General features: G+C 38.9%; 3 protein-coding genes across 7 annotated transcripts; 2 read left to right on the top strand and 1 right to left on the bottom strand.

Annotated features, from left to right (window-relative positions):
* Nucleotides 1–12,399: 12,399 nt before the first annotated feature.
* MS4A2 (membrane spanning 4-domains A2) lies at nucleotides 12,400–18,156 on the top strand. Its single transcript, XM_007196515.2, has 7 exons — nucleotides 12,400–12,481; nucleotides 13,618–13,741; nucleotides 14,277–14,411; nucleotides 16,008–16,064; nucleotides 16,576–16,731; nucleotides 17,092–17,190; nucleotides 18,058–18,156. The coding sequence occupies exons 1-7, from the start codon at nucleotides 12,420–12,422 to the stop codon at nucleotides 18,154–18,156; spliced, it is 732 nt and encodes a 243-aa protein (XP_007196577.2). The 5' UTR covers nucleotides 12,400–12,419.
* Nucleotides 18,157–28,769: 10,613 nt separating this feature from the next.
* On the top strand, nucleotides 28,770–62,822 carry LOC130708915 (cyclin-Y-like protein 1). Of its 5 annotated transcripts, XM_057553333.1 has the most exons (10): nucleotides 28,770–29,163; nucleotides 38,272–38,346; nucleotides 40,230–40,264; nucleotides 46,309–46,409; nucleotides 49,962–49,997; nucleotides 52,198–52,249; nucleotides 53,222–53,341; nucleotides 57,158–57,324; nucleotides 60,600–60,762; nucleotides 62,314–62,822. In XM_057553333.1, exons 1-10 carry the CDS (start codon nucleotides 28,938–28,940, stop codon nucleotides 62,428–62,430), a joined length of 1,092 nt encoding a protein of 363 aa, XP_057409316.1. In that variant the 5' UTR covers nucleotides 28,770–28,937; the 3' UTR covers nucleotides 62,431–62,822. The 5 variants fall into 5 exon arrangements, with proteins under 5 accessions (XP_057409316.1, XP_057409320.1, XP_057409317.1 ...); XM_057553334.1 differs by lacking the exon at nucleotides 28,770–29,163 and having other exon boundaries at nucleotides 37,547–38,346; nucleotides 40,230–42,472; XM_057553337.1 differs by lacking the exons at nucleotides 46,309–46,409; nucleotides 52,198–52,249 and having other exon boundaries at nucleotides 28,772–29,163.
* On the bottom strand, nucleotides 42,967–43,829 carry LOC130708916 (10 kDa heat shock protein, mitochondrial-like). Its single transcript, XM_057553338.1, has one exon. It carries the CDS (start codon nucleotides 43,507–43,509, stop codon nucleotides 43,201–43,203), a length of 309 nt encoding a protein of 102 aa, XP_057409321.1. The 5' UTR covers nucleotides 43,510–43,829; the 3' UTR covers nucleotides 42,967–43,200.
* Nucleotides 62,823–71,850: the final 9,028 nt, after the last annotated feature.

Here is a 71,850-nt window from a genome sequence, read left to right as displayed (position 1 = left end):
TAATGCCCTCCAAGTCCATCCATGTTGCTGCAAATGGCAAAATTTTGTTCTTTTTTATGGCTGAGTAGTATTGAGTATATCTATACCACATCTTCTTTATCCATTCATCTATTGATGGATGGACACTTAGGTTGCTTCCATATCCTGGTAATTGTAAATAACACTGGTATGAACATTGAGGTGCACGTATCTTTTCAAATTAGTTTTTTTGTTTTTTTGGGGGGATATATACCCAGGAGTAGAATTGCGGGGTCATATGGTAGTTGTATTTTTAGTTTTTTGAGAAACCTCCGTACTGTTTTCCACAGTGGCTGCACCAATTTACATTCCCACCAACAGTGTATGAGTGTTCCCTTTTATCCACATCCTCGCCAATATTTGTAATTTGTGTTCTTTTTGATCATGGCCATTCTGACAGGCATGAGGTGATATCTCATTGTGGTTTTGATTTGCATTTCCCTGATTATTAGTGATGTTGAGCTTTTCTTCATGTGTCTGTTGGCCATTTGCATTTCCTCTTTGGAAAAATGTCTACTCAGTTCTTCTGCCCATTTTTAAATCAGGTTTGTTTTTTTGATGCTGAGTTGTATGAGCTATTTATATATGCTGGATATTAATTCCTTATCAGTCATACTATTTGCAAATAGGAGCATACATTGTTTTACACGGATAGAATTAAGTTATTATTTTTAAACTTGTACTTTCTAGCTGTATTCCCTGGAAAAATCATAAATTCTTTCTAGATTTTATGTATCTTAACTGTAAAATGAAAATGTTTTCATTCGTTTCTGATGTTTGTTGTAAGGACTATGTATATAATACTTGAGCACAGTAATAATCAGTGAATGAATATTATTGGCATTGATCATGACGATAATAGGAAGGTTTGGAAAGAGAGGGAGGTGATGATCCTATTCTTGGAAAATGATGTTGTTTTATTTTCCAGGCAATTCCCTCACCTCCCAATCCTATGGAATCAAGAATGCCTCCTATTGAAAGTCCATGAGAGGAAGGAAATTCAATCTTAAATCTCTAATGAGTCAATGCTCCATCCAAGAACTCCATAGAACATGAGCCTTTGAACCACACCCCTACTATCACGGTGCCCATTGTGAGAAACTTGGACATTTGACTCAATTCTTTCTGTCCTAACTATAAATTCCATGATAAGTCCTGGGTATGGAAGGACAGACATGCTTCTTTAGGCATTCTTTGTTTTGTAATTCCTATGATCACCACTCCAAAATTGTTCCCAGAATTCAGTTCTCTTTCTTCTTACCCACCTGCTTCATTGCCTTATAAGGTTTAAAAAAGGCAGGGAGAATAATCCCCATTTCATGTATTCTTTCTAAAATCCAACTTCCAACCACCCAATGCGAAGGAAAAATGAGTAAGATGTTTTTCCATTACAGAAAAATGCTTCTTAACTTTAGTTGACATCAGCATTGAAAAAACTGTCAAAAAATCACCATAATCACATTAAGATAAATTTTTAATATTTGCAGTAGGAGGGTCAAGTCTTGGAGATTTTTTTCCAGTGAGCTGCTGAGATTCACACATGCCCAGATACAAAGATGATGGCTTAGATGGGGGTCTTTGAGAGCAAAATCAGTATTTGTTCTTTAAAGGACAGTGAGAATCTGTAATACAGAGAAGTAAAGAACAAAGGCTTTAGAATCTTACAGATCTGGGTGCAAATTCTCATGCGGTCTGTGTGAACTTGAGCAAGTTACTTAACCTCTCTGACATATTTTTCCTCATCTGTAAAATAGGTGTTACAGTACCAATTATCTTATCAGTTGTTATGAAGATTAAGTAAAAATAAAGCAAATGTGAAATAGCACCACAACTACTTGATAATGATGTTGCTGTTATTGGTGGTCTTTTTGTGCTGTTAAGGCTGAGGTGGGATTGTGGTCAGATGTGCAGAAAAGATGGCAGAAACCCTCTCACTTCCATTGTGACTCCTCCCATTCCCTCCAGTGACATCAGTGACTAACTTTTCAGGTAGCAATTTGATGTTCTTTCTGATATCTCTGGCTCCCGATCTATATATCTACTGCTGAAGGACTTCTATTTCTGATTTATAAATTAATTTCCTTCTACTGATAGGGAACTGAGCCATCCACAACATCCCTAAATTCACACCTACAAGTTACTCTCAGCTCCTTGTTTACCATATGTGCAAAGATTTTTCCATAGTCTACTAATTTTTGCCTCTCTTCTTCAGAATATACATACATATTTCTAAAATAGATATAATTTACGAAGAAATATATACATATACATTACATATAATTTGTTTTTCAATCCACTCAACAATCATTCAGAAAGTGCCTACTATGTACCATGTACTCTGCATACAATAGAGAATGATGCACAGTCTCCACTCCAGTTGCTCTTTGTGGGAGATACAGACCCACAGAAACTTATTATAACACGGAGCTATAAGGGCTATGATAGGAAGAGTGTAGGAATCTTGAGAAGCTCATAGGAAGAGTTTCTAATCCAGGTTAAAAGGGATGTCAGTGACAATCTTTCAGAAGAGTTTTCTCCCAAAGTGAGATCTTAAAGATGACTGGGAGTTAGCATGATGAAGGGAAAAAGAAAGAAGCTGGATATATGCAAAAGCCTCTAAGCTAGAGAGAATTGGGGAGATTCAGGGAACAAGCAAGACACTTTAGCCTGTCTGACTTTGATGTGTGAGGGGCAGATGGCAAGACATCAATTTGGAGAGAGAAGAAGTGTATGCATCGCAAGAGATTATATGACAGAGCAGCTCCGTGAATCTTAACAACTAATTGGAAATTTATGCAGTGGTGTTGAACTGGCTTATATTGCCTTGTGAGTGCTGATATTTAATTTTCAGTGAGAACAAGTCAACATAATTTTGGTAGCTTGAAGTGGGCTACGGTGGAAGCGTTTACACCACAGAGATTGGCAAAGGCCACAAATCACGTTCCTCTACCCAGCTCCACGCTCCAGCGCAGGAAAGCCAGTTGTTAAATATTTACCAGCACACCACTGGATAAGTATGAATGGGTCATGTACTTACTTGGAATTTAGAAATATCATTGCACTTGCAATGTAGAGTGTTTTGGAAGGAGTAAGTGAAGAGAAGAAGGTTGGTTAGGAGTCTGATACAGTAAACGAAGCAATCGGTGAATACACTTCAGTAGAAGGAAAGGTATTTATAGTAACATTTGTATTATTATTCTTCATTATTTAATTTTACTTTTCCTATTATAAGCTCTAAAATATTTTGCAATTTTTTTTTAAGTTTATTTATTTATTTATTTTTGGGTGTGTTGGGTCTTCGTTTCTGTGCGAGGGCTTCCTCCAGTTGCGGCGAACGGGGGCCACTCTTCATCGCGGTGCGCGGGCCTCTCACTATCGCGGCCTCTCTTGTTGCGGAGCACAGGCTCCAGATGCGCAGGCTCAGTAGTTGTGGCTCACGGGTCTAGTTGCTCCGCGGCATGTGGAACCTTCCCAGACCAGGGCTCGAACCCGTGTCCCCTGCATTGACAGGCAGATTCTCAACGACTGCACCACCAGGGAAGCCCTATTTTGCAATTTTGATTTAAAATCATAGACCAATTTGGTGGGAATTGAAATATATTTGTAATTTATAATATTAAATGGTATCATTTATATTTTCTCCTTCAGGTCTTATTTTATTCTTTTTAATTATATAATTTTTTTCTTTTAAGAGCTTGCTCATCTTTGGTTATATTTACATCTGCAAATGAAGGCAATTTCACTTCTTTTTTAAAGATCAGTATATGTCCTTACATTTTTTTTCTCTCATTGAATTGACAGGGATAACTTCTACAACATTGAAAAGAGGAAGAATATTTGCTGTTTCACCTCTATATGTTGTTTGCTCTTGAGCATATGTGCGTGAGAGAGAGAGAGAGAGAGAGGGAGAAAGAGAGAGAGAGAGGAGTTATTATTGTAGATATTTAATGCAAAAGAGTTAAGGAAGTACAGGCCACCTTTGAACATATTTTCTATTGCTGATTAGCTTTAACTATTTACTTTGTAATGGTTTGAGGTTTACATAAGAGTTGTAAAGCCAGCACAACATTCCCATATACTCTTTATCCAGCCTCCTCTAATACTAGCATCTTACATAAACATGGTACATTTATCAAAACTATGGGATTATCACTTGTACAACACTGTTAACTAAGCCATAGACTTTATTAGGGCCTCACCAAATTTTCCAGTAATGCCCCCTTCCTGTCCCAGGATTCAATCCTGGGTACCACATTGGAGGTAGTCGTCCTGTTTCCTTAGTCTCTTCTCCTCTGCAACAGTTTCTAAGACTATTCTTGCTTTCCATGACTTTGTCATTTTTGAAAAACATTCTCTAGATGTTTTGTAGAATGTCTCTTCAGTTTGGATCTGTCTGATACTATCCCATGATTAGAATAGATTTATGTTTTTGGTGGGGAAGAATTCCACATAGGTGAGAGCTCTTCTCATCACACCTTATCAGGACATCCAGTACATTCATGATACCAACATGACATCATTGGTGAAATTAACCATCATTACTTGATTAAGGTGGGGTCTGCCAGGTGTCTCCACTGTAAAGTCACTATTATTTCTTTTTCATCTTCTATTCATTAGAAGTGAGTTAATATGTCCAGTCCATACTCAAGGGGAGGAGAAATGAGCTCTACCTCCTGGAGAAAAGAATATCAAGACAAATGTTGACACCACAACCGTAATAAATATTTTACAGAGAATATTTTGAGGCTATGCAAATATCATATTTCTCCTTAGAGTTTCACCCACTAATTTTAGCGTTCACATGTAGATTTTGCCTGGGGCAACTATTACTGTGATGTTCAAAAAGTAATTTTCTATTTCCCTCATTTCTTCATTTATTACTTGAATTCTTCTGTGAAGATTTGTCCCTTCTCTCTCATTTATTTATTAAATCATTTATATCAGTATGGACTCATGGATGTTTACATTACTCTTTGGGTTATGGCCAATATTTATTTTGTTGCTTAAATTATTCCAGCTTTGGCCATTGGGAGCTGAGTTGGCTCCTGTGTGGTTTTAACATGCCCCTTACCCTTCTTTCCCTTTTCAGCACTTTCCTATTTTCTAGAATTACAAGATACTTCAGGCTCACTTCCCTGTTGCAGACCTAGAATTTTCATTTCTACAGGGTGCCCTGGTTCCTTTTTTTTTTTGGAGAACTATATTTTATAAACCCCACAGAGTTCATTCTAGCAAACCCACCACCTTGCTTATTTATAACCTGTTTCCTAAGTGTAAGAAATCTGGCAACAATTATCCAAAATTTATTTACTTGTTTATTTAACTTTAGTATTATTGATCTGAAATAAATAGACTGCCAGATGTTTCTCCAGCAAAGATGGAGATCTGCTGAGAATTGCAGCTGAATTATCTGGGATCAGCAGAGAATCACAATTCAGGGTCTGCAATCATGGCAAGCGATGTGCAAGTCCCCACACAGCAAGGGAGGAACACTTTTATAGAGGAGAAGAGGGAGTTGGGAGGGCTACATAGTAAACAAAGGGTCCATAGCTTTTCACTGGCTGAATTCTTGCCAGGAAAGGAGAGGACAGTTTCTTCTTCCTGTAGGACTCTGCTACCATCTCAGAGCTTGAAAGTTCCTCCTTCTGGCCTCCCAACTCTATTTAATTGGGGTTTCTGTTTATTAATTCTTTGAAGTGTCCATGTAAAGTTGTTCCAGCATTGCTGACTAGTATTCTTATAAGAAATAAATTTACCTACTAAAGTACAGCATTGCTGTACAGTTCTTTTATTTTAAAAAATTTTCATTGAAGTATAATTTATGTACAATATTATGTAAGTTGCAGGTGTACAATATAGTGATTCACAATTTTTAAGGGTTATACTCCATTTATAGTTGTTATAAAATATTGGCTATATTCCCTGTGTTGTACAATATAGTTTGTAACTTACACAAAAGAGTAACCCCCACCCCTATATTGCCCCTCCCCCCTCTTTTCTTCTTTAGCCTTAAGGTATGCAGTCAAAGCAGTGGTTTTCCAGTTACTTAGGTCAGCTCCTTTCAACTCCTATCTCTTTCAGTGAGCTTTTCCTGCATTTATAATATGGTTTAATTCATTTTTCATAGTCTGCATTTCATCCTGGTCTCCTCAGATATACTGGTTGATTTTTCTCTTTCTTTCTTTCTTTTTTTTGGGGGGGAAATACAGGGGAATTGTTTTCTTACAGTAAACCACATTCTCTCCTTGACGACAATAAATTACATGATCCTTTGTTTGGAATTTCTCTACACCGCATTCCTTTCTATCCCTCTTTGTAGAAGCAGTGTAGAAGTAGCACAGCTCAATAGTAATAAAACCTAAGCTCACAAGGGAAGGGTATTAACATTTATTGAATATGTACTATGTCTCAGGCTCCTTGTTAGGTACATTTATTATCGAGTTTAATTTGGCTCTCAGAACACAGTTATGATTGAATAAAAAATGGGAGAGGTTGGAAGGAGAAATTAACATTGACTATGAAACTGTTAGGTTTTACTCCTTGCTACTTTACATTTATTATCTCATTTAATCATAACAACCCTTACAAGTGGGTATTATTATTCCCATTTGAAGTGAAAATCAGAAAGAAATTCACCCATAATCACAAAGCTAGTAATATACAGGCTCATATTCAATTTGAGTCTGAATAGAATAAAACTCCAATTTTTAAAATGATTATTTTATAGGTTGCAATGTGCTTCTACTTATCTTTTCTTCATTGAGTCTTACCAAAGTCCTTCTGTCAAGCCCAGGTTTTATCTTGGGTAGGCTGGGGCCAGGGCAGCAGTATAGTGTGGTTTAGAATAGTTGGAATCCTAAGATCAATATTTTGACATTTCTTAGGGAGGGGATATTTTAGAAATATCTCAGAAAGAAAAAAAAATACATTACTCATAATCTGATTGTGACAAAAATGTAAGAGCTAAAAAACAATAGAGGAAAAAATAAAATCAGAGAATGCTAAAGGGAGCAATTGGAACACTTAAGGGTCAGTGAGAGAGACAGAGAATGATGCCTTGATATTTAAAAAATATAACATTTTTTATTGCTCTTTGAATGTTCCTGGTGAACCTTTCTCCAAAGAGACTCCTCTGAAAAATCTCTAGGAAGACCTATTGTCTCTGATGAATTAGCAATTTGAGAAGACCTTGGAGTTTACAATCTGTAATTTGTGTACTGAGTTCAGGCATTTTCCTCCAAGTTTACCAGCAAGCTGGGGACACGGGAGAAGTGATTGATTGATCCATGTTTGGTTATCACTCATTCATTAACTCATTCAATAAGTATTGTGTTCCTACCATGTGCTTTGTCATTGTGCTAAAAATTCAGAAATAAAATTATAAGTTGTAGAATTATTTTGTTCCTATTTTCATTGAACGATAATGCATTTAGTCAAGTGTTTACAATAAAACCCCAACCTAATAAAGGGTTATGTAAATGGCAACAATTTGATACTGATTAAAGTAGAATTTGAGTCATTGATTTAGGCATTTGCCTCAGAATGAACTGTCTCAACCATATCTGATTTAGAAGATATTTAAATGAGACTTTGGACTTAGTGCTTGAACAGATTAAGGCTATTGGGATGGATGGGTATATTCTGTATGCAAGAAGAACATGGAAGAGGCAAATTCTGGATGCCTGCCATCTCCCTAATAAGATGTTCACAAAAATTAAACAAAAGTTTATGAGGAACTTATCCAAAAAGAATACATGTGAATTTTTTTCCAATTGTTTCTTTTTAAAATTAAATTAATAAATTTATTTTTTAAAAGTTTAAAATATTTTATAAAATTTTTAAAGGTTACTTTCCACTTACAGTTATTACAAAATATTGGCTATATTTCCCATGATGTACAATACATTCTTGAGCCTGTCTTACACCCAATAGTTTGTACCTTCCACTCTCCCCCCACTGCATTGCCCCCCTCCCCATACTGGTAACCATTAGTTTGTTGCCTATATCTGTGTCTGCTTCTTTTCTGTTTTATTCACTAATTTGTTGTATTTTTTAGATTCCACATATAAGTGGTATCATACAGTATTTGTCTTTGTCTGACCTATTTCACTGCCATGGGAACATTTTTTAAAACAAAGCACATGGCTCTCTAGTTTGAAAATGGTTACTGGCTATCCAGTAAAATTAATGCATAAGATTTACACTAAATCTTAACATTAGGTATGTCTTACCTCTATGGATTAAAAGGCATTATAAACGTTTTCAGAGAGAAAATACATGGCACATACAAATATCTGGAATTAAAAATTATGTTGAAATTCTCAAAATGAAATCTAGATGCTGGAAGAAAATGGAGTGAATGATTCTGGGTAAAAAATATTTTCTGGTTCAAACTCTATCTCTCTTTAGAATTCAATTAAGTCTAAGGGTATTAAAGAAAGGAAATGCTCAGGCCAACAAAGACTCAAAAATACCACCCAGATACCGTTTCTCAGCATGTGACCAGGGAATATATTCTATCAACATGCAGTAGCATACTAAGAAAGAGTAAAAGGTGATATGGAACAGGACCCTGTGCGGCTTCTGAGCACAAAAGCCTTTCTGTGTCCCCCATTTCTTTGATTAGGAAATAGACTTCATTCAGCCTCCAAGAATTTCCCAGAGTTCCAGCTGGGCAGGTTCAAACAGTTGTTAATTAGAAGGGAGGGGATGCAGGACAAGGGAGGAGCAGTCAAGAGAAACAATAGTGCAGCCTTGGGGCAGGCTCCTGGTTCCCCTCAAGGGATACACACAACAATATCTTTGAGCTGTTTTGCAGACACTGAAACCCCCACTAGTGGTAGAAGTTAACAGTGTGCTGCCCACTAGCTCGGAGACCCCAGATGGGTTGGAACCAGAAGGTTGATGATGTTGACTCCCACTTACCTCCCCACCAACCAATCAGAAGAATGTCCACAGGCTGATCACACCCTCTTTGAACCATTACGATAAAACTCCTCACTACCCCCCTCCAGGTTGGAACACACAGTTTTGAGAGTATTAGCCTGCTGTTGCCTCCTTTGCCTAGCACAGCAATAAAGCTGTTCTTTGCTACTTCACCCAAAACTCTGTCTCCGAGATTTAATTCCGTGTCGGGGTACAGAGGCTGGATTTGGCTTCAAAGGTGGGGTCAGGAAATAGGAAATCCAGTATAAAGCAGGGCAATGGGAAGTCCTAGGATCATTCCTGAGTGGCATGTTTACTGGCAACCAGTCCAGATTGAAGCATGAGGTGACACAGGGGACTCCAGGAAAAGAAAGATGTGATACATCACTCTCCAGGGTTAGCAAAATGAGGATTGATAGGCAATTTATGCAACATGTGTAAGGTATTAGAAGATGAAATTATGTTTAAAAAATAAGCCAATAAAGAATAGGAAGTCACTAAAAGTTGTGAAATAATACTGAAAATAGTAAAAATGAATTTGAACATTCAGATATAATTATATTAGAAGGATAGGTAGAAAGGAAGAATGGGTTTAAGAAAGCTAACATGCTAATGGCCCATAATAAAGAATAGAACGGTTAACGTCCACACCTTGTCTATGATTCTAGAGGTCTCCTAACTTTCCTCTCTGAGCAGACGTTCTTCATCACAAGTGGACAAACACAGTTCACACCTATAATTCTCCTTGTTGAAAAGTGTCATTTTGGAGAATAGAAGGAGTGTGAGCAAATAAAGAATTAACATGTGCTGGACCTTGGCAGTTAAGTGGCCTAGAGGCTGAGACAGCAGTTAAACTCCAATTTTAGAAACAGATCAAAAAGATTTTAAGCCCTTGGATAGTCTACATAAATATTTCTCTATTTCCAAAGTCATGTAAATGAAGAGACAGAGGTTTTCTCTTCAAGTTTGAACTCAGCTCTAGACCTTTTAGAAACACTCATCTTGTTTCATAAACAATATTTTCTCATTTCCTTCATTTTAATAACCAAGTTTCCCATGGAACATTGGGAGCTTGTATCAGTCTCAGCCCCTCTCACCTGTGAACCATATTTATTGAAGCCATACTTGGCTCTGGGATGTAGAAATGAGAGAGAGAGAGAGAGAGAGAGAGAGAGAGAGAGACTGGAATTCCTTTGGGAGTATCAGAAAATACCTCGAAGACATAGCAACTTTCAATCTGCAACATGTAAATTCGTGCATGTTTAAGCGAATTGAGCATTCAGTTTGAGAAAACAGTTGTTCAGATGGGATCTCAAAGCAAATTTCTTTTGAGTTTGGGGAAGTAAACCCAGTGTATATCTGAGAGAAGAAACTTTGCTTATCAAAGAGGAAGCCAGATGGTGACTGGGTGAAAAGCATGGACAGATGTGCTGCCAACAAGAGGAAATATATGCAGTGGGAGGGAAGTGTTGGTGCTATTATCTCTTCCTTTCAGTCAGAGGCGTGGTTGAAACTCATCTTGATAATATTGCCCCCACCAAAAAAAAAAAAAAAAGACATTTTGTCATAGGTTTCAATGTTTACTATTGTGAAAGATGAAAGAGTATGTCTATAAGGACCAAAAGTGAGGGCACAGAGATGATAAGCATCTCAGCAGCGGGTAAGAAGAAGATGCTGGTGAAAACTGAGATATGAAACAAGTTGAAGATCACGAGATACATCTCAGTTACTGATATGCATGCTGCAAGTTTCTGTTGAAAATTCTCACAAAATAGCATTGTGTCCAAACACCAAAGACCATCCTCAATGTTTCCTGTCTAAAACTCAAGTTTAATTTCTAGTTATTCTCTGCAAACATAATGAACTATTATAGACTACTCCCAGAGAACACCATAAACAGGCATTTTTTCAGGCCCTGTTTTAGCAGATGTGGTGTTAATTCCACTGAGGGAGAGGCAAATGAATGAAAACTCCTGAGGTTACCATTTGAAGTCTTGGCTCAAATGTGAACTTTCTCTGGGAATCTCTTACTTGACTTCTACATACCCTCTAAGAGGTAGAACTGTTACATCCTCCTGTGTGTTCCAGCAGCCTCTGACATGTTGGTAATATATTACTTATCTCTGTTCTACTCTGCCAGATAGTGAGCCAGACAAAGGTGCAGACCATGGGGTTCATCTCTGCATGCTCAGTGACAAGAGCAGTGCCTGACATGGAGCATTAAGTCCCTTTTGGAGGAATGTGTAAGTGAATGAGTTTCATTAATTCCAACAACATACTGGTCAGGTCCACCAATTCTGGAAGACACAGTGGGAGGATGGCACATGGGTTAATACATTTTTGTTATGAAAGGTGTGCTAATATATCTTTTAGTGTCCCCTGTTCACACAAACATCTTAAGTTTCTTAGAGAAAGAGAAGAAATTTTTATCACAAACCAGAGAGACAATACAGATGCACAGAGGTAAAATTTGTAGTATCTTTATAGTTTAATAAAGAGCCATTCAAGATTATGTCTATAATCAAACTGAAATAAAAGAGTCCCAAATCTGTGAATCTCACCTGTATATTCATTTTGCTATGGTCTAGCTAGATATGCTATTAAAATAAGCACGTCAGTTTAGCTCCGACCCTAATTTAGGCATACTGCTCAGGCCAAGGCTGCTTAGATCTACTCATAGAATTTGTTATGAAGTTCATGCCCCTCAGTGTTTCCATAGTCCCATCCTTGCCATCACAAAAGTCAAGGCAGTAGGGAGTCAACCTAACCTTTTAGTAGACAACGGAGTCTTCAGTGTGAAAACTTCTTAGCTTTCACACTATCAGGAATGGTTCCCAGGCGTTAGAACTCTGCCTGTCCAGTTTCTGAGACCATCTGCTACAAACAGCCATATAAACACTGCCCAAAAGACAGGAAGAAAGAGAAAGACAATAAATATTGAAGTCAAGAACAAATCCAGAGATTCAGAGACTAAGACACACTCATACTTGCAAACTGTGCTTCAGCCTTAGATTACGTGTGAAGCCAAGTTTTCCAAGGACAATTGGAGAACTTCTGGCATAGGAATGGCTGAACCAGGTCACAAGCAGAGAAAGCACCAGGAGAGAAGCCAATCTCTTTATGTCCTGCGGTTCTCTCTCACCTTCTCAGTCCCCACTAAACCGACTCATTTTTAGGTTCTGTAAATCCTGCTGGTTTCAGGCAGAATTATCTTCCAGGAGTCTCAAATTTCCCCATTTCACTCTCATCCCTATTCAGTAGCCCACTCAATTTTGCTCTTCCTTATAACAAGAAAAGCCCTATTGATCTTAGCCAGGAAAATTATCTTTCTGACCAATGTCTTAAGCATGAAGATAGTTATCAGTGTCATGAGTCAACCCATCTTAACTGACCATCCGGAGACTCTGTGAGAGGGACCCCACCAAGGCTCATCGTCACACTGTTCTTCACCACCATATAGCTCACTTAATGAAAATATGGACACAGAAATTGGGAGCAGAACAAATCTTGCCCTCCCAAACCCACAAGTGCCCACCAGGTAGGTACAGGTTATTCTTTTTTTCAATTTCCAGTCACTTAGTGAACCAGAGACAGCCACAGTGCTGGGGAGATGCCAAATCATGAACATAGGCATGGACCCATCAGGTTTAACTAAAATACAGAGTATAAAGAAGTTATTTGCTATACTTTTTCACTAGTTCTCTCTGGTTGATGGGGAAGAAGGTTTTTACTTAGCTTTTAAATTGGGAACAACTTAAGTTTTCTAACAAAAGAGGTTCGTATTCTGGGTATGGGGTAGGGGAGTTTGTGTTGGTTTGGCCAATTTTCTGTACGATGTTACAGACAAAAACGAATGAACTTTTTGGCCAACCCATACTATCAGTAGAGATCTCTTGCCTATGTGTCTGATGTGTGTTAAGGGACAGAAGCTTTTGAAAATGACCTTGGGCTTCTTTCTGGTTAGTCTTTGTGAATCTCAAGCTGTGGGATCCTGCCTCACTGTTTAGAGGGGAAATGTTCCCGGAGTGAAATCTGGTGGAGATGTGCATTGTCTAGTTTTCCTGCGAATACCAAAAATTAACACGTTAAGACTTTCTCCTTAAAGGTTTTAGGAGAAACTAAAGACAGAGTTTTGGGAATCAATATTGGATTGAATATCATGGCAAAATATTGAGTAGAAGACACAGTATTTCCAGTTAGCCTCCTCTGAGGATGAAAATAGGAAGAGAGATCGACAAATCCTTCAAAACCATTCCTTTATGCACATGAAATTGAGTGTGTCATTGACAAAATATTTTCAGATACATTTCTATGTTAAAAAGACTGAGAGATGCATAGGTAAACATGTCTGTTGGATTGTTTTTAGTTGTATGCATCAATACAGATTAAGGAGAAAGAACCTGGTAATAATTCTAGATTAAGAATAAGACTTGGCCTGGGTTTTTTTTTGTTTTTGTTTTTTCCCTTTTGTTCCATCTAATCATTGATGAGACAGTAATCTTGGCCACTAACTTGGACCCTCTGAGCCTCAGAGTTTCTTGTACTTTACAGTGAAGATTTTCATTGCAGGATTGTTTTGAAACATAAACAAGCACAGTTCCCCTGTCAGTTGAGAGCTTTGCACAGGGAGTTAGAGAATTTTCTCATGGCTGTATTTCTGTTTAAACTTCATAGTGCGCCTGAAATTGAACTTTCAACAGTATCTCTCCATGATAACGACTTACTGGAGAAAGCTGCCCCATCCCCACCACGCCAAACGTGGCTGACTTTTTTGAAGAAGGAGCTGGAATTCCTGGGGGTGAGTGAGCCTCCTCTAATCTCAACTAGAGTAAAGACTGGCTCTAAGAAAGTGTATTTGTTGGCACCCACATAGTTTCCCCACTCAGACTCATGAGGAGTGAAATACCTGGTGTAGACGAAAACTTGACACTTACTGCACCCTGTTGGGTAAAAAGAAGCATTTCCTCATGAAGACTAGGATAAGAATAGCAAATAGGATCTGTCAGCTCTGGTCAGTTGCCAGTTGATTAATATCATCCTGTGAAGGATTTGTAACCTTTATCTTCTCTTAGATGGAAAGAGCCATTATTGATGTCCACCATGAGAATGTAAATAAAGACACAGGAGAAATGTACTGGCTACTCCTGCATTCAGTTGTGCCTACATAAATTCTTAGAGTGGCCAGATGATAGTGGAAAATATTGCATTTGGATACTTTCTCAGGACTGCCTAAGACACCAAAGCAATTTCTTACATTTCGCCTTGATTATAAGGCAATTGATGTATTCTTAGGAAAACGTCTTATTTCACAAAACTTATGCATTTTTCTACAGGTAACACAAATTCTGATTAGTTTGATATGCCTTTATTTTGGAATAATCGTCTGCTCCGTGTTCAATAATTCAGAATTTAAAGGAGACTATTTTTCATCATTTAAAGCAGGCTACCCATTCTGGGGAGCAGTATTTGTGAGTATATGTCTACAATTGTCTCTGAAATAACACTGTACATGGCTTTTCTTTTATTCAGATCAGATCCGACCAATTGTTTATTCTAGTATTTAGAATATATGAATATATTCTAATATGTAGATGGAGATATGTAAATATACATACATATTTGCAGTTTACGAAGCACTTTGGGTTGAATATGCGAACACACGTTTATCAGATGAGAAACCTGGGATTAATAAAAGTTAAACATATTACCCAAGAGGCATTTAGCTAATAAAAATTGAAACTAAACTTTCAGAAATCAATTTCAGAAAAATTTCCCTAACACTATCCATCAATAAAGTTATCTTAGTGAAGGGAGGGGGAAGAGATTGCTGAGGTGGGGAGAACAAGACTGACATTTGAGGAACTTCTACTGTGCCCTAGGAACTCTTTTAGGTGCTTTCTCATTGTATCTTTTTTAGTCATTGTACTATTTAGAAACTAGATGGCTGAATGAGCTCACAAAGATATATAGCTTTATTGAAGTATAACTGACATACCATAAATGGCACATTTTAAGGTGTACAGTTTGATAAATTTTGACACATGTATACCCACGTGAAAACCTTACCGCATCAATAGAATGAATATACTCATCACTGCCAAAAGTTTCCTTGTTTCCCTTGGTAACCCTTCCCTTCCTCAACCCCTGTCTTCCCATCCTCAAGCAATCACTTGTTTTCTGTCACTATAGATTAGTTTGCATTTCCTAGAGTTTTATATAAATGGAATTATACACCATGTTCTGTCTACTGTCTGGCTTCTTGCACTTGCATAATTATTTTCAATTAATCCATGCTGTTTTTTGTATCAACACTTCATTCACAAGGATATATTATTTTAACCCTGATCACATTGGCTTGGCACTCTGCTAAATACTTAGGTCTCTGGTCACTCGTTCAAGACTCTCCTTGAACCTTTGCCATATTTTATTTGAAACTTCCTTACTGCCTTTTCATTTCAAACAGCTTATTAGATGTCTCTCAACTCATCATACAATCTGAATCTTTGGAATTTTGTTTTTGTTTTTTTTAACTTTTGGGTTTATTTATTTATTTATTTATGGCTGTGTTGGGTCTTCGTTTCTGTGCGAGGGCTCTCTCCAGTTGCGGCGAGCGGGGGCCACCCTTCATCGCGGTGCGCGGGCCTCTCACTGTCGCGGCCTCTCTCTTTGCGGAGTACAGGCTCCAGACGCGCAGGCTCAGCCGTTGTGGCCCACGGGCCCAGTTGCTCCGCGGCATGCGGGATCCTCCCAGACCAGGGCCCGAACCCGTGTCCCCTGCACCGGCAGGCGGACTCCCAACCACTGCGCCACCAGGGAAGCCCCAGAATTTGCATTTTAACAAGACTCTCATATAATTCATATGTACATTTAATTTTGAGAAGCTCTCTATAGGAAATAAAAAAAATAAAATAATAAAATTTAAAAATAAAAATAAATAAAAAGTAAAGGAGAGCTTTATAGAATACCCACAACTTTACCTTCTATTTGGAGGATGGGGGTGAAAGGGACACAGAGAAGAACAGAGACCCACTGCGCTTTTTTTTTTCCTCCTCCCTTTTGAACAGTTTGCTATTTCTGGATTTTTGTCAGTTATGTCTGAAAAGAAACATGCAACATATCTGGTGAGTTGCATTCTGTCTTTGTCCATCCTTGAGAAGGTAAGAAAAATTTAATTTTGAGAGTCTTGAAAAAGATATGTCGTCATCACTTACGAGCGAATGTGGATATGTGATATTTTTCCAATCTACTTTGTGTTTAATGTAATCATTAAAATACCAATTGTATCATTTAAAAACAATAAATGTAACTACTTTGACACTTGTTGAAAAAATATCCTCACACCTGCTCTGTCCTCATAATATAGTCCTATGATCAAATAAATGATTCGTTTCCAATTAAGGAGTCTATTTGAGGAGTGATTATGAGTATCCATGTGGCTTTTCCTGAATGCAGTCCTAGCAAGAAAGTTATAGGTCCTTATTACACAAGTACATTTTCGAGATTTCCCTTTTTCATCTATATTTTAAATAAATGCAGAGTTTACTGGATATATCCAGCCCTGAAATGCAGACAGGTTTATTGAATGCTGTGGCAGGTGCAGGACCAAGTCTAAATGCTGTTCTTTGTCATCAGATACGAGGAAGTCTGGGAGCAAACACCGTCAGCAGCATAGCTGGAGGAACAGGAATCATCATCCTGATTATTAACCTAAAGAAGAGCTCAGCTTATATCTACCATTGCCGGGATATTTATGAGAACGACTTCTGCATCGTGGCTTCTATTTCCACTGTATGTATTTCTTGTGGGAAGACTAAGATTCTGGGTCTTAATCTCAGTAAGATGCCTTCTTTTCCTTTCCATGAACACAATCCTTTCTTGCAACCTCAATCACATAACGCAGTGTTCTGGAGGCTCATACCCAGAGATGTGCTGGCCTCCTTCCCCTGCCCCCCCAGCTGAATTCTGCAAGGGTGGAGTCATCTGCTTTGAGTAACCATCTCCTGGTTTTCCCATGTGCCATTTTATAGGAACTGGTCTTGTGGGTGGGCGGTCATGAAAACAAGGGTTGCTGTAAGGGAATGTACTTCTGGGACACCTACCTTGTCACTCTACTTGTCTTTCTGGTTGTTGTTGGTTGTTATTCAACAGGAAATTGTGGCAATGATCCTGTTTCTCACCATTCTGGGGTTTTGCAGTGCTGTGTCACTCACAGTCTATGGGATTGGAGAAGTAATTGAAGGAAATAAGGTAGGCAGAGGCCTGATATTAAATCCTAAACAATAAGCTAAAGAATTTGAGCTTTGTTGCTTAAAAATATAGCCTGGGTTTCCTGCAACGTTTCTTCCAGTTTCAGTATTCCATTTCTCCAAGTTTCAGTACTTTGATTTCCAAATCTCATGTTTTGAATCAAATTTTCCACTCATAAATCTCATGGTATATTCCTGTGACTGAGAAGTTTAGGAAAATAGGATCTTCATCATTTTAGAAAATGTAGATGCTTTGAAGTTGATGAGCATGACAGATGAATATACAGGTAGCAAGTGATGGAAACACTCAGATATCTGGGCTTATTTGCTTTCCCAGAATAGTTCCGTTATATTTGTTCCTGCTCTCTTTTTTCTTGGCTTTCACCTTGCCACTTGCTCTGAAACCTCAAGCTTGTCTCCTCCCTAATTCATGACTACCAACTTCATTTCCACTTGTCTTACCCATTTTACACCTTTGAGGTATGAAAAAGAATTACCAATACTTGATGCACATACATTTACTCAGATCTTCCAGATAAAACATGCTCTCTCCATCTGTCCACTTGCCTGAAGCATTCAAGTCTGGCTGCCTTTTCTGATCACTTTTCTCCAGAGATAAGACAAGAGGTATACCAAATTTCAGACACAAAATCATCTCACCAACTTCTCAATGACTGACAATTTCTTCTGAGCCCACTTGGCCAGACAATCTGGCTTGGTTTGTTAGAGATGGAGGTATTAATTACAGTGTAATGGGAGATGGTGAGATTCAGAAAGGCAAAAGGAGATGAGATATGCCTCTTAAGAAAGTCTTCTCGTGGCAGGAAATTCTTGGTGATTGATTCTGAATGATTTTTTCCCTCATCAGATTCCAGAAGATTGTCTTTATGAAGAAGTAAACACCTATGCACCAACTTACAGTGAGTTGGAAGATCGAGGGGAGGCAACTTCTCCCACTGATTCATAAGAATCATGAGTCCAGAACATTCTGATTCATAGCAAAGGATCTAGAAAGCCAAGATCTTTGTTTAAGGGACTACTGGCAAAATTTCAATTCTTTCTGTGACCTGCCAATTTTACATTATGATTTATTCTCCAGATGACAAAATTCTATTTTTGTTGTTTCCATTCACTTAAATCCCCCTCCATTTGTAAATACGATAGACTCCTATTTTTCTTGTTTTCTGTTGCTGTTTCACACCCATCCCTTCTGGGATGTCAACAGAAAACAAGAAAAATAAGCATTTACTCTGTGCCTAGAACTGTGCAAATCGAGAAAACAAGAGGAAGGCTGGTTGAGAGTTGAGTTAAACTTAACAGTTTGGTGATATTTGTCTCTTAGCCCCTCTTAGAGTTTACAAGAGCTGCAGATGTATGTGATATATGCCGCCCACCCTTACTGGACCATAAGTACCTTGAGGGCAAAGTCCACTCAGCAAACATAAACTGAGAACCAACTAAGTAAAGTTTTTCACATCTGTCTCTTTCACTTTGTGTATCCCAGTATTTTATCCATAGTGGGTGCTCAGTGTGAATTTATGCAGTGTAGGGGTGAATATTCAGGGAGGGTGTATCACCAGGTTAAGCCAGAGGTAGGGTAGAAAAGGAGAAAGAAATGATTCTGAAGGGAATTTGGAGGTGATAAGAAGACCAACTTGACATATATTAAGAATAGAGTTAGGAGGACAGTCAGATGGAGGTTTGAATAGAGATTCTCCAGGTATGTATTCAACATTTTGGTGGATCCGCACCAGGTTAGCAATGGATGCTTCCTGCTTGTGTTTGGTCTTATATGGACAAAACAACGTGGTGTGTTAGAAGGATCACTGATCTTATAAAGCGCAGGGAGTCTGCATTGGAATCCCAGGCCTATTGCTTATTAGTTGAGTGAGTTGTGGCAAATCATTTAACCTTTTACTTAATCTGGGTTTTCTCATCAGTAAAATTAACATATTAGGAATAATTTACCTGCCAGTGCTAAAAGTGTGTGTGGAAACACACACACACACACACAGTATAAATTAAAAGTGCTCTAAAAGAGAAAGAAATTATTAATAAATTAATTAATTCTTATATACATAAAGCAATCTACAAATCTTAGTTTTCGCTAATGATATAAAATTTAAGTCCATTTTATCTGAAAGGCCCCACTTTTTTTTAAATGAAAATTTAATCCTAAGAGCCAAATCTGTCAAGAGTAGTCAGTGAAAACAAAGCCACATTGCTCAATGAAATCAGCTATGTTAAACAACAACAAAAATTTAACCAATTCTATATGAAAAAAAGTATGTCATTACCTTTGAAATCATTGTGTCCTCCATATGTTATTATTATTATTATTATTTACAATAGGTCCTTGTTGGTTATCTATTTTAAATATAGCAGTGTATACAGGTCAATCCCAAATTCCCAATCTATACTTCTCCCCCACCCTTCCCTGCTGGTAACCATAAGCTATCTTAAAGTCTCCACTTTCTAAACCCACTTTACTTTCTCTTTAGTATGCTTTGTGCTTGACCACCTCATGTCAGCATCCTAGCTTCAAATGTTCTGCCTTCCCTTTTGTACTTGCTTGAATTTCTTCTTTCTGTAATGCTTATCTTAAATCTCACCTGATTCTTTAAGTTTTTCTAGTTGATTGCTCCTCTCTCTAGAAGATAAGTTTTTCTAATCAAATACACACACCCCTTATACTCTATATAACTTTCTATATGCAAATATTTTATGTCCCCTCAATGATAATATATTTTTTCAAAGGCAAAAAGTCTCATAAAAATCTGTATATTGCATGAATCACCAACATGTTCACTGACACAATATTGTTCAGTAGTGTTTGCAGATTGATGAATAAGCAGTAGGGAGTTTTATTAAGTTACTCAGTATCTGGTGAGATGGAAACCATAATGCAAAGATCACTTAATGAAGAACTTGAAAGAAGAATAAATTAATGAAGACATGAGCTAAAATGAAGTCAGTGGAAATGGAGAGAAATGACTGTGTCTAAAACATGGAGAGAAAGAGTAATTGGTATTCTTGCTAACAAGTTGAATTAAAGGATAAAGCTAGAGAAGCAACTGGTTGATTAACACATTATGTGTTTAAGTCTAAGATCAGAGAACAACGGGTAATGTTGAAAGAAATGATAGGAAGTGAGAAATATGAATTAATAAGTGAGGAGTACAGACAGACCCAGATTAAGTTCAGTTTTAGACTGTCATTTTTAGGAGACCAAAGGAATGCAACTTAAGAGTGCCTGGTGGTATCCAATGTAGAGTGCTGGTAAAGATGGAATTTGGTAATAGAGATTTAGTGTTGTTATAAGAGAGATCATTATTAAATGAAGCAGATTAACATTCTAAGAGAATTATTTTGAGATAAAAGTAAAGCCAAGTTAACCTGTACATGCCTGTAATCAGAGGGGAAAAGGAGAGAAAATATCTAAGGTAGAAAATAAGAGAATTAGGCAGAAAAATGCACTGTGAAACAGTAGATAGCAGGTAGCCCATAGAGAGAGGTTAGACAAGAGAGAATAAATAATCATCAGAGACAGTATCTGCTGACTTGAGTAAGAGAAAAGTCTATAGTGATAAATCAATTAGTGTTAAGATGTAGAAATCGGGCAAAGAAATAGCAGTAGTGAATGAATGCAAAAGGTGCAGAGAAATTCAAAACAGGGTTATGGTGATGAGTAAATGAATAAAATATTTGCAGAGGTATTTAGAGAGAGAGAATGGTGGTATATGTGATGTAAGAAATAAAGAGAGGAGATTGTGAATAGAAGATAACGAAGAAAAATTAAGTTCAGCCAAATGATTTTGTTGTTGTTGATATTTTTATTTTTAAGAGAAGGAAAAAGTAGTTCACACCTTTAGCCTAAGTAAAAGAGTCCTGTGGAGGGACTGAAAAAAATCAGCTGGGGGTATTATTCACAAATTCATTACTAAAATAATTAAGTACATTTTATTTATTTGGGATGCCAAAATTAAAAAGTGATAAGTAGATGTTAATTTCCCCAGATTATGAAAGTGATCACCTAACCACACAACCAATGATTTAAGTGAATTGTCATGTTTTTCTGACCTCAGGACCCTAGGTTTTCTATTTTCATTTTTCTGAAATTAAAATTTTGTTTCTCCAAACTTGACAGCAGCATAACAATATACCCTTTCACTGCATAGCTGTATCACCATACTTGATCATCTATAATCACATCACTTTCATGGCATATGTATTCGAATCCAAACTCCTAAACCTGGCCCACCAGGACCTCTAGAAGTGAATCCAGTCTATCTTCATACTGTGTAATATTTTACACCATTCTTTCCCCAACTCAATTAATGTTTTAACCACATCTTTGACTGTATTTCTATATACCTCACACATTTTTTGTCTCAAGATCATTCTGATGATTGTTCAGCCCCTGCCTGCTTTTTATCACATGCTCACTTCAGGCATACACTGAGAACACAAATAGCACGCTCTTCACATATTTAGTGCCCCAAATTATCTTTTTAAAAATGTCAACCTAAAGGTTATCTTCTTCATGAAGATTGCCTAATGCACACATATTCATCCAGCCATAAGATCCTGCTTCATAATCACTTTACCCCATGACTCAATTTATTATCATGTATTATTAGTGTACTTATGATCTCCTTGATGTATCCTCAATCACTGGTATTTGTTCAATAAATCGGAATCATTTAACTTGATTTCTTGTCTGTGTGTGTGTGTACATGAGGGTGGGGGACTGATCAAGGATAACTGGGAATCAAAGCATCAATTCAGTGATGCTAAGGACCTAGAACAGTTTCTGGAGTCCTCCTTTTAAACAATGCTTCATCAAACGGGATCATCTATACACAACCCCATAGACAGAAAACAGACTGTAAAAAGAATCACCAGCCATCTCGTCAATAAATGGTAGGATAAAGTTGAAAGGAACCTGGACCATGAGTCACATTTTACAAGTTAGTCCTGACTCTAATTTATTTGTTATGCTACGTGAACTTGGGACCGTCTTTTCCCTTCGAGGACCTCAGTTTTTCCATCTGAAAATGAGCAGCTTGGAACCAAAAAATCCCAGCTGAACTTCCTGCTTCCATAGTCCTTGCTTTTAGATACTTAAGATTGTTGGTAATCACCATTACTAGGTTTGTGACTGGGATAGCAACAGCAATCAGAGTTATTTGATGCTATTTGATGTGTGGTCCAGCAAGACATCTGGGACAATAACATTCATTCTAAACTCTCCTGACAAAAGCTAATCAAAGGTCTCTTTCTAAAAATTGTCTCAGAAAAAAAAATTCCCAAATAATTCCCATTCTATGAGGTATGGCTCTACTTACAAAAAATTCTAATAAAACAGGGTACCATATTCATAATTTCAGCCTGGTTTAGAGTGTTGAAGTAAATTTATATGTACAAGGGTGTGAAAGGCCCTTGGTAGTCACCATCTGTGTTTCATGAGTATTTCCCGTCACTGGAAAACCTCTGCTCACTCCACGAACAGTCAAGTGGGCTCAACTTACGTCTCCCAAACAACTTTCATCTGGGACCCCCTGCATAGGGTTGTGTTGTACAACACTGAGGAGCAGGGATTGTTTAGAATGTGAACGTGGAACGTAATATACCCAGAAGCAAATTGTAGAAGCTACATTAGATACTAGCTCTATGATCTTGGATAACCCTTTAAATTTTATCTTAGTTTATTTTTCTTATCTCTTAAATGGTTATATTAACTATAATTACTTCAAATGTATTATGCATGCTCATAGATCATGTAGCCAGTGCCTAGACTGGTGTATGGGACATATTTTTGCATGCATAAATATTGATGCCTAATCCTGAGCCTGTCCCAGCTCCTCAGGAGCCCTTGACAAGATGTACCAATACCTTGTTATTCCTGGTTGGAGGAAGTGGTTATGGGACCATGGAAGAGACCAGGGAAGGAGGTCTATGGAAGGAAGCTATGAATATGCTGTGAATCCTGCCTTTTAGGAGTTCATATTCAAATATATATAGAGAAAGTTGCACTTGGCAAATAGAAGATTCTATTAGAAGATAGAGGAAGAATACCTCTAGGATGGGAAGTCACCATGGGAAATTAACAATTAAATAAAAAAGTTGAACTGGAATTCTAAATCCTATGAGAGAGTAAGAAAGAGAATAAAGCGAAGATTTAATTGAACTTCTGTTATGTCTTGACTTCTGCTGGAAGCCTAACTGGTGTTACTTCATCTTAATCTATAAAACAAACTTTTGAGGTAAGCAAATATCTCTTTTTTTAAAGCTGTAAGCTTCTCTACACAACAAGGATAAAAACAAGTTGCCCATGGTTGTTTAGTCAGTAGATCACAGAACTGGGGTATAGATCCAGGCCAGTTTGTCTTTCGTATCCATGTTACTTCCACTTGGCTCTACTACCTCGTTTAGTTATGGGAGGTGTGTAATAAATGAGTCTTATCTTCCAAGGAATTGGTCATTCATTCCTGCTATAGAAAACATGAGTGTTGGAGTGACATCAGCATCATGGCAGCATAAGACAGCCCTCCTTTGGTCCCCGCTTTTAAACAGTGAATTCTGAATCCATCCATGAACAAAAGTACCTCTGTGGGAGTTACGGGATTCAGCACCATACACCAAGAGACCCAGGCGGAGTCTCACCCACCCACCCATGCATCAGATGTTAGGCAGACTGAGCTTGGTAGGGGCTGTGGAACCAGCAGGAGCTTGCTAACTGGCCACAGCCCCTCTCAGTCCCAGCAGGGGAAAAGCAAAAGAGGGCTGACTTGGGAAGACAGCCATAGATGAGAGAGACTTTGTAGAAGTCCAGCCTTCCCAAGGAGAGAGTCCAGCTTTCCATTAGAGAAAAAAAAAAAAAAAAAAGAACTGGACACATTGAAGAGGGCAAGAGAAACTTTGCTAGTGGTGCCCCTTCCTGGAGGTGGCAGAGCATGGGGATGAAGTAGTCAGTGATGACTTCTCCCCTCAGGAAAAAGAGAGAGCAGTGAGTGAGTTCCCAGCTACCACAGCTATGTGGGATGCTGCTGGAGAAACCTGTTTCCCTCCTGCAGCACCCTGAGTATGAAGGCAGGACCTCCATAGCTGGGAGAAAGAAGAGATCTGAAAAGAGATAGATAAGAATATCAAAGGGCATTAAAGGAACATGGTTCCTGCTGATTGCCTCTTAGACTCAGCAGGAAGCCCGCTCACACTGCTGGGAGAACCTCATCTGAGGTTCCCCACCTGGCCCGTGGGTAACCCCAGTGCCCCAAGTGCTAAATCCACCCTCCCCAACACCGTGTGCAGCAGCACGAGAGCCCCAGTAAACAGCCTTCTCAAACAGGTCAGGGTCTGTGGACAAGGGAGACCCTGAAACTTGAGCTGCAGCACCACCATCTGAAAAAACACAAGGGAGGTTTCCAGTAGCCAGTTCGGTGAGTTGTAACAACCAGGGAAGCCAAGCAAGTTTCAGAATTTTGCCAGGAATTAAGAGTAAGAAGTGTGGAGCAGGTATCCATACAAGGTTGGAGGAAATACCAGCTATAAGCAGAACCGAGAAAACAGTATCTCTCTCTAGAAGACAAGTGGAGATTTGAGGAGGTGTCTGCTAATACAAATGAGAAAACAGCAACACAAACTCCAAGGTACATGAAGAACCAAGGAAATATGCTACCACCAGAAGACAACAATAATCCTCTAACAGCTGAATTCAAAGGCATGAAAGTTTGTGATTTAGCTGATAAAGAATTCCAAATAGCTGTTTTGAGGAAATTCAAGGAGGTACAAGAAAACAGAAAAATAATTTAATGAAATCAGCGAAACAATTCATGAACAAAAAGAGTTATTGAACAAAGAGATAGAAATCATAAAAAAAGATCCTAACAGAAACTCTGGAGTTGAAGATTTCTTTTTCTTGCAGTTTTATTAAGATATAATTGACATACATCCCTGTATAAGTTTAAAGTGTACAAGATACAGTAATGGTTAAACTTACATACATCATGAGATGAGTACCATAATAAGTTTAGTGAGCATCCATCATCTCGTATAGATATAAAATTAAAGAAATAAAAAAAACTTTTCCTTGTGATGAGAACTCTTTTGCTCTGGTAGTAACTTTCGTATGTAACATTCAGCAGTGTTCATTGTATTTATCATGTTGTGCATTACATCCCTGGTATTTATTTATCTTACAACTGGAAGTTTGTACCTTTTGACTACCTTCATCTTTTCTTTCTACTGATTAATTTATGTTCCCTTAGGGTGCTAGGGTGGAAGCAGATGTCTGTCACCAGAGATGACTCTCCAAAACTAAAATTGAGGGGTTCAGTATGTGTGGAAGTACAACTACAAGCTATAGGTTCAATATTGTCTTTCTTCCATGTCTTTGTGAAAGTGTTCAACTATATTTGTGGATCTATAGGGCTCTACCTAATGTCTGGCCCAACTTTTACATCTCAGAGACCAGTCACTAAATATCAAATTTTTATTCTTGGTTATTGTTAAATATTGGTTCTGTATGTTACCAGTGATGGTGTTGAAGATGATTCCATTTCCAGTGTAGGAGAAGGTGACTTCATAGATTATTGCAGAAAGGAGAACTTCTCTGCAAAACAACCTTATCTTTCTTGCCTTTCTTCCTTTTCCAGTCATAATGTAGTAAGATATGCAGTCTCTTATAATAATTATGTACTTTTTTATTTGGCTGCTTTCACCCAGCAAACTTATTTTGGTGCTCATCTGCGGTGGCCCCCAAGCTGTAAGCTTATTCAGCTTTCTGCTTTCTGGAGAACTGCTTGTCTCTCTCTTGGTATGCACTCCTGACGCTGCGGTATTGAACGTAAAAAAGGAAAATGGCTTGCGGCCAGTTTCGTTCCAGGTGCCTGCTCTGCATCTAAGAGCCCCTGGTTGTTCCCCAGAAGAAGGACGTGCTGCCCTGAGGGGGAAGTCTGTATCTCCAAAGAATGGCCCATAAGGCATGCTGACGCATAGATAGTGGTGCATAGATAGTGGTGCATAGATAATGGTGCATAGATAGTGGCGACAGAATTATGTGGAAATACAAGGTTTACTGATTTATTGTCTGATATTCGTTCCGTACTAAACCTATATATACATTCATGCTCTTTGAATAAACTTGCCTTGCAACCATCAGTTGTCTTGGCCCTTCTGACACCATACTGGTGCTTTTCAGTTCCTTACCCCTCACTGCCAGGAACTTCTAGCTTTCTGCAGCCGGTCTGCGGCAGTTGCCTATCTCCATTTCATTTAGTTGTTTTTCTGGGTTTTTTTCTTGTTCCTTCATCTGATACATAGCCCTCTGCCTTTTCATCTTGTCGATCTTTCTCTAACTGTGTTTCTTGGTCCACAGGCTGCAGGATTGTAGTTTTTCTTGCTTCTGCTGTCTGCCCTCTGGTGGTTGAGGCTATCTAAGAGGCTCTGGTGGTGGGTAGAGCTCTCATTTACCAGTTTTATTTTACATAGGATGCCTCATTTACTAAAACCATAGATTCCAAGTTGCTCCATGAAAAATGTGATATTCTTAGCTGTCAACATTAGGGAATTTCCCCAATCACATTTTAAAATTGATTTAATGTGTTATTTTTGAAAACATAAGTTGGGATATCACAAAATGGACTTAGCCTGCAGAGGCTTACTTTCAACCAGAGAGCTCCATTTCCATGTTCCGCTTAACAGAACCCAAAATGATCTTCCTTCCCAAACCTCTTCCTTTTCCTGCACTATCTAAGAAAAAGTAACCACACTCTACATAGTTCCCTAAGCCAGAACCCTAGCAGCCATTTTTGCTTCTCTTTTCCCCTTCCCGCTCCATATCTAGTCACTGAGCACTTCTATTCTACCTCCCAAATGACCTCAGATCCTTTCCCTCCACTCCAATCTCTGCCACTGCCTTTAGTTTGAACCCTCACTCCTCTCTTAGATGAATATAAAGTCTCTTAATGGGTTTTGTTGCTTCCATCAGTCCTACTTATTCTCAAGCGTGACCTCACTACAAACCACCTGATAGTGACTCCTTAACTTCACAACATTCAATGGCTCTCATGTTTCTGGGAAGAAAACCAAGCTCTTTACCCCAGCATCTACTTGGGGTTAATAGATCTAGGTTTGAATTTCAGGTTTAAGTACTTTGCAGCAGTGTGACCTCAGACTATTGGGCTTTCTAAGCCTTTGTTTTCTCACCGTGCCTGAGGTCACTGAGGGCAGGACTATTTTTCACACACGGGTGCCTGGCATGTAGGAGGGACTAATCAATGTTGAATGAAGGGAAAGTATTTTAAAATCCACATCAAAAAATTGTTCCTCCTTAAAAAAAGAAAATCCTGATACACTATGCCACTTCCAACCAAATTTGACCTCTACCTTTATTTTCTGATGATCACAATAAGGTGCCTTTGGGGATCCACACAATCAGGGATCAAATCCTGGCCACACCCCTGAGCAATCATGTGACCTTGGGAACGTTACTTAGCTTCTGTAAAATCTGTAAAATGAAGGTTTCTGAGGATTTTGTTCCCGAGGGTTAAATGAGTACCTCACTTGGAACGGGGGCGGGCGCATAGTGTTTGCCAAATGTTAACTATCGTTATCATCTTCATCAAATCAAGACCGTGGTACTTCACTTTGTGACTCTCAAGTTTGTATGAGAAAATCGTGCTTTATGCGTTGTTGTTGGCTAAAGTAGGGAAACCTGGAAACTCCTGCCGTGGAAGAGAGAAACAGGCGAGAAAAGCGAGTTGCTGAATCCCAGCGCCTCAGAGGTGGGAGGGAGGAGTTCGGTACCTAATTTACTGATGAGGAAGTGGAGGGGTGATGTGTCCTCGAGTCTCATTCAAGACACAGCCACAGCTCTTTATTGAGAGTAGGACCAGGGCCCCGGGGGTTGCTATGGTTAAACTGTAGGCGGAAACTAACACTCTTTGGAAGGCAAGACAGGAGGAGCATTCAGTTATAAAACACGGTCAAAAATTGGGGTGAAACTAAGTTCGTTGAGCAATACATCAAATGAGTCAACTGTCGACCCGGTGAAACCGAGTTGCTAACTGAACTGGCATTTTACGAACAGGGGCTTTCTACAGAGCCCACTGACTCAGGACGGCTTGGATTAACAAACGCGGCGCTTCCCACAGGACCGGGAAGCTCGGAGCGCGAGAGATGAATGGAAACCAGAGTCCGGGGCGGGGCGCGCCGCTCGGGGGGCGGGGCAGCCGCGGGCGGGGGCGGGGCATTGTGAGTCACATGCCTGCGCTCTGAGGGAACTCTGGTCGTGATTGGTCCGTCGTAACCAGGTGACCGAAGGACACATTCCGGTAGGCAAGGGCCGGCCGGGCTAGCTACTTTCAGTCGGGAGGCGGCGGCGGAAGGAGGAGGAGGAGCTCCGGCTGTGCTCTCTCCCTGCAGTGTCTGCGCGTCTCAGCGCTTGTCTGGTTCCCACCCCTTTTAAATAAGCCGGTCTGGTCCCCGCCCTCACAGACTAGTTGGTTCCGGGGAGTCGGCGGCGGCGGCGGCGGGGGTGCGGCCGGCGCCGGGCCCCTTCCCGGGGCCCGGCGGCTGGGCGGACAGGAGAGCGGCGGGCGAAGTCGCGTCTGCATGTGCGGCACAGCCCCGGCATAGCCCGGGGCTGCCAGTGCCCGCCGCGCCATTGTTGGGGGAGGAGGCGGCTTCTGAGCTCGGCGGAGTCGGGGGACGAGCGGAGGCGGCGGCGGCGAGGAGTGAAGGCGCCCCATGGGGAACTCGCTGTCTTGTTGCCTGTGCCCCAATGCCAGCCCCAAGGTGGGCCGGCGCAGGGGGTCAGCGGAGCCGGACTGTGAGGCTGAGGTCTACAAGGCGGCGGCTGGGAACGCGGTGGCAGTAGCTCCGGCGGCGGCTACCGTGGAACCCGCCGAGTTGGATTTCGCAGGTGGTGAAGGCCACCACCTGCAGCACATCAGCGACCGGGAGATGCCCGAAGGTAAGAAGCGGCTGGCGCGCCTCGCCCCTCGCGGGGTAGGCGCCATCTGCTCTCGGGCTTACCTCTGGCCTCCGCCGCCCCCAGGGTCCCCCGGGAGGGAGACGCCGCCTAGGGCTCCTTCTTGCCCAGAGTTGGCTCTCCCAGGGCTGGGCACCGGGGACGAAGGCTGGCTCTGCTTGGCGTCCCCACCCCTTATTCTTTCCCAGTCGCGTCCGGCCCAGTCTCCTTCCCTCTTCCCTACCCGAATGCCCAATTCTTTCCCCCGTTCCCATTTCCCAGCCCAGCCTGAGACCCTCCAATCCGCGGCCCTTCCTGTTCATGGTTCTATTTAACATCTCGTGGGACTTAGCAGAGACTTTCTGGTGTATTCTCTCTTTTCTTAATGAAAACTTAAATACTCTAACTTTGGCGTATCCATCCCGTCTCCCTATCCAGATGGTACCTAAGCGAAGGAACTAGGTAAGGGCCTGATGATAGACTTCTTTTCGTTAAGGTAGTTGATACTCGAGACAATTAAGACAAACATTAGAGGATTTGTCATTTAAATTCAAAATAGAGATGGACAGAGTCAGTGTGGTGTTCTTAACTAAAATTCTTTGGATTTTAATGTTTTCAGTCACCCTGATAGAAGCTACTTTATCCCTTCTAACTATAATTTGAACACGATAGGAAAGAAAATGGTGGGAGAGGGGCTTAAAATAACTGTGAACGGTGTGAAACGTTACTGCCACGGCTGCAGAGAATAGTTGTTGGGTTTTTTTTCTTTACCAAAGGAGACCCCATGGAGTTCTGATTACTTTTAAATTCCCACTTTGACCCAAGTATGTCTTCAGCTGCACAGCCTTAACCGACTTCTTTTGCACGTTGCCTGTTGTAAGGGAGTCCTGAGACTGCTGGACAGAAGTTTCAAAGGAGAAAAAACAAATTCGGATTGTCATTTGTGATATAAAGGTTTGGGAGTTCACATACCACATCCATCCTGCAGAAAAATGTCTCCATGGCTCCCTCCTCCGCCCCCCCCCCCCCAGTAGAATACTATTTAACTTTAAGAATGTTCAGGTAAAAGTTCTGAAGGCTAAGTGGCTGGGGGTGGGTGTTGTCGGGGAGGAGAGGAGAGAGAGAAGAGAGGAAATGTTTGATTTTTGCCTCTAGAATTTTGGAAAGGGATGGCTCTAGGTTAAAAAAAAAAATTTCTGGGTAGCATAGTGGCACTTTAATAAAGACTGTTCTTTGAAGTATAAAACATTGTATCATAAAGATGTTAAAGCCCCACTGGCCCATTTGTTTCATTGAAATGCCAGAGATTATTTCATTATTTCATAGACGAAATGTCTTACAGCTCTTCTATTTAAATTTTAGTTGGGTTTATTTAATTTCTTTAAAAGTTAGAATAATTAAGCCTGTGGATTCACCCTTATGACGGACGTGGCTTTGTAAGTGGAGAGTACTCCCTTTTCAGAATAGTTAGATATTGTGAAAGAATGAACAAATTATGTGAATTAATTGTAGCTTTAAACACAAAGCATGTAAGTACTTGTGAAAACTGCTCTGCTTGTTGCTATAAGGTAAACCTCTAAATGATTTTTAAAACCAGTTAGTAGTTGGCTAATGTAGGATGAGAGACGAAAATTGGACCTTTATAGAATTCTTTTAAGATTTACAATGCATTTTCTTGTGTATTTCACTTGGCCCTTCCATCTACAAATAAGGCCCGTATATATTCTCCCTCTGTTGCCGATGAAGAAGCCAAGACTTAGAGAAGAGATCTGAAATGACTGTGTAACACAGCTACTGAACAAAAGAGACAGACTTGGGAGGTGGTAGATATGCCAAATTCAGTTCTTGGGATGCTTAAGAAACTGTTTAGAGTGCACCTTATATTTTATAATTTATCCATAAGTTAGGCCTATCTCAGCATACTCCAGTTTTGATGATTGCCATTCCAGTTGATTGTACACAACTCAGAAGCAACATTTACCTCTCCATTCTCTGTCTGTACATATATTGCACTGGATATGAATAAAAGTAGAAGTCATGAAATAGCCTAAATTTATCAGTCAGGTAAACACGTGGATATAATTTAAAGAGTTTGTTCTGGTGAAATCCAATTGAAGCCGAGAATGCCCTGGACAGAGGGACATTAGGGGAAGCTGGTAAGCGGGCAGGTAAGGTACTAAGCATTTAGCATACGACTACGTATGATAAGGAAGGAGTGCTAAATCAGGAACTGGAAAAATAGAGTTCATGAGTACAGAATTTACCTTTTTATGTTTAACATGATTGTGAAAATTTCATTTCAATTTGTCTTTTTGGGGGGGCATTCAATAAAGTGATAAGAGAAACCTCAATTTCAGCATTTGCCTATTAATTAAGTTTCCATAGAAACAAGGTCAGAACACCAAATATAAAGCACAGGCACATTGGAAGTTTGCTCTTAATGTCTTTATTTCAGACAATTTTGTATCAGTTTCCCTGGAAACTGAGAAATACCTACTCAGATATAAAACATTTTGGCTTTTCTACAGTGAAGAATTATTTGGTTACCTAGAGAAAATCGTACATAAATGATGCTCTGTCTTGTTCTTCAGAAACATTGGAGAAGAACATGATGTCTTCAAGCCATCTCAAAAAAGTAACTCCTAAGAACGTAGTATAGATTTCAGATAGACTCAAAAGAATTTTTTACTACTTTGTCTTTAACAGTATATCTAATATAACTGATGGTAGTGTCATAATAGAAAATAAGATGCTACAGTCCTATTATCTGATTTTATTTTTATTCATCAACTTTTCATACAGCCTTTATGTTCTGACCTTAGGAGCTTTGCTAATTTTCTGGTGAAAGGTGCTCTCTCAAGTGACCCCTACCTCCCATCCCCCTGAAGAGTGGGTAGGGAAGGAATTGGCAATATGATGTGGAAAAACCTCTGAGCAACAGATCTTTCCTTTTTTTGGTGACAGTATTAATAAACATTTGATGTAAAAGATTTAGAAAACACAGAAAAGTCCTTCACTCACACTCAGAACATCCAGAATTTTTATTAATATTTTGGTGTTGATTCTTCCTGAACCTTTTGTATGCATATAAACATAACATGGTGTTTATTTTACAAAGATGGGATTGTTCTTTATGTGCCACTTTGTAACTTTTTGTTATAAAGAAAAGTAAGGACATGAAGCTCCTGGAACTGTGCTGACACCTAGAGAGTGCTCCAGGGTGATGTATTTCCATGCCACTGCGCATAGCTCTACAGCCTGCCTTTTACCAACTGTTTACTGTGCCATCGAATGGTTGGAGCATAATTCATTTACCCAGCCTTTATGGTTGAGCATCTTTTATAATCCCATTATAATGCTTTATTCAGGGGACACAGATAAAAACGGATGCATTGTATTGATACTTCCCTATAGCATTCTGATTGTACACTTTGTCTTACGACTTCATTAAATTCATAGGGTGAGTCATTTTGTAGTAAAGGTATTTTAACATTAGATGTTCTTTTCCCAAATTAAAGTTACCATTGATTTTTCACTGAACATTAGATTTCCTCTTTTAGGTTTTCGTGGTTCTTGGTAACCTGTCTTGTGTCTTTGATTCTGAGTAACTAAACTACTACTCTAAGAGATCTGAAATTAACTCTGGTCTTAGGTGACAGACACATCAAAAGACAGCATTAGAAGAAATCTTAGATGATGTGGGAAAATTGGGAGAAACTTAACTGGTTTTGGGTACACTGAAACATGATTATTAGGCACCATTCCAGAGGCAGGACAAACAGTGGTTAGACAAGACAAAACCCGTATCCTAACTCAGGTCCTTACTTTCTAGAGGTGCCTGGGGGCTGACGACACAAGAATAACATCAGGTAGTGAGAACACTAAGAAAGAAAATGAAGGTAATGGGCTGGGGAGGAGGACAGTTTTACAAGGGGTGGTTAAAGACAGCTTCTCTCCTTAAGCAACCCATGAGCAGTCCTAAGAGAGCCATGTGAGGCTGTGGGAGAAGAGGCTTCTGCGCAGTTCCTAAGAAGGGAATATGCTTGATGCGTGCCAAGGACAGAAAGATGGGTGGCTGCAGCTGAGTGAATGAATGCCAGGAGGAATATGGGGGATTAAGACCTTGTATGCCTAGTGGGCCTTGACAAAAAAATATGAATTTTAGTCTAATTGTCATGGGAAACCATTGAAGGATTATATGCAGGGGAATGATGTTAATTCTTAGAAAAAGGGAAGGGGGGTAGAGAGGGTGGAGGGAGATCAGACCAGCTACTGTGTGAGAATAGACTGTAAGGGTGGAAGGAAGCAGAGAGGGAGACCAGTTAGGAGGCTGGTGCGGTAGCTCAGGTGAGAGCCAGCAGTGGCTTGAACAAAAAAGCGATATTAATAAGGGTCTAAAATAGGCTGTAGTATATAGATTGCTCTTGCATTTCATTTGATTCTCACCATGTTCTGAGTTAGGTAGTGTAGGAATTCTTCTCTTAGGTATAAATTGAGTTGTCCAAGGTTTTAAAAATGAGTATTGATAGAGAGTAGGACTGTAAATTCCAAATGCATGGCATATAGGAACAGAATTTATTGTTGACATTATGTGAGCTTCTTTGGAATACTACCTTTTTTCTCACCCTTTTTTGTTGTTGTTGGTTTAGTGTATGAAAGTAATAAAACTTAAGAGTTAAAACAGTAACACTGCGTAATGTGAAATGAAATGAAGGTAACTTGCAACCCAGAAAGGTTCTTAAAAGTCCAAGAAACTGAGTAAAGTACTCTTTAGAAATATATAAAGCCAGGTGTACTTACCTATGTGTCACCTCTCAGTCATGATCACTGTAACACTGATTGAGGATTAAAATAAGGCAAAACTGAGAACCAGGGTAGAGGCAGGTACAGAAGCAGTTGGAAACCAGAGCTGGGAAGTTGGGAAGCCAGGATTGTCAGAAGCTAGGAAAGCAGGATCAAGGCTTGGGTGAGCAGTAGCCTGGCAGGTGCAGGAGCCTGCTGTGTACCCGCTGGTGAGGCAGCCCAGCTCAGGGCTGGCTGGCAGGAACTCCCTGACTGCGGTGGCAAGTGTGGACTCCAAGAGATGAAATCATCAGTTTACATGGTAATTGTAAAGATTGTAATGTTTGTATTATGAGCCATAAAACTAATACACTGTACAGTATAGGGGTGCTAGGGCAGTTCAGTAAATGCAGTGCTTACCGTTAAGTAAACTGGTGCTCAGCAGTTGGCCCAGAAACTGCTGACATCTCCTGTTTCTTTGGAAGATATTGAAATCAATATGTTGATATTAATCGCTTTCTGAAATATGCTGCTTCTGTCAGATGCTTTCTTGGTCACTTCCCTCTCCCTCTAATATTTTAACAAGGAAAAATCATTTATCGACAGTTCGATAGCATAGTTTTTAACACTTTTAGCCTTCAGTAACGCATTTCATTTGTTCTAAGTTGCCTATGTTTTCACACTTTTAACAACTGCAATTGAGATGGATCTTAAGAACTGGTAGAATCTTAGGTTGGAGGAAAAACAGTATTCAGTGTCGGTGGTGTTTTACAGGTTTCCTCTGAGGAATGTTTACATTAAGACCGAGTTTAATTTTTTTTTAATCATACTTTTTCTACATCGACCTATCATGCTGTCAAATAAGTTGCAATTTAAATTGATAATACAAAAATGATGGGTCTTAAAATACAGTTTTAATCATAACCCCTAATCATGAGCTCAAGAATATTTCTCCTGGGTAAAACATTCTTAGAGGTTTCTAAAGAAATAACTTTCGGAAGAATCCATGTAATTTCCTGAATGCACAGTAATTTCCTGAAGTCTCTAAATTACTGTGTGTGCATGTGGTGGGGAGAGGGATGAGAGGGATGGTGGGTGGTAAAGCTTTGCTTAATAGTCGGCAGTCTTACCTTTGTGATAGTGAAGAGTGTGGTAGGTTTTATCATAGTCTCCTTAGGCTCTTGGGAAGATAGTTAATGGGAAGTGCAGAAATATTGTGTGTATGTATGAGTTTACTGTCTAATGGCTCACATGTCCATTCTATAAGATAGTGATGTGGTATTTTTCATTAGCAAAAAGTGCAAGTTATATAGAAAATTGTTAGTTATATAGGCTATAAACAAAAGATTAATATTTTCTGAAAACCTCATGCAAACTGACAGCAGTAGGGCCCTGGTGTTTACAGTACATTCAAATGATAGGCCAACTCACCAAAGTGGAAATGACACTGATAACTGTGGGAAAATGGTCAAACTGTGTAATCAAAAGAAATACAAATTAGATCTACAGTGAGGGTCCTCATTCATATCAGTAGGAATTTTTTTTTTTTTTTCAAGTATCCAAAGCAAGGGTAGGAACTCAAAATGTCATGATTGGTAGCATTATACCCTAATGTGCCCCCCACCTTCTTTAGGAAGCAATTTAGCATTGTACATGGAGCCGTGAAAGTGATCTAACCTTTTGGCTTAGTCATTCCACTTCCGAAGATCTTTGCTAAGGAGATAAAACCATTATTTTAAAAAACTATGTACATGAAGATTTTCCTCATAATATTTTAAGAATAGAACTTTGTAAGCACCAATCCCCAGCAATAGGGGATTGGCTAAGTCCAGTATAGGAATAACACTTGATGGGCCAGTGTGTATTCATTAGACAATAAATATGCAACAGTGGGGTGGAGAGCGCTTGTTAGTAACAAGAAGACATAAATTGTACACTAATTAGAGCTTTTTTTAACGTATAAGAAAAGCAACTAAAAGTAACGGTTGTGAATCATTGTGTGTTAATGATTGTGAATGGTTGTGTGTAATTTTTAAACAGAGCATCGTTTTGTCTCATGCAGATTTTTGCTCATGATATTTGTTAAAGGAATGAGCAAGTGACTTTTACCTTTCCCCACCTTTAGTGTGATCATCAGTACTGCTGATTAACCAGGTCTCCTTCAGTTGCAAGTTAAAAGAACATCACAGAGTTAAGCACTACTTGACCCAGGAGTTAAATGATCTCCTCAGTTCTGCTCTCCTCTGTTGATGTCTCCTGAAAAGCCTTTCCCCTCATGATAGCAAGGGGAGTGTCCAGCAGCTCAAGACTAGCTAAGGATCCTAGAGTACAGTTCTGCCTTTCTCTTTTCTTGGGAAGTCCCAGGACAGCTGTGATTGATTGGCCGGTCCTGGGTCCTGTGCCTACCTTTGAACCCCCTAGGATAGAGTAGGGAGAGTGCCAGCTTTTTTCTGGTCACTTGGTCTAAGTTTACTTTTTTTTTTTTGCATGTTGTCATTTCTTTTATCCCAGCCTTCTTGATTTTTGTATTTAGATCTGTAGTAGCACATCTTGGTTTGGCGGTGTGTGTGTGTGTGTGTGTGTGTGTGTGTGTGTGTGTGTGTGTGTGTTAAAGCTTGCTTCTCTTTGATTCTGGCACTTAATTTTCCTGGACTTCCATTGAAAATTGTTAAGTTTTACCATGCCATAGACACTGATAAATAATACAGCTACTTTGCAAACATTTCTGCTTATTTTTTAGATTCAAATGTAGTCTATTTACTTTCTTTTTGGTATAGGTAAGTAGTCATGAATTCTTTCGGAAGCTATAGGTTAGAGGCAGCTGTGAAAGTCTCTGCCTGCCATTTTGTGTACAGCTGAAATAATTTATTTTCCCATTGTCTTAGTTTTTCAAATATGTAGGAGAAAAAAACTTTAAAATAATTCTATGGGTCTTTTACATAAAAATGTTGAATAGAATATTTTCTCCAAAAGCAGCTTGATAAACTTCAAATTCAGTGAAGGAATTTTCATGAAGAACAAAGCAGTTGGTTTAGCTCTGTAAATTACTAGTGCTGGCAATGACATTAAAATGGATGGCTCAGATTCCTGTTAAAACGGGAAGTCCAAAATTACTGTTCGTGCAAAATTCTTTCTGGGTGGGAGAAGGGGATTCTAGGTAGATACATTTGTGGAATGCTGGGTTAGACAGAATTCACTACTAGACTAATTAGTTTTTAATATATCAATGTGTGTATTCTTTGGATTCTCTAAGAGGCAGGGATATATTTGTATTTCACTTTGACCATCAAAGCTATCTTTCAAAAACAGATCAGTTATTATGTGGTTTGGGAAATAATTGCCTTAACCATTACTCTTTATCTGAATCTTGGTCCAGTTTCTTAAAAGATTGGTTAAATGGTTTGAGATGGACTTTGCTGAGGACGTGTCATAGGGCTTTTATGTTTGTTTGTTTGTTTTAAACAACAACCTTACTATCCTGTGTGGTAGCTTGTGCTTGTTTTGTATTTCTGCCTAAATAGAAGACGCTATCCCACCTTGGTGCAAGGTGGGCTACAGGCAGACCCACCTTTTCGTGTAGGTATGGCCAAAATTTTTTTCTAGTAGCCCTATGATCTGCTCCAGAAAGTACTCTTATTGAAGCCCCAAATTAATCACGCAGCGTGGAATGAAGAAGTGAGTTTAGCTTTGGAAATAGAGGGCAAAGTTAAAAATCACTATCATGGAAGTGTTCCTATAGATTAGAACATTGAACTTTTATGTAGTCCTCTTAAATCTGCCATGATGAATAGCCCCCAGATAAACCACAGCCAATTAGATGAGTTCATTTGTTGAATGGAGTTAGAATTAGCCATTTGATTGTCTGAAGAACATTTGCCAAAAGCAACTCACTTCGTTTTGGCATATTTGATATATTGAGCTGGTATCTGACAGTAGTTGGCCACAGCATAACTTGCTTCTTGAGACTGTTCCTGGAATGTGCTAGTAATATCAGCTTTAAAAGAGGGTGACTGAATTTTTAATTGATAAATAGGAGGGGAGTCACATATATGATTCATCTAAAAATGGCATAGATTATTTAGGTGCAAGTTAAAGAAGTCTAAGACATAGCCATGGTTTTATTCCACATGTATGGAGAGATTCTACAATTTTGCTGTTTCCCAATAGGATTTTTATATTGTGCCTTTACTAAAATTGCCTTTTTGTCATTACTAAAAGCTCTTCTCAAGACTATTAAAAGTGGTTTCAATCAATGTGTAGCTATCTTTAAAATCATGTATTTTTCTACTCAACTAAATCACCACACCTTTTTCTCTTCTTCCTATACAGACTTAGCTTTGGAACCAAACCCTTCTGACCACCCAAGGCCAAGCACAGTTTTTCGGAGCAAATCTCAAACAGAGGGTAAGGCAATGCTTTTTTTTCCCTGAGAAAAAGAGTGAAAACTGTTTTTGTTTTGTGTATTATAGGAGGTATTTAGAAAAACTCTTACAGTGGTTTAAATGTTTCACTTTTTTTATGTATTCACTTGTCTTATTTTAATATGTTGATGATACAGTTTCCTTTAGTTGTCAGTGTTTTAGGGAGGAGAACACTTAGACTACCTGTTTATACATTTTGCCACCTCTTTATCAACATAGTCAACTGGCCACATGATTTAGATGTGGTCTATTTCTCCATGCTACTTTGTCCTTTTCCCCTTGCTCCGAAGAGCACATATGTTAAAGACAAATGATAGGGTTTAGGTCACAGTTAGGTTTTCATTTGATCAAATCAGAAAAATCAGTTGTTATATATGGGAATTGAGCCTTGTGATTTTGGCCCTGTTTTACACAGTGTTCAACCAGACGAGCCTATCTCACATCCAGATTTATGCTACTCAGAACTTTTAAGCTATTCAAAACGTTCTCATCCTAATGTAGTGCTGTGCCAGGGTAATAAGAGCAACATGCCATATGGGGTTTTCCAGAAGATTATCCTCAGCATGTGAAACTCATATAAATTTCCTGTGTCCTCCTTGTTTTAAGATGAGAATCAGAACCGTAGAATTTTTTGCACTCCTGCTTGCCTGCTTGTCTTCCTTAATGTTATGTTAAATCCTAGTTTATTTGCTAAAAAGCCATACGTGACCAAGTTTTTCAGTTGATTACGAGAGCAGGAATACAAGAAGTGAACATTCCATCATATTTAAAGTGAAGCAGCACAATAAAAAACGGAGGTTTGGTTTTTTGTTGTTGTTGTTTTGCTTTTTGTTTTTTTCCGTTAGATCACTGGTTTTTATAAAAGGATATAACTCAGGAACAGCCAGATGGAAGAGATGCATAGGGCCAGGCATGGGGACAGGGCACAGAGCTTTGATGCCCTCTGCAAGGGTACTACGTGTTCACCAACCTGGAAGCTCCTGGGGTTTCTAACTTGCATTTTTCTAGTGTGTGTACTTGAGCCACTCATTTCTGGTTAGGATTGCTCTATTTCTCAGTTTCTTCCAGAGCCATGAGCTGCTCACACGTAGAGGGGCTCTGGAGACAGTAAAAGAAAAGCTGTCCCATGCCTGTCTCTCTCTTCAGCCTTAAGGAATCCGTGCCTGTGATGCCTGTCTGGAGTTAAAGGAGGCAATGTGAGCAAGAGTGTGGCCTAAGACCCTCTTCAGGCTTTTATTCTTCTGGCCTTTGTTGGAGCAAAACAGTTTTGTGTGCTGTAGATATGTTCATTTAGGTCAGCACACTCATTTTAAAATTTACGTTTAACATAGGTTACTTTCCAGTTGTGTATTTTTTCAGTAAGGTATTTGAGTAGGTTACCATTAAGTGGTTCAGGATGCTTCCAGAGCTACTGGTGCGTTCGGAGATGAGTGCCTGGCCAGAAACTGGTTCTTAGAGTTGTCATCTGTAGGTTGTGGTAATTAAAGTAAGCTGTGTGTAAATGAAGAATTAGAAAATACTCCTGGCTAGTAGTTCAGCTATGCAGCAGGTAAATTTTTTTATTAGCTAAGTTTCTCACCTGGCCTAATTTGCTTTGTCCTTTTCTTTTGTAAATGGGGAGTCTTTCATTTGTACCTAATACAGAATATCTATTAGGTCAAAAAAGTGAAACTAAGTTTTTAGATTTTATTTATAGGACTCATCTTGCTGGGTGATTTAAATTATATATTTTGTTGGAAATTATTTTAAAAAATAGAATGGAATTTTATCTCGTGTTATTGGTAATCCATCAAATAATTAGTGACTACTTTTATTTTTCTATGGCATTTGTATCAGAATTCATCAGTTAATTTTTTTTATTCTTAGTGCGGGAAAAGAGGACGAGCAGCCCTTTAAACCATGTAAGTAAACAGTTGAAAAGTTAAGAAATTAATAGTTTGAATTAAAAATATGTCTGCCATGATTCCTAAAAATATGATGGATCCAATACTGTTAGCATGGACCTCTTTTTGGTAGATTTTCTAAATCTCTCTTTTCCTAATTATCAAATGTATTCAGGAAAGTCTTTGACTTAGTAGTGCCCATTTTTTAAGGGTTCTGACATTTAAGTTAAATTTCACTAATATGGTTGTAGTATAAAGATCTGCCTTAAATTCTTTTGCCTTATTTTTTTGATCTTATTTTTTAACCAAAGGAATAAAAGTATAACAGGTAAGTTAATTTTTAGCACTGTCCATTGACTTCTTGTCATAGCAGGTGAAAGCTTAGCTTCTTCGGTCCACCGTGACGTTATTTCCCTCCCTGTGTTCCCTCAACGTGTATCAGTTTTTATGAAATCAGAATCAATGTTTACATTACTACGACTCTGCAAATATTGTGCACTGCTGAGCCATATAGTTCTCTGACTGTGCCTCCTCCTTGTACGCCCTTCATTCTTCTTCTTCAATATTAATGAAATTGGAGCCCTTCTGCACTTCTCTAGGATAACCCAACCCCCCTTTTCCTAGCCAACGTGATCTCACACAGCCACATGCAGTAAGTAGCTCCCTGCCCGGTCTCCCTGCTTTCACATTCTTCATTTTTTCTGTGGAATTAATTTCCTGACTATATTCACTTGCCTGTTTTCTAACAGCTATTTTTTTCCCCAAATGTTTTAACATTTGTCACATGCCTATCAAAAATATTTTCCGTCTACTAAGCCACATCTGTTCCATTTTTTTTCTTGGAGACACTTTTCCCCAATCTTTTGTCTTCCTACTCCCATATAGACTGGTGTTCCCCTAGGCCTGCTCTATGCCTCTTTTCCTGGGATATCTGTGTGAAGTCATCTGGGATCTCACATAACTCTGCTCTCTTATGTTGGATCCCCTATGTCCTAGATTCTGTTTCCCTCTTGTCTTGTTATACTTCCTTGTTTTACTGGAGCACATTTTCGTGGGAAAAGGGCACATGGGCAGAAAGTTTATAGAGATCTAGCCTCTCTGAAACTCCTTCTATTTGATAAAGTATAGAATTCTCAGTTGAAACTAATTTTTGCAGTTCTAAAGACACTTCCCTCTCATCTTCTCATTTACACTGTTGCTCTTAAACCTGTTGACATTGTATGGTACATTGTACATTACCGATTGTAGTCATTTCCCCCCATCCCTTCCTTCTCGGGAACCTTTTAGTACCTTCCCTCTCCCTGGGATTTTGAAATTTCATAATTTGGTTTGGTATAGACCTTTTTTGTGTGTTTCTTTGACATTCTGTTTTTTTCTTCCAGGTTCCTATTATTCGGATGTTGGAAGTCTTAGACTTACCAGATCGCTAACTTTTTTCCCCTCCTGCTTTGCATTTTGTCTTTTTGTCCTGCTTCCTGGAGATTTCCTTGACTGTGCTCTAATCCTTCTATTGAATATATTGTTTTGTCTACCTTATTTTCAATTTATAGAGTTCTCTTATATCCTGTCATTCTTTTTTTCACTGGTGCAATTTCAAGTTTTCATTTGCTCCTGAGTTTTTATCACTCCCATCAATTCCTTCTTCCTGTTTTGTTTTGTGTTTTTTTAAAGCATCCTTATATTTTATTTTATTTATTTATTTTTTGGCTGCATTGGGTCTTGGTTTCTGCACGTGGGCTTTCTCTGGTTGCGGTGAGCTGGGCCTACTCTTTGTTGGGTGCGTGGGCTTCTCATTGCAGTGGCTTCTCTTGTTGCGGAGCACAGGCTCTAGGGCGTGTGGGCTTCAGTAGTTGTGGCTCATGGGCTCTAGAGCGCAGGCTCAGTAGTTGTGGCGCATGGGCTCAGTTGCTCTGTGGTATGTGGGATCTTTCTGGGCCAGGGCTCGAACCCGTGTCCCCTGCATTGGCAGGCGGATTCTTAACCACTGCGCCACCAGGGAAGTCCCATTCCTTCTTCCTGTTTTGATCTCTTACTTGTTGGGGGCTTCCCTCAAACGTGTGATGGTCCTTGGCTGTCTGTTAAGATCTAATTGGAAGCATCACTTGGACAACTCGTTAACTGATGGGCCTCACTGCAAGGATTTGGGGACCACGCCTCTGAACCCTGAGCCTGCCTTGGGTTCTGTAAGACGAACTGGTTTTCTTGTTCCTGTCCTAGTCACTCTCCGTAGGTACCAAGGTTGTGCTTCCTCCTTTCTGCCATGTCAGTTACCACTCCTTTATCTAGTCTTTTCACCTTTCAAACATTAAAAATCATCTGCTGTTTATCCTGTCTTATGTATAGCTTTTTTAAAAAATGCCTTTAATTCTACTGAGATGATATCTGAAAGAAGGGGAAGAGGAAATAGATTTGTGGTCAGTCTACTCAAACTTAGATTTATTCTTTGAATATAGGTTCTGAGTTTGAGGTTTAATTCAATATAATTAACGATATTAATTCAGACAATATTTTTGATTATACCTATAATTAGAATATTATACTTTTCTACTAAGGCCTGGAGTATGAATTCTATTCAAACCACTCACCCTACCATATTGTCCATTAATGTGCAACATAGATGGAGTATTACAGACTTCAGTTAAAGTCATTGATTCTTAATAAACGTATCCAAAACTTGTGAAAAGGGGGAAGAAAAAAGTGAACTTCAGCTTTATTCTCTTTTTTTTTTTTTTTTTCATTTATATACTTTTATTTGGGAATGTTTAAATCAATACAGAGAAAACTAAATTTCAGAGACACTGAATATCATTAGTTTGGATATCATTACTTTATTATAAAAGAAACACGGAAATTATTTACAGGATGAAAGATTTCAGAACTTCAGTGGCAGCTTCACGTGATGCCATTGGGGGAACGGGCAGCTTCACGTGATGCCATTTCAATAGTGACTTATTTTAGTCGACATATTTTCCAAGAATGTCACCATCTCTAAATAGGAAATAATCCTTGTCATCTAGAACTACTTTGGTGCCTCCGTATTCTGGGAGAAGAACTTTATCTCCAACTTTCACACTAACTGGTTGAATCTCTCCAGCCTTTCCTTTAGAGCCTGATCCAACAGCTACTACCATTGCTTGCAATACTTTTCCTTGCGATTTTTCTGGAAGCATAATGCCTCCTTTGGTTACAACTTCGGGTGCACTTCTTTCAACTAATACTCGGTCAAAGAGGGGAAGAAACTTTCTAAATGCCTGTCCTGCCATGACTCGGGTTGCCGCGCTTCGTACTCTCGCTCTCTCCAGCTTTATTCTTTTAATGGGTTAAAATCAGAGGCAGTAGGCACAGTGGGAAGAGTCATTGGGTGGGGGCAGGATTTCAACAGGTACTTGACCTTTAATGATAAGCTTTGAGGGTTGTTACTTACTAGCCTCCTAGGTATGATTATTTTCTAGTCTTCACCATTAAACCTGAAGTCTACTAAGCAACCTTTCCCCTTATAAAGATTGTAAAAGTCCATGTATTTTGTCCTTAGTGCTGAATGAAGATAAATACTCTTCTTCAGTGACCAATTGAAATAATACCTATGAACATTAAACTGTCAGTAGTGTTTTTTGCTACTTTTTTTTTTTTGTATTTGCATTTTATACCCTTATGTGTGTCAGTGCAGTTTATTGAGGTTGTGAGCCAGCAATGGTAAGGCTTTAATCATAAAGGACAGTTATCTTAAATTTTCAAGCAAGATGAGAGGAAAGTAATCTGCTGGCAGCTAACATAGCTAGGCTTTGCTCAGAGGCTTCAATTCTGCCATCCTTTAGTGAACACTAGATGCTGGAAAGTTTGAATAGTTTCAGGAGTAGGCCTGTGGAAGTGTTTCTCTTGTAGGATCGAGCCAGTAGACTGTAAGTTGCTGATACATTAAATGAGCCCCCATAGGACTATAGACCACATCTAATTAAAAATTTTAAATGTTTTAGCAGTAATATTTCCAAAGACAAATCAATATACATTCATAATAGAAAAAAAAGTTTTTAATAGAGGAAAACAGGATAAATAGCACCCAAAGCTCTACCAACTAGTCTATATTTTGGTACATTTCCTTACTATTTTTATTCCCCTCATATATATAGATTTTTGGTCAGAATTGACTTTTATTACGTGTAGTGTATGTCATATTATACCCTAATAGTAGTGACCTTAAAAGATAACCTGCTTCGTTTAGAATCAAAGTATTTGAATGAGTGAATTTTCATTTTTCATGCTGTATCTGTTTTTTGAGATTCTAAAATTACACATTAACCAAATAGCTTAAGGACCATATCAGAGTTTTAGTTTAAAACATTTCTAGCTTGAAGGAGAACTTAGTCTTCCAAATAGTGATACTTTTCAAATATGTTACATCTAGAACTTTTTGTTAATAAGGAATAAGTGGCTTTGCATAAAGCATCTGAAACAAGCAAAATGGTGTTTTATATATGCCCTTTGGATATTTCTGATGATTGGATACTGGCAATTTTTATTTAAATGCTCTGTATTTTAAAAAGCATCAACTAGATTTTCTCCCTGCCTCACCTTTCATGTATTTGTGGAGGACATTGATGGGAGAGTGTGACAGCATGGTGAAAACTATTTTATATTAATGGGAGGAAGGAAGGCTCATCTGAATTAGTAAACAAACAAAAACCAAAAACAAAACCCAGCTTTAAAATTGTTTGTATTCTGTGGTATTAAAGAATGCTACTCTTCCTTCCAGTGGCTTTCAGTGATTGGGATTTGGTTATTGGCCTTACTTTAAGGAAGAGAGTTGTCCTAACATAGTTTAGGCCATGTTAGTATTTGACTATTGCCGTGTTCATGGGCTCTTCACAAATAAATGGATACTTCTAAAGTGTTTTAAAGATAGTTCATTCTCTAGAGGGTCTCAAAAAGTTCTTTGTCACCTATCCAACACCACTGTAGATAAATTCTCACGAATTTGTATCTTTAGTAAGATTTACCTCCAGTTGTAACTGATCTTAAATAATTTCTCAAACACTTGTTGAATCCTAATTTGTCCCAGATTCTGTGCTCAGTAGCTGGAGGTAGGAGAAGACTCTTTCTAACCTGGAGAAGCTTGTTTACTTAAGAGGGTGGTACTATGCAAGCAGCTGAGACCATGGAACAGTTGGTAAATTAGACGTGTGAGTGTGCAGAAAGTGAGAAGTGTTGTGGTGTGCCTGCTGGCAGAGGGATCCTAGAGGAAGATGGGGTCAAGCTTGCTGGGACAGGAGGAAGAAAAAGGCACTGCAGGCAGAGAGCAGCATGGGTGAGGCAGGAGTGTCAAATAACACGTAGAACCGAATTAGTACAATTTTGAAATGAATGGCAAGTATTCTCTGAGGTTCTCACTTGAGTAATGTCATGGCAGTCTTACTTAAACATGAAGTGAGAAGTTAAATTCTCAGAGTTGTTTTATCCGTTTTTTTTTGGATGCGAGAGAATCTTTAAGCAGTACCTTTTTGTCCTCCAGATAAGGAAGTTGAGGCCCAGAGAGACTTATGGCCCCCAGCTTTTTAGTGATAGAGCAGCCCTGGCATGCCCAGCCTCTGATTCGAAAACGTTTGTTTCGTCACACTGTCTCCTGAACTAATACATTTATTATTGGTGTTCATTTACTGCAGTGAAATGCTCCTACATCGGTATTCCATAAAGCATTACGTTTTATTGTAGTAAATGAATAGAAATAGGAAATCTCAGCTGCATTTCATTGCTTAAGGAAAAAACCCTGAAATCTTATTCTAAACTTTTTACATTATTATAAAGGTAATTTATAATAGGCGCTTGCCAGGTTTGATTATAGGTACTATATCAAGGCAGCATTTTATAACCCATTTCTCAAAGCTCGTCTGTGGAAGTCAGAGTATAGAGGTTTCCCATAGAGCTGCACATGACATCACACTCAGGCAGTTCATGGAGTGTAAGAAAAATCTTAATGCTTTATCGTTTGACATTTTAACCAAGGAAAAAAACACACTTTATAGGTTTAACTTACTGTGACGTTTTCTTCTATTTCCCTTCCCCTTCAGGTATCTCCAGGGCAGCTTACTAAAAAGTATAGCTCATGCTCAACAATATTTCTAGATGACAGCACAGTCAGCCAGCCTAATCTTAGAACCACAGTAAAATGGTGAGTACAAGTAGGTTGCCAAGGGCTGAGTGACAGACCCCCTTATCGCTAAAAGCATCCTAGCCATACATAATTTCATTCATTTGAATTGTCCTTTTCAGTGATCAGGTTAAAAAACTGGTGTCAACTATAGATTGATTTCAAGGACCTAAATATGAATTTTCAGTTTCCATTTTAATCTTAGAGCGCATGCTAGAAGGGAAAGCCAGTTAGCAAATAAGAAATCGCAGAAAAAGTATAAATCTTTATTTGACGCATTTCTGTTGTTAAGCCATTGTTGAACATAATGAGAAAGAGAGGTACTTTTTATTGGCTATTTCTAGAAAAAATTATTTCTTTAGGAGTTGTAGTCCTCAAACAATGTATACTACTTTGGAAGCTACTCTTAGAAGAAGGAACAGCTTGTCCCCTACTGGCACCAAAGCGAATCTGCATTTAAATTTAATTGGATTTTGTCAGATTTATCCCACTGTGCTTTTTTTTTTTTTCCTGCACTATTTCTGTATGAAATTTTCCTTCTCCTTCCTGTCCCCCAAAGAGGGGGAGAATATATCAAACCAGTCTTAATACACACTCAAGCTTAATTTCTTTGTAGATGAAATTTGTTCAACTGAGGTTTTAACTTAATAGACACATTTAATTTTTGTTTATATATATAAATATATCTCCAACACACTGTATCAATCACAGCAGAGAACAAGAAAAGAGGTGAGGTTTCGGAAACATGGCTGTGGTCAGGCTTATACTTAAGGAGACACGAACAGTGTCATGATGATGGAAACTATTCTTTAATTTCTGGGAGCACCTCATAGTCCACAATTGGAGATGCACTTTCAAAACACCCTAATGATGAACCTTTCAAGCTTATTTAAGAGAAAGAAACCAAACGGGATGCAGAGCTTCTTGCCTCCTCCCTCGCGGTTGTCCACGAAACATTAACATCTCCTTAGGATATGAATGTTGATTTTCCAGAACACAGTTTGGGAAATGCTATTTGAAAATATGAATGTCCCTATCCTTAATTTTATTTGTTGTCTTAATTTTATAAGCTAATTATATTTTTAATTGGTTTTTAATGTGCCAACTTTTTTTTTAGCTATTTAAATTATCAGTAACTTCTACTTTAATTAAAGACAGCAAGTTCACAGTCATAATAATGTAACTTTCCTCTCTTGCTTACAATAATAGTTGCAGTCAAATCATGTTTCAGCAAAAACTGAGCCCCATCTCTAAAGTCCTGAGTTTGGGCACTTATCACATCATCACTGAATGTTTTTATTCAGCCAAGACACTGAATCTGTGGGTACAAAAACCACTCTACTTTGGCTAGAGTCGCAGCTTCTTTTGAATTCAAAAGAGTCTGATGTCCAGTATATAATTCAAAAGTACTTTGAAGGTTAACCTTGCTCAGGGACTTCCCTGGTGGTGTAGTGGTTAAGAATCTGCCTGCCAACGCAGGGGACACAGGTTCGAGCCCTGGTCTGGGAAGATCCCACATGCCGCAGAGCAATTAAACCCGTGCGCCACAACTACTGAGCCTGTGCCGTAGAGCCCGCGAGCCACAGCTGCTGAGCCCGTGTGCCACAACTACTGAAGCCCACGCACCTAGAGCCCGTGCTGTGCAACAAGAGAAGCCACCACAGTGAGAAGGCCGCGCACCACGACAAAGAGCAGCCCCCGCTCTTGGCAACTAGAGAAAGCCCGCACGCAGTAACAAAGACCCCATGCAGCCAAAAATAAGTAAAATTAAATAAAATTAAAAAAAAAAAAAAAAGATTAACCTTGCTCAGACAAGTAGGTTTCATCCTTTTTTTTCCCGACCTAGTCTAATTTTTGGAAGTACAGTAAATTTTAATTTGCTCTCATGAAGTTTTAAAAATGATCATTCATCACATTCATTATTGGTGAAATAAAGGTTTACTGAGAAAATTAATAGGGCCAATTGGCTTTTAGGAATGATTTTGAAAATGTTTATCATGGGGTTAGTTTTCAGTGGGGTAGTTGTTCTCAGTGGGGTAGGTGAGCCTTATTAGAATCACGTATGCAACGTTTCAAGATATATGTTTCTGGATGCACAAAGTCCACCCGCCTGCCCCCGCCTCCAAGACACAGTGTCTGTGTGTCTGTGTGTCTGTCTCTCTCTCACCCACGCACACACCTTTTGACAAGATGGGGAATGATGTGAAGCATGATTATATGGACAAAAGCATCCCGAGTGATTCTCCGATCTTAACCCTAACTCATTCATCCCTAAACTTTGCTGCACGCTGCAGTCATCTGGGGATCTTTAAAAACAGTCCTGATGCCCAAGTCATACCCAGTGCTGGTTAAATCAGAACATCTTGAAGCAGAAGCCAGGCAGTTTTTAAAGCTTCTCAGATGATCCCAGTGTGCAGCTGAGCTTGGGAGCCACTATTTGGTTAGAGGGCAGGAGAAAGAGAACTGCTTCTGATAATTAGTGGGACCTTAGGTAAGTCAGTTTTAAACCTTGGTTCCCTTATCTGTAAAATGGGTTGTTTAATTAAATGTCATCTACGGTTCAGTGGTCCTTTCCATCATAAAACTTCTAATGCTGTGATTTTAAAATCAATTTGAAGATGAAACTTTGAAGCACTATAGAAGTATCCATCTTTGATGCTAACGGTGTTACAGGCCTTTATACAAGTGCTAAGATTCTATAGACCTATTATAAAATTCAGATTTGCCTTCCCTCAATTATTTTGAGTTTCATTTTAGACACTGAGAACAAAGGGGAGCATATAACTTAACCAGAGAACCCCTTTGTTGCCTAATATACAACAGCTGTGAATAACTTAGGACTATAGTAACTTAAAAAAGACTACCTAAGGACTTGTATCTATCTGTTCGTTAATACTTTATTTAAAATAATTTGGAAATACCTGTCATTAATAGTATACTGTGTAGTATTATGCTGTATTATTAGCACTGCTTATTTCAGGATAGCTAGACCTAGCATCAGTTTTGTGGCTATAAAATTTTGCTATTAAATTTTCTAATAATTATGTAAAAGTGATTTTAAATCATTTTGGTATAGAGCACTTTTATTATTTACTTTTAGGGAAATAATGGAAAACGGATGGGTAGGTGGATAGCGAACTAAATCAACTGAAATGCAGGGGCTAACAAAAAAACCACACACACACACACGCCCCCCCCCCCCCCCCCACAAACTACTATATGGCTTAAATTTAAGCATGTGTATAGATAGATATAACTTGTACAGGACAGAAGGTTTTGTGGGTAGAAGGACAAATGACAGGGGAAATATGTAATAATTTATATATTATAATAATCAACCAAAACATGCCTTCTAACAGCATATCTAGCATTTTGGGTCTCCTAATTTTGCTAAAAGCTGAAGAACCTAAAACAAGGGGGAAAGCACCCATGTGGTACTGTTCTGAATTCGAGGATTTCGGGGCCACTGGGCCTCTGGAAGGTCTTCCCTCCTTGCTAACCCCTTTTTAAAACTGTCTTCAGGCCTGATATGATAAAAATCAGTTATTACAATGTATTTTTTTTCCTCCACAGTATGACCTTAGCAATATATTACCACATAAAGAACAGGTGAGCTCTTTTAAAACCTATCTTGTTATTCCAGCTAATTAATTTACAAGGTATCAAGTTTAGTGTTAGGTAATAACTATAGATGTTACTGGCATAGCTTTTATTATTCGAGTGCTTTTATTACAATATAGAAGTGAATCATTTATTTTTATCTTAGGACCCTTAATTCTTAGGTTACTGAGCATCCCAAAGAGTATTTGTTTATATGGGTTATAGTGATAATTTACTGTATTAGAAATTGAAATTGAGAATTTAAAAAATTAAATCCATTGTATGTTAAAACAGGGTTTGCCTTAGCACTATTGAAATTTTGAGCTAGATAATGCTTTGTTGTGGGGTGTCGTCCTGTGTGTTATAGGATATATAGCAGCACCCTTGGCCTCTACTCACTAGATGCCAGTAGCACCTTCTTCCCTCCACATTACGACAACCAAAACTGTCTCCAGCCATGGCCAGAAGTCCCCTGGGGGACGAAATCACCCCTGATTGGGAACCCCAGTGTTTAACATAAGTCATTTTTTTTTAATGAAAAATAACTATTTTCCACAACAAAAAATAGAGAGAAAAGTATCTCCTTAATAGAAGACAGCTGATTCTCATATCTATTCTGTCTTCAGTCATTTGTTTTGAAGAAACAATATGAAGAAGATCCAGCCGCTTGCAGATATATAGTTGGAAAAAGATGTATTTTTAAAGCCTTCAGATAATTTGGTATATTCTTTGATACTGTACCAAAAGTCTGCATGTGCTAGTTTCTTAAATTAGTTAAAATGGAATTCTAAATCATATCAATGAACTTGTAATAAATACTATGTTAAATTAATACCCATTGATCTGTCATGCATACTGAGTAGATCTTTTTACCTGTACCTGACTTTATAATATTATACATTGGTCATTTGGAAAGTATTGGTTCACATTTCTTTGGACAGTGTCAAAAACTCACTTTTGTTAGTATCACCACCAGTCTTACCAGAAAAGTCTTTTAAGTGTTGAGAAGTTGTCAAGTTCACAATAGAAGGTAGAAGTTTTCCAAAAATCCTGATATTTTTAGCTTGATGGCTTGAATTTTATCATTGGCAACAAATAACTTTAGAGTTATTTTCCTTGAAGTGACAGGCTCACTTTGTTCATTTTTGAAAGAATGACTGTGTCAATTGTACATTCAAATAACGATGGTGTTCGATGAAAACAGTGTTTCAAATCAAGATGGTGTTCTATGAAAAAAATGACTTACCGCCAAGTCACAAGTGCTTTTCCTTAACACAGCCATATTTCAGTATGTAAAAGTGCTTAATGCATACTTTCCACTTATTCAGAATATTAAAAAGAAGGACCAAGGTTTAAGAACACTATTAATTTTTACTCTATTTTATCAAGGATGTTCTTAAAGCAGATTTTTAACTGCAAGTGGCAGTGAATAATTGAATGACTTCTAATTCAGTTTGGTACCACTGCCTTGATTCATGCTCAGAAACCAGCAGTTTTACCCACTTTTGCTTTTATACATCCATAGCAAATGTCACACAATGTGAAGGGCAGGTAGTGTCTTAGTATTCTTATAAAAGCAGTTTTGACCTCTTGGGCCTCCTGAAGGAGGGGATAGGGGAGAATCCCAGAGGCCTGCAGACCACATTTAGAGAACCGCTGTTCAAATGAGCGCAGTGTATTAGTGTGGTGAAATTTTAAATTAAAAAGCCTGGTTTCTTTTAAAATAAAAAGACAATTACATTTTTAAGTCAAACTATTTAAAAGAGACAAGAAGAAATATACAATAAGAATATAAAGAACTAAAGAGAAAAAAACGGGAAAAAACCATGAATCTCATATTGACATTGATTGAAGTTAGAAGAATTTATTGCCCACCACCACTGCTTTATAAAATGTTCTTGCATATTCCAGTGTGAGGTTAGAGGAGTGAAAATATATTGGTTTACTAGCATTGCCTGTTAGGGAGGGTCAGTGCTTATAGAGGCAACTCTGGCTGGTTGTTGTAGAAAAGATTTCACGGAACTTGATGTGCTGAGTAAAAATAGGTCAGGAAACCTTTCTAAGGGTGGAATCCAGGAGAAGAATTTCTAAAACTGTTTGCTTTGTTGAAGGTTAAGCTTCCTCTACCCCTCTCTCTACTCCTAGCAGATATTTTACTAAGATAGTAACTCCTGAATTAATTTTTTAAATGCCCATTCTTATTTTATAGAGATGCAGATAGATCCTTGGATATTTTTGATGAGAGATTACATCCACTCACAGTAAGTGTCAGTTTTATTGAAGTGGTATTTTTCTCTTATACAGTTGTGTTTATTTCATGCTGATTTGCTTTGAAATTAAGTACTAGAAGAAAATTACTTCCTCCAGCTCGAAGTCAAATTCATCTTCCTTTAAGTCTTCTTCCCCACGCCATGTTGTGTCTAGTCATTTTCCCGAAGGCGTGTTGGATAAGGGGTTGATGGATATGAACCGAGTTGCACTTTGTATGAATAGTGAGCAGGTAAGTAAACATACCCAAGTAACAGAAAATGTATCTTTTTAAAGGATGATTTTCCCTAGCATCAAACAATATAAATATTTGTAAATAAACCTAATATGATAAGGCCTGTAAGAAGAAAATTAGAAAACTGTTTAAATTTTAAACGAATTAAAATGACAAAGTTTTAAAATTCACTTCTTCGGGTGCTCTGTAGCCACACGTGGCTGGCGACTGCTGTACAGGACAGCGCATTCTTCGAGCCTTATGGTTACAGGACACTGGGAATGTGTTTTCAAAGTTGATGACAGAAAAGTATGACATATGGTGATCAGCAAGACTTCTGAGCCTAAAAATATTGGGTTGGCCAAAAAGTTTGTTTGGTTAGTGAATATATTGTTCAATAAAATGCTTGGTGAAAATGAAAACTGTGTCTTTTATTTTTACTTAAAACCAAATGAACTTTTTGGCCAACCCAATAGTTTACATTTGGTTAGAATTCTGTGGGGAGGAACGTGGAAATACATAAATTTTCTGCGGTTGTGCCTGTATTTTTCTTTAATGAATGGTGGTGAGTACTGGATCACTGTGGTATTTTAGGATCCCATTGTTTATATTTAAAAGACTACAAGACATGTCACCCAACCAAAATTATTTTAAGGGGCACGTGGGCCCAAGTGTGAAGACTGCTATCTTAAGGGTACTTTTAAGTATTTTTCTTCCATGGATACATAAATTGCATTTTTTCTCCTTTCAGCGAGAAAAGATGCCAGAGGAATACTTCGAGCATGATCCTGAACACAAATTCATTTACAGATTTGTTCATACTCTTTGTAGTGCCGCACAGCTAACTGCTGAAAGTGCAGTAGTAACTTTGGTAAGATATTTTTTCTTTCATAAAGCATCTGTAGAAATTTCTGTCTTGTACACATGGTATGGTCCTGTTTTTCCCAAATGAAAGTAGGTTCCTGAAATGATCATTAGCACTTTATTAAGAGAAACCTATCAAAAGAAAGTAAAGTATACACATTTGAGCTTTAATAATCATTATGATTTAAAATGTTGCCATTGCTTTTCTCATCACAAAACAATTGCTATTAAAGGCAGCAGGAGAGATTTCTGGTTTCTCCTTCCACGCCTGAGGGGACACATGCACGCACAGTGCACACACGCACACACAGACGACGCATGTTGTGGTGGTAGGGCGGGGCAATAACTGAACGCTCTGGTCCACAGGCAGAAACAGGTTCCGGGTAGTTTGAAGCTGAGTCCCAGACTGTACTGCCTAGGCAGTTCTGATGTGTGTCCTGACTGAGAACTACTGCCCTCAGTTCTCTGTTCCGTGGATAATGGATAATGGTGTTAACCATCCCTGCTGTCCTCTTATTGCCTGCATGTGAAGTTGCCCAGGACTAGGGTGCCAGTAGGACTTCAGAAGGCTTTACTCTAGTTAGCCTGCTAAGCTACAGCTGTGTAAGGACCTTTTTGTCATCCATTCCTAATTCCTATGGTAAGATTTTATCATTTGAATAATAAATCATATTCAAGTGAGAGGCAGTTGGGATTGTTTTACTTCTCCCTATAGCAGACCTGTAGGGGGGAAAGTCAGCTGCGTGGTCTGCAGGGAAGGAATACTTAGGCCACTCACTGCCTGCTCCTATCAAGGCAGAATTTAGGACAGGAGGCTTGTCCTTTTGAAAAGAGACCCCTCAGTGGGTACTGGATCAGACACAGGCCTTTTCTTGGAGCTACAGGCCACTTGGAGTGCTTAGCACATGCTTGAGAGAGGCAGGAATGGTGCTTGCATATGGAGAGCTAGGAAATGCAGGAAAGAGAGTGTTTGGGTTGGAAGAGAGGCATTTCTTTGTAGACAAGTTAAGCTTGATGTACCTGTGAGACAGCAGAATGGCAGTGTCTAGTAATCATTTGAATATATGGGATTGGAGCATGAATCTGAGCTAGAGGGAGGGCATTAAGTGTAGCTGTTCAAATGCAGAGAAAGTATGTAAAATAAAAAGTGGGTAGAAGATAGATCTGTAGGGACTGTCAGCACTTAAGGGACAGATCCCCAGAGGAGTGGCTACAGTGGTAGGAAACCCAGCAGAGAACCCTAAGAGACACCAGGAGAGGTTCAAGAAGGAGAGTATGGTCCAAACGCTAAATGCTACCAAGAAGTTGCTCATGTCATAAATACCATGTCACTGAATACCTACTCTGTGTCACTTTTCTACATGTGGGGGGTGGAGGAGAGAACAAGTTGGATAAATAAAGTTCTTGCCTTTATGGAGCAAGTGTGGAAGACGTAAATTTTTTTTTTTTTTTTTTTAATCGGAGTACAGTTGATTTACAGTGTTGTGCTAGTTTCAGGTGTATAGCAAAGTATAAGTGTTTTTTTTAATGAGTGTTTTTTAAAAGATGACTATTTCAAGTAGTGGTAAAAACCATGAAGAGAAAGCAAGGTAAAGGGATAAAGTGATTAGAGGGGCTTACTAGAAAGCTCAGGAAGAGCCTCTTTAAAGAGGTAATGTTTGAACCCAGGACGTGGCTGAACTGAGGAAGATCAGGTACGCTGGCATTACGGGCAGAGGGGACAAGTGCAAGGCTCTGAGACAGGAACTTGTTCTGTGTGTTCAAGGAAAAGCAAGGTGGCCATTGTGATCCGAGCGGGGAATGAGGGAAAGAGCATAGGTGATGAGGTCACGGAAGGACAAGGCCGTACCGCACAGGGCCTCGTAACTTGCAGGCCACGGGAAGAAGGTATTTGTTTGATGGGAAACCTCTGGCAGATCTGGAGCAGGCGCATAAAGTACTCTTAATTTAAGAGGCTCTCCTGGCTGCTTTGGGGAGAACAGACTGTAGTCTGTTGGGAGGCAGAGAAGTTAGGCAGTGGCAGTGATACAAGTCAGAAGTGACAGACAGAAAAGCGGTCAGGGTCCCAGTGAAGGTAGAGATAACAAGAAGTTCTAACAGATTGGAGCAGGATACACTCAAGTGCAGGTGTTTGGTCTCAGCGACTGGGCGTGTGGCAGTGCTCTTTCATTTATGAGGGGAAGGCCTGGGGAGTGGAGCTCTGGGACGAAGAGCTCTGGGTGGTTTGTGTGAAGGCACCGGTGACCACGGCAAGAGTAGTCTCTGTAGAGTGGTAGCAGCAGGAGGCTGACTGAAGTGGGTTAAGGAGAGGATGGGAGATGAGGAGCTGGCCTCAGCCCTGAGGACGCCGTCGAGGGGCAGTGGGGGACAGGCTGGGGACATGGAAGCATTCACACTGGAGGAAGCCTCTGACAGAGAGGGAGAAGTTGTTCAAAAAGAGACTAACTGTGGGCACAGTGCTCTGCAGAAGTGAGGTGGGATCAACTTCATTCATAGGAGAGTTAGCTTCAGTGAAAAGAAAGAAATCTCGCTTCCTCCGAGACAGGAGGGCAAGTGGGATAAATGAATATCGGCACGTGTACCAAGTTTGCCAGTACAAAGGTGAGAGGAAGTTGAGAGATTGCCAGTGTCGTTTCAGTGCCTCTGATTAGTCCCATAAAGTAGAGAGTTGAACCTTGCGGGGAGAGTCGTTCTTAGGGTACTAGAGAGTGCTGAGTTCTTTGGGGAATGGGAGCCGAATTTCACTAAGAACATATAATCTCAATACCCGTGTTTGAAAACACAGTAGAGTTTGGAGGGCATGGGCGAATCTGAGCTGTCAATCTGATAACCCTTCAGAGAGTAAACAGACTCTTTAAAACTGGACATTTTTCTTTTTGTCAAATGGCATGTACACTCTTCTACAGAGGTAACAACAAATCACAGCTTCCCTCTCTAATCTTTGCTCAGCTGTTAACTCCACCCGGTTCTTTGTAGGGTAGACATTTGATACATGTAAAAGAAACCATGAAATCATCTCACAAACCGGCAGGTTTAGAGGAGCCCCAGGGATACAGACACAGGCAGGTCTTCCCACCTTAAAACCAAAAGAATTGACTAAGCTGCAGATTCTGTAAGACAGAAATGAATAATGAAATGATAATGGAGATGTGAAAAATGGGGGATATGAAAAGGACTACCCTTTGTATGCACGTGTGTTCCTTAAAAAGGCACTAAAATATGGGAATACTTGCCAGCTGTCAAGCCCCTTTGGACTGCCTGTCCTGCTGTGCCACGCAGCAGCCACTGGGAGGCTCTCTTGACCACCCGTTTTTATCTTCAAGTTCATGCCACAGAAGGACTGGTGACTCTGAAGAGAAGGTAAAGATGTGCTCAGGCTTACCAGAATTTTACACACTCAAGCGTTATGTAAAACCGCCATGCAACCACCACCAGTCTTGTAGTTAACATTGCACGTGATAGGCACTCAAGCGTTTACTGACCAGTTGAAGTCGACACTGGGCTGTATGTGCTGCCCTTGACAAGTGGGAAGGTAATAACACAATGCGTGTCTTTAGAATGCCCTTTGCTGAGATGTCCTTTCATTCCTGTGACCAAAATTGGGTTGGAAATTCACACGGGCAGAGTAGAAATATCAGACTAACAGAAATATCTGACTTACAACTGTGACCTGGCCTCTGGCCTTGGCTTGGCTGAGCAAAGTCTTTGTAGAACCTAGGACTAAAAGGGTTGTCAAAAAGAGATGAAATCTCTCATTCCTAACAATTCTTATCACAGCACTTAAACTGAACTAAAATCAAAGATCAGTGCTCTACTTTTGCAGGTTTACTTAGAAAGGCTTTTAACTTATGCTGAGATCGACATTTGCCCCACTAACTGGAAAAGAATTGTTTTGGGAGCCATTCTTCTTGCCTCCAAGTTTTGGGACGATCAGGCTGTATGGAATGTGGACGACTGCCAGATCCTCAAGGACATTACAGTTGAGGACATGTGAGTTTGTAAGGTTACCGTGAACTTTCTAACCATTTTCCAATACCTCATTTGCTCTCATAAAGTTGACATTTTTAAGAAATGTTACATTTTAAGAAAGGTTACCTTGTGCAGAGAGCTGAAATAGACATAAAATTACAGACTTCTTTCTATCTAGCTGTAGTATAACAATTTGTATTTCCCCTCATTAATTGGTAGGTCTTGATGTGTTATTGTTGTAATATTCTGCTTGATAAATTGAAATTATTTTTCTGGTGGTTTTTGCCAAACATTTTACAAGCTCACTACCAGAACAACATGGTACAGTCAGTAACTTGACAGCTTTCTTAAAGCTGTCTACCAGGTCCAGTCCATTTTTAAGGGGCACATGCCTGGTCTTTGAAGCAAGTGGCCACTGTTAAGGTCTTAGGGCCTCTAGACTACTGACAGGTTCTAATTTCAACCTGAGTCACCCATTGTGTATTTGCTTTTGCTGGTCTTTTTCTCCTTTTGATCTGAGGTTCTGTTGTTACAGAAACTAGGATGTACAGGTAGCCACATATAAAGGTTTCAGATCCCTGTGTTCCTGTCTCCTCCCCTAAAGTCTGCTGAGTTAGGAAACACCTACCTCTCAGGTAGTCCGGGAAGCATCCCTGGGGCCTCACCCAGGGCACTCAGCAAACACAGCGGCACTTTGTGGGGCCTTGAGTTAACTAGGCAGGTTCTCCTCACGGATGGCACGCTCACATGGGCATGAAACGCCAGGCTTCCAATCTGGCTCTGGTGAAGGGCCCCAAGGGTGGGAAGCAGGATGAGCCAGAGAGGTAATTCCAGCAGACTCTCGAAGTGCCCGCTTGACAGTGAACCTGTCTTTGTGGGTGGCATTCAGGAAAATGGGAAAGGACACCTCTTGATTATATTGGACAGCAGAGGCCGATCAAGATGGCAGGCAGGGGCAAGAGTTTGTTTTTGTTACCTTTGCCCCTTACTCTAGATAATTCACAATTACCAAAGTGCATATTTACAGCTGAAGCGAGGAAAGTTGTGACTAAGAGAAGGGACCAGTGACTGTCAGTAGCTGTCAAAGTGGCTTTTGGTGAAAATGCCCACTTTGGTGATCATGTAAACCAGGTGGTCATGGTGATATTGCTGGTAGCGATCTTAGCGAACAGTGTAACAGCAGATAATGAATTTGAAATGAATAGAAGTACTTTTGGAAGTTGCAGAAACTAAAGTGACGTTGACCAACACTATCATCAGTCTTTAAACTGGTCCCTTGAAGGAAGGAAAATTTGTAATCGTGAACACCATCCCTGCCATCATGGCAGCTGAAATTTTCCCAGAATCTGCAACTGAGCTGACTGGGGCTCTGGTTCCAGGTACAACATCCGAGAACATGCAGGGAAACGTGTGGGTGTTCACAGACATTGAGCCCAGGAGCATTGGCGGCACTGTCCAGCTATGAAGAAACTAATTCTAAACAACGCTTTTCTGTGTAGAACGGAGAATCACCAGGAGTTATGTTTATAATAGGCTGCTTTTGTTTATGATCTTTGGAAGTTGGAAAGCATTACAACAAAGTGTTTAATACACATTTGTTTCATCCCTCTGCTGTTGACTACTATTTGTAATGGTCTCATTTTGAGTCTGAATTGAAAAATTGCTGTCTATCAGCTTTTCCTTAAAACTTTCTAACATCTCTGTGTCTTGTTAAATATATATTTCCCTTCAAAAGAGTAAGTTAAACTGAGCAGCTGCTGTTCAGACAGTTTGCTGCGCCTGTAAGTGGTAGGCTCTTCAGCCACCTAGCCATTTAAGAACAGCAGAAAACACAGAAGATGCATATTCTGTAGGCATAATGCTTTTCTTCAGTGATTAAAGCTCTATTAATAGACATGTTAATCCTATGAAGTACTGTATTTCCACACAATTAAAATGTATTAGTGGAGAAAATATAAAAGGGATAGTGAAGTGCATTTATTCCTGTAGTAAATTAAGTCCTGATTAGCTGATTATCAAAACATTATCTGATTTACATTGCTATCGACTTCTGGCCGTATGAACAGGAAATTAATTTTGGAAGTAGGTTCAGTTAGGTTTAAAGTTCAACAAATGAGAAACCTCATTTCTGCTCATACTCTGCTCTCCATACAGGAGAACATGGAGCATTTGTTGATTTATCCAATGGATAAAATATTAACACTTTAAAACCAAGAAACCAAATGTATTGTAAAATAAGCCACTTGCATGTTTGTTTGGGTATTTATCATTTTTATATAATCAACTCTCTAAAGTGATTGCTGTGGAAAGTGGTAAGATTTACTCTAATTTTATATTTATTTACTTAAACATTTGGCAAGCAAATGGCTGGATATGGTCATATAGCAGAAGCCTGCTCCCAGCACTCTACTTTCCCACTTCATTGAATTCGTCCTCTGTGGGCGTGTGCAGTCTGTCCTGGCAAGGGGCGGTAGGTCTGAACATTCTGGGCTGCTCTCCTAACACCGGGGGAAACAACTGCTCTATCAGAGGTCGTATCGTAAAGTGGGTTTAGTCTAGCTGAGACATAATCTTACTGCCTTCCTAAGCTTAAAAAGTGCATCCTGTCCTGTCATGGTGACGACAACTCACCCTAGTAAGGTTTTAAGGTGAACAGAAACTTGCATTATGCCCTTTGACACAGCCCCATGCACGGGGTGGGGGTGGGGGGATTCCCTTTCCCATCGAATGTAGCTTATTTATTTATTTACTTGAGATGAATCCTTGTTGCCTCAAGAGTTTTCCCCCCTCAGAGATAATAGCAGTGGCTCTCGATGGATCCCTTGGTTGCCGTGGTGATGTGCCCACTCCTTGTGTTGGCTCGTCTCCACCTCAGTGAGCCCCTTCCTGTCCTCAGCCCGGTGCAAATGTCTGCAAGCTCTTCAGAGCTAATAAACAGCATCCATCATTCCTTTCATCTGATCACTATAGCGGGGCCTTGTGAGTGAGTGTGGAGCATGACTCGTACAGCTGCACTAATGGAACTCTGAAGAATGAGCCCCTGAGTCAGCAGCATGAGTGCATAAGAGGGCCATAACCTCTTCCCCCTTGTCCCAGACTCAAAGTGCTGGGACGCAGAAAGGACCACAAATAGCTGTACCTTGTTTGAACATTAGGGTATTAATCCAGCTGGGTAGCCATTATTTGTTTCAGAACAGTATTTAGAGCCATCCTAGTAGCTCAGAATGGTATTTTTGAAGATAGCCCATTTGACTGAAATTGTCCTGTGTTGGTTTTGTCTTCTCCTCCTCCCCCAGGAATGAGATGGAAAGGCACTGCCTGGAGCTACTTCATTTTAATATTAATGTTCCTTTCAGTGTGTATGCCAAATACTACTTTGACCTTCGCTCCTTAGCAGATGACAACAACCTGAATGTTCTATTCACTCCTCTTAGCAAAGAAAGAGCACAGAACTTAAAGGTAAGGCTGTGAAGTCACTAACTGGGGTTTTCTGTCAGCCACTGAAGCCACATCTGTAGCTAAATTATATTAAGCAGTGATTAGGAAAATGGAAAGCTGTTAACAGTTTGAAGAGCTTATTGACCCGTTGGCATCATATTTCCTGTGTCTTTTGTGGTTTATACAGGGATCCCACATTATAAAAAAAAAAATTGTCTCTTCTGTAACCATAATTCAGAATACTTTAAATCATATTTAATCTGTTCTTAATGGTTTTCCATTTGAACCTCTACACTTACATATAACCATACATGAATAATTTCTTAAAATTGTATCCCTAATCATATGTACCTACATAATCTACTTACCACTCTTAACTGTCTTTTTTTTTTTTAATAATTGATGTTTTGGACTATTTCTACTGTCTTGATATTTTGAATAAATAAATAAATGTATTTATTTATTTATGGCTGCATTGGGTCTTCGCTGCTGCACGCGAGCTTTCTCTAGCTGCGGCGGGCGGGGGCTGCTCTTCATTGCGGTGCGCAGGCTTCTCATTGCAGTGGCTGCCCTTGTTGCAGAGCACGGGCTCTAGAGCGCAGGGTCAGTAGTTGTGGCGCACAGGCTTAGTTGCTCCTCGGCATGTGGGATCTTCCCGGACCAGGGCTCAAACCCGTGTCCCCTGCATTGGCAGGCGGATTCTTAACCACTGCGCCACCAGGGAATTCCCTCTTAACTGTTTTTTACTCAGCTTGCAGTTCGTGTGTGTGTGTGTGTGTGTGTGTGTGTGTGTGTGTGTATGTGTATCACAGTTCAGTCCCATGAGTTTATTAGACAAAGCATCCGTGGCTAACCTGAGAGACCTATACTTGGAAGGTATAATGTGGATTCAGATACTGGCTGTAGAAAGTACATGAGTTTTTAATATAAATGGTAACGTACATGGAACAAAGTAATACTTATGGCTTATGATTTTTGGTGGGTATACAGCAAAATTCACAACTGAAATGAACACATTTAAAATGGATACTTTCTGTGGTACCTTGGTGGTACTTTAGAATAAGATGTTTTTCTACCATAATTTATGTGCAAGTGAAATAGCACCTTTCAGCGCTTGTCATTAGACCTCTCCTACCTTCAGCACATACCTACCTGATTAAAATTTTCTTAGAGTATGTAATAACTAATGAAAACTGAATAGAAGTTGAATAGCTGAGTAAACACTGATTTTGCCCAAGTGTATGTCCATTACGTTTAAGGATCACGTGTGTAGGTAACAGATGATATTGCTATTAGGAGCCTATCATTAGGAACCCAATTTTTAAGTAACTCTAAGTTATTAGGGCAAGTTACCCCTTGCCCCAGCAATCTAATCATAGCCCTTAAAGGTTATTACCTTAGGGAATTGTCAGTTAGTGTAGATATCAGCTATCCAAAGTAGCAGTAACTATGAACTATCTAAACGAATGTAGATGTGTGGCTTATCAATGATGCTTTTTTTGTTTTTTTAAGGTCCGAACATTTTTTTTTCCCCCTAATTATACCTATGTTCTACCTGATTGACTTTCCTAGGCCATTTCCAGATTGTGTGACGACGAATACAAAGACGTGTGTAGAGCTGCTATGAGAAGGTCTTTCAGCGCTGATAATTTCATTGGTATTCGGCGCTCCAATGCCATCCTCTCTTAAGGGAGAAGTGAGGGGTTGTAACATCATAAACCCCTCGAAACAAGGACTGGAGAAATAGCACCTCTCCTGCTCAGAAACCAGCAAAGTTAGTATTTTCACCTTAAAGAAAGACATTGAATTCAAGAGACTCATGGACAAGCGAAGATTATGCTCATAGGAAAGAACGGGACCTCGTCAATGTAACACGCTCTTCTGTCCTTTTTATTGTAAACAGAGTTACAAAAACCACTCCAAAGCTAAAAGCTCCCAATCCATGCACAGATATCTGCTCCCAATCGACACACAGATATCTGATAGCTGAGAACTATGTGAGGTTTTTTAATTAATAGCTTAAATTTTTAGACTTTAAAGACTTTAGACTTTAACTATATAAAGACTTTTAACTATTTAAAGACTTTAGACTTTAACTATATAAAGACTTTTAACTATTTAAAGACTTTAGACTTTAACTATATAAAGACTTTTAACTATTTAAAGACTTTAGACTTTAACTATATAACTTCTATGTTTTTCTTGCCTCACTGTCCCATACTGCTGCATATTCCTTTAGAATCAGTGCAGTATTACCATCAAAAAATGGGACTCCAAAAAAAAACAAAAAAAAAACAAAAAAAGAAAAAAACAAAAAAAAACAAAAAAAGAAAAAAACAAAAAAAAACAAAAAAAAGAAAAAAACAAAAAAAACAAAACAAAAAACAAAAAAAAACAAAAAAAACAAAAAAAACAAAAAAACAAAAAAAAACAAAAAAAAGAAAAAACAAAAAAAACAAAAAAAGAAAAAAAACAAAAAAAAACAAAAAACAAAAAAAAGAAAAAACAAAAAAACAAAAAAAGAAAAAAACAAAAAAAAACAAAAAAAAGAAAAAAACAAAAAAAAACAAAAAAAGAAAAAAACAAAAAAAAACAAAAAAAGAAAAAAAACAAAAAAAAGAAAAAAAACAAAAAAAACAAAAAAAGAAAAAACAAAAAAGCAAAAAAAGAAAAAAACAAAAAGAAAAAAACAAAAAAACGAACAAAAGAAAAAAACAAAAAAACGAACAAAAGAAAAAAACAAAGAAAAACGAAAACAAACAAAAAAAACAAAAAAAAACAAAAAGAAAAAAAAGAAAAAAACAAAAAAAAACAAAAAGAAAAAAACAAAAAAAACGAACAAAAGAAAAAAACAAAAAAAACGAACAAAAGAAAAAAACAAAGAAAAACGAAAACAAACAAACAAAAAAAAACCAAAACAAAAAACAAAAAAAAGAAAAAACAAAAAAAAGAAAAAACAAAAAAAAACAAAAAGAAAAAAACAAAAAAAACGAACAAAAGAAAAAAACAAAGAAAAACGAAAACAAACAAACAAAAAAAACAAAAAAAAACAAAAAAAAGAAAAAACAAAAAAAAGAAAAAAACAAAAAAAACAAAAGAAAAAACAAAAAAAAAACAAAAAAAAGAAAAAAACAAAAAAAAGAAAAAAACAAAAGAAACAAAAAAAGAAAAAAACAAACAAAAACAAACAAACAAACAAACAAAAAAACAAAAAAAACACACACACAAAAAACATGGGACTCCTAACAACTCATAAAGCCAAACTTCGGAACAGACTGTTGTAGCATCGTTAGGTTTTGCAGGGTTCTTCCTCCCTACTATATCATTGAAGCTGCTAGTCATTATTGGCAATCAATTTAAACCAAAAAGCTGCTGAATAACACATGTCATCCAAATTCTTTGCAGGCAGTACTTATTAGCATATTAGCATGTTTGCGATCATAAACAGAGAAAGTAGATTATTTCCTTCTATTGGGTCCGTGCTGCATTTCTTGTTAACTATAATGGTGCTTCTGATTTTGTGATGATTTTCCTCTTTGTTCTATACTTGTATTAAAGGATATTTTCATAATTCCAGCCAACATGGTGGTCCAGTAATTAACAAGCCGGTGATGAAATAGAAGGTGTCCCAAAAGTCTTACAACAATTTTAAGCTTTAATATAGTGTGCTTGGATACTCCAGAACACTGTCGCAGAAGTATAAATGCTAGACTGGCAAAACATCACTTGAAACTTTAATCGAATTTCTTCTAAACTCATTTACTTTTGTACATTTTAAACATTAAGCTTTTATTTTTTTATTTTTTATTTTTTTTAATTAATTTATTTAATGGCGTGTTCGGTCGTTTCTGTGTGAGGGCTTTCTCTAGTTGTGGCAAGCGGGGGCCACTCTTCATTGCGGTGCGCGGGCCTCTCACTGTCGCAGGCTCTCTTGTTGGGGACACAGATTCGAGCCCTGGCTTGGGAAGGCCCGTGAGCCACAATTACTGAGCCTGCGCGTCTGGAGCCTGTGCTCTGCAACAAGAGAGGCCGCGATAATGAGAGGCCCGCGCACCGCGATGAAGAGTGGCCCCCACTTGCCACAACTAGAGAAAGCCCTCGCACAGAAACGAAGACCCAACACAGCCATAAATAAATAAATACATAAATTTTAAAAAATAAAAAATAAAACAATAAACGCTTAACGTTTAAAATTTACAAAACTAAATGAGTTTAGAAGAAATTCGATTAAACTTTCAAATGATGTTTTGTAAGTTTGTGGCATTTATACTTCTACAAGTATCAAAGCTTAAAATTGCACTAAGACTTGAGGGGATACCTCCCCTCCTCTTTTTAAAATAGTCCTTTGCAAGGCTGGGCTGCTTACCTGCTTGATCACCTAAGTTTCTTTTTTCTAGATTTGGTAAAGGAATTATGAACAACAGTGTTAATTCACATGTAATAAATTGAAAGGAACTGGACCCTAATAGTAGGGACAGGAGAGTAAGTGATACGAAACAGCTTTTCTATCCTGTGTGTTAACCTGGCTGTAGGTGTCTCACTTCAAGTTCTATTTAAGAGGAAACATATAAACCTTAGGAACCCTTACCTCAGGCTTTAAAAGGCAGGGAGGTCCAGTAATCAGTCTTTTTGGAGATTGGTAACGATGTCACCTAAACTTGAAATATTAAAAAAAAAAAGTGTTCTCAACTATGTGAAATCTTTCTCCTCCTACCTTCTCAAATGTAATCCTAGGAATTTTGCCTGTAAACAAAGCATTTCTGGGCCAGAAGTACTTTCTCTCTTTATAGCAAGGCTTCACATTATACTGAGTGCTGCAGGTTCCATCATTTTTAAGGGACAGAGACATAAATGATAAATAATGGTATATAAAATACTACAATCTACCACCTCAAAAAATATTGTTTATGGAGTTTGGAGCTTGGAAATTCAAGTACTGATTGCAGTTTTATTTTGAAAAGAATGCTACAACTTATGTGGTTTTTCTTCCTCATGTTTATATTAAAAGAAAAGCTAATAAACTCTATTAATTAAAATATATGGCTACTGTGTTTGTAACACTTCTCACTATTCACATAACATTACAACTCTGCCTAACTCAAATGTTTTCAGTCAGCTCTGATAGTCGGGCCTTAAAGCATTTTCAAACTAACCATTCATAAGTTGTTTTGACCCCTGCCTTTAGTTAAGATGTAGACATTTATTTCTTCAGCTTACGCTCTTTTCAACCTGAAGATAATCTAGTACACTTAAAATCACTGGCTACAGTGCTCAGTGGCATAATGCATTAGATGGCATTTTTGAATTGTTTGTTATGGTGCCAAGATGGAAATGCACATTGAAAGATAAAAGTAGGTAAATACACAGAGAAAGGAATTACAGGAATACTGTAGAATCAGAACTTGTTGTTTGAGGGTTTCAAGCAATTGAACAGGGAAGAAAATGGAAGAACAGGAAGCAGTAGCATTGTGGTTGCTGTTAGGAGGGTGACTTTTACACAAGCCCCGGAATTTGACGTTAACCTGCTACTTCACTTAACATTCAGGTGGAAATACACCAGATCGCTGAAGTTTCTTTTAGACCCTAGCCACTGCACTTGAGCAATATTCCATCAGTCCTGATAGTATTGCCGTCGTATTTCATCCACCTTAGTTCCCTTCCTGAGGTCACATCTTTAACTTTGTTCTTGTTAAGTTGCTGATGAGGAGAAATGATCTGATTTAGTACAGAAGGGAAAAAAAATCTATCACAAGTCACTGTTTATATCAATAGTTTGCACCGCGTAGTAATATGCCAGTTACTAAGCAGAAATGCTGACATATCTCGAGTGGTCGAAGGTTTAAAAAAAAAAAAAATTGGGGGTAGGAACATTGGGCATGACTGTAGCTTCAAGAACAAGTTGGTAGAATAAGGGGAATCGCTAAAAATTGCTTTTCCCCTTCAGCTTTAATTCTAGAGGCAATACAGCCATTTTAATAAATGGGAAATTGAGGCAACTTAAGGTAAAAATTTAAACATCACAAAGTAGGTTCTCCAACAAATATGGGGCATGGAAACTAGTTATTAAGAGGGTGGCAACTATGGCATTTTTTTCCAGATTTTTATACCGAGGAAGGGTTTGTTCCCTAAAGTAGTAAGACTATAAAAGAATATCTGACTACCTGAACTCAAATTTTACTTTTTCGCTTTTAAAAAAAAATTATTTTTCTCTATTGGAATACTGACATCTGTGCAATTTTAACTCTGGTATACCGTGAACTGAACTTTATTCTTTACAAGGAAAAGACAAAAGTTTGAAATGTATGTTTGAACCAAATTAAATTGCCATTTTTGTATGTTAAATTCATGTGGTTGACCCTAAGACAACTTCTTAGGGCCCAGTGTTTCTGGTTAAGAGAAATTTTTTCCACCCTGTATCAGATTCCATCATGACCCTATTCTTTCACATTTACTCCTACTGTACCCTGTATGCCCATTATTGAAATTCAACAGCACTAAATCCTAGTTTTACAACAGGTCAAATTTCATTTCTTAGTTTTCCCATTCTATAAAATATACCATTCCTTGATTTTTGAAAAATGCTGAAGCCAGTATTTACTGGAAAACAATTCACTCTGTATTCAGGTTATGCAATGTTTTTGGAAATGTTTACCTATAGCGTGTAGGTTAGCTAAAATCTTTCATCACCCAAGACTTCTCTCTAACCACATGTAAAATGACTACGACTGTTCCCTCACCCAGAAGCCGCATTCTTGAGTATAGAGCTATTTGGTAAAGCACTTGACAGCTGGTAGGGGCTCTCCCAGGGGTAAGTGCTAATTTCTATGCAGAATCTGTAGATTACACCCAGCATCTATCAAGTTAAGGATTAGATCACCTAAAATCTTAACTGTTAGCCACTCACCAGCCTGGCCAGCCTGACACCGTGCCAGCAAGAATACAAAAGATCTAGGAGCCCTTCAGAGACACCTGGTCCCTTGTACACAGGTGCAATCTGTTTGGCTTCTGAGGCAATTTCCACTAGTCCATTTTAAATGGGTTTGGCAGATGAGATAACATGTACTTCATGTGAAAGAAATGTTATGAATACCAGTTTACGGTTTAGGATCTCTAACATGCAGAAAGAACCAGGAAAGTGAAGTAGTATAGAAATTAAGAGAAATCCAGAGTCAAATGAAGAGGTTAATGTTCTTTAAAAAAAAAAAAAAAAAAAAAGGAACAGGTTAGGTGATTACTTAACTGCTGTGAGGGCAGCTAAATAATTTGAATGTGATTAGAGAAAGTCAGTGACAGCCTCAGGACCTAAGGTCCTCAAGAATATGTCGATCTCTACTTCAAGACCTCAAATTACTCTGCTAGCTTTTTCTTACAACATCTATTCCTTCATCTTACCGTTCTCAATTCTACTGACCTTTACTTCTAGCTCCCCAGATGGTGGCCCTTGATCTCCTCACTGTGGGAACCGACTCTTCCAAACGCAGCGCATCAGTGTTCTGTCCACCTCCCACTGCCCTCTCTCAGCAAGGTCATCTCAGCTTCACCCTTTGACTCTCTGCTCGTGTCCAAGGTGGCAGTGCTTGATGTTGGTTACTACTGTGACCCATTTCTAAAACACTATCACCAGGTTCCAGGAAATACAGGATTTATATGGCTCACGGGCTAACTGGCCCCTTGTAATCCCCTTTAATCAACTACTTGAGCCCTCCTGTGTTCCCACAAAGTAGTTGTTCCCAATTTGCTGCACTCACTCCCCTGATCTGCCCACAACCCTAGATGTATCATCTGCTCAGGCTAGGCAGCAACCCCACCTTCCAAACTCCAAAACTCATTTCATCTGGCATTAGGAATAGATGCCTCACTTCTTAAGGTAACCCCTCTCATCTAAGGGAGAGGATTCCATCCCAACTCTTCAAATCAAATTTCTATATCCAACACCCCCACCACCAGGATGGTGGTGAGGATGGGGCAATTTGACTTTCCTCAGCCCTTGACATGTCCTAGTGTTTCTCAAGATGTGGTCTCCAGACCACCTGCCTCTCATGGGCTGAAAGTCCCTGTAAGAAATGAAGCTTCTCTAAATGCAATGTGGAATCCTAGAACAGATAAAGAACACCAGTGGAAAATCTGGTGAAATCCAAATGAAGTCTGGAGTTAACAGTAGTGCGTTAATGTTGACTTCTTAGTTTAACAAATGTGCTATGATAATATGTTAATATTAGGGCAAAATGGATATATCTTTGCAACTTTTCTGTAAACCTAAAATAATTCTAAAAGTTTACTAAAACAGAACAAAAAGACCTAATTCTTGGATCCCAAATTAATCTCAATTCCTGGAGCTGAAGCCTGGGAATCTACATTTCTAATAGGAACCCCAAATGATTCTTATGCAGACACAAATTTGAAAACTAGTCTTTCAATTCCCTTTCCATTCCATGCCTGAATGGCTGCTTCCTCCTTGTTTTACTTACCTTAACCTGATTGAATCTTTTAGATCCTCTCAACCCTAAAATATAAGTACTATCATTATCCCCCTTTCACAGATGAGAAAGTACTAAGATGCAGTACACAAATGAAGTACTAAGAGCTTAAGTAATTTGTTCAGGATCAACAGCCCATGAATGATGGAGCTGGGAGTTGAATCCCTAATCAGTCTAGCTCCCAAATCTATGCACAGAACCATTCTACTTCCTCTCATTCTGTTGCACGTAAGAGCTCTGTAACTAAATCACTAAAAGAAGCATTATTACCTATTTCTCCAACTTCCTAAGTCCAACAGTGCCCCCCTTTTCCACTGGGGGGAATGAACAATGAGAAAGCATTGGGAAGACGTGCCCACTAGAGACCTGTCCGGGTCAGGCACAGCGGCTCTTGCACCAGGATCCAGCTCAACCGCTGTATTTTCTGTTCTCCCAAATGCCCTAACATGTACCAATCTAATAATGCTCATAGTACTCACTTTGATGCTAACTTAACTATCTCAGGTTTACTAAGCATCGGTCCAGATTGTCAGGGAAGTGCCAACTCTAAATCAATTTACAGTTGGCCCTCCGTATCCACAGGTTCTGCATCAGTGGATTCAACCAACCGTGGACTGAAAATATTTAGGGAAAAAAATTTCAGAAAGTTACAGAAAGCAAAACTTGAATTTGCTGCACACCACCAACCATTTGCATTATATTTACAACTACTTACTTAGGATTTGTACTTGGTGTTATAAGTAATCTAGACATGACTTAAAGTATAAAGGAGGGTGCAGGGGAAGATGGGAGGATTGTGCGTAGGTTATATGTAAATACTGCACCGTTTTATATAAGGGACTTGAGCATCCATGGATTTTGGTATGGGGTGGCACGGTGGGGGGGGGGGGGAGGGAGACGACTGGAACCAATTATCCACAAATACAGAGGGAGAACCATATATCCTCTTATCTTATCTGGGTTCCCTGACTTGTATTTAGACCTTAATACAAAGTTGTGGATCTAACTGCTGAATGATGAAGTTTTGGGAGTTTCTGACTGCAAACCAGACACACACAACAACAGCAGCACTTCTATCCAAATTGCTTCAGTACAGAGTATAGATGGAGGGTTGATAAAATAGAACACAATCTCAGGTAATGTCTCTGTTCTTATGTGTATTTTCCTTCATTTCTTCAAGTGAATCATGAAACAATCACAGGATCAGCAGGAGAAACCTATGAAGTATATTCAGGTAAAACATGTTTTCATTAGTTCTCCTTCTGGTGATTGGAATTTCTTTGATTTTATTATCAATAAAAACGTTGCCACTTATATTCAAAGTACATCCGAGAAATCTGATCATGAAGTTAGAATGCACATACCTCCTTCAGATACTCTTAGAAAACAGTGTCTCTCCATGAAAGCATGAGAAAAATACTTGTACAGCATCTTATTTGCTTTACCATTGCTTTAATGCACTTTAAAATTTATCTACAGTAATTGGGAACAAAGAAACAAAAATAGACATTTCTTTGTTTTTCATAAATAACTACACTCCATATTTGATAAAAATCTCAAAGCATTATTTTAACTTCCCACAAATATAATACATACAATTTTTTTTTTCTGAAATAATAAGGTCAGCAAATTAAGTATCTTGACACTAATATAACCACATATAACTGCTGTTCTACTGACTTCCAGGAACAAAACAAAAACAGAAAACTTCTTATCAAGATGCTCTGGGTTTCCTTTTGCTAGTGTTAGGGATCTGGAATTATAATCATCTGCCAGTAATAATTTTATAGATTCTAGTTGATTGTCTACAAAGAAAATATCGCTGGCTCTGCTTTGTGAGTTCTGGATTTGACATGACACTGACAATACCGCATGGGACAGGCACTATACACACATGGAAATCAGAAAAAGTACTGAATGCCCTGGACTCGAACTACTGACTCAGTATGTGCCTCACTTGGCTCAGTAATAAATTCACCTGCACCAAACCCGTATCAAAAGTCACTAAATCTCTCATATATATAATATATATTATTTATATACACACCCACAACACATACACACTATACATACAGTTTGTAACAACATGAAGTAATATTGTCTTCAAATGATGTACCACAGACTGAAATAAATCCTGTAATTGTCATCAAGCTGCTAGAAGCTTTTGAGAGTTCTGAGCCAGGTTACTTAGTTACTTTCATCCTGCCTACCCTTCATTCACCCTGCTTTAATGTCTTGGTAGCTTTTTCTTTCAAAACCACCCTCCTCAACCCAGGCGTATTTCTTTCCCAGGATCACTTGATCGGACTTTGGAGGCAAGAAAGGGCATGCAGGGGGAGCAGGAAATCCTCAGCCACTGTACCTCACACCTGCCTAGATTTGTGATGTTCTCTGTCCTGTTGGCCACATTCGGTGTTAGAAAGCAGTTATTCAAAGCTTTGTCCCTCCTACCCCCCTTGGTCTTTCTGTAGAGCACAAAAGTGAAAGAAGCCTCTTTAGCAGGGGTAGCAGTTCGTTAAAATATACAACTACATTTCCTAGCTCTGGGGTTCCCATTCTGTACTTGAGACTGCAGGTCACGGATGCTGTTATTAAGGTGCGGTGTGGGATCCATGAGGTTTTCTCCTGGCAG

Source organism: Balaenoptera acutorostrata, chromosome 9 (assembly GCF_949987535.1).
Source record: "Balaenoptera acutorostrata chromosome 9, mBalAcu1.1, whole genome shotgun sequence".
Classification (NCBI taxonomy): domain Eukaryota; kingdom Metazoa; phylum Chordata; class Mammalia; order Artiodactyla; family Balaenopteridae; genus Balaenoptera; species Balaenoptera acutorostrata.
This window is presented reverse-complemented; position numbering and strand designations above follow the sequence as displayed.

Excerpts from the sequence above, each read along its gene's own strand:
- MS4A2 (XM_007196515.2), top strand. The coding sequence starts at position 12,420 with ATGGACACAGAAATTGGGAGCAGAACAAATCTTGCCCTCCCAAACCCA. Across the intron at positions 14,412-16,007 it reads CATTCTGGGGAGCAGTATTT|TTTGCTATTTCTGGATTTTT; the intron begins GTGAGTATATGT and ends CCTTTTGAACAG. Across the intron at positions 17,191-18,057 it reads AAGTAATTGAAGGAAATAAG|ATTCCAGAAGATTGTCTTTA; the intron begins GTAGGCAGAGGC and ends TTCCCTCATCAG.
- LOC130708915 (XM_057553333.1), top strand. The coding sequence starts at position 28,938 with ATGGGGAACTCGCTGTCTTGTTGCCTGTGCCCCAATGCCAGCCCCAAG. Across the intron at positions 53,342-57,157 it reads AAAGTGCAGTAGTAACTTTG|GTTTACTTAGAAAGGCTTTT; the intron begins GTAAGATATTTT and ends CTACTTTTGCAG. Across the intron at positions 57,325-60,599 it reads GACATTACAGTTGAGGACAT|GAATGAGATGGAAAGGCACT; the intron begins GTGAGTTTGTAA and ends CTCCTCCCCCAG.
- LOC130708916 (XM_057553338.1), bottom strand. The coding sequence starts at position 43,509 with ATGGCAGGACAGGCATTTAGAAAGTTTCTTCCCCTCTTTGACCGAGTA.